The sequence below is a fragment of the Apodemus sylvaticus genome, chromosome X (assembly GCF_947179515.1).
Source record: "Apodemus sylvaticus chromosome X, mApoSyl1.1, whole genome shotgun sequence".
NCBI lineage: Eukaryota > Metazoa > Chordata > Mammalia > Rodentia > Muridae > Apodemus > Apodemus sylvaticus.
The window spans coordinates 96,975,497-97,047,585 of NC_067495.1; the positions used below are offsets into that span (position 1 = coordinate 96,975,497).

The following is a 72,089-nucleotide window of genomic DNA, read 5'->3' on the forward strand; positions in this document are numbered from 1 at the left end:
TCAAAAGTGTCAAATATTTGTGAGCAATATGGATGCATAGACCTATACTGTTTATACATTAGAAAGCCTCAAAACATTGCTGAATTATTACATACACCAATCCAGAGTCTATTATGCTCATGAGTCTCACTATTCATTAGTAGAAAGATGTCTATTGTTTCAAGTTGTGTCCTATCCTGGGGCCTGTGGCTTCATTCATTTACCAATTTACTTTGGTGATTGACAAACCAGCCAAAGGGACCCAACAGTCTTTACTCCTGCCTTAGCAAGCACTGTCCATGACTGCAGGAATGTAAGTCTCCTCTAGGACTCAGCAAGTCTGACTTTGCTTCTATATTCAATCTAATCCCTACACCCTCTAGGATCTCTTTCCTCATTTTATATACATACATACATACATACAACCACTGCAGTTCTCTTTCAGCTATCATGGTATCAACTGAACCGCTGCCAGAGCTTGACCAATACAGAGGCAGAAGCTCACAGCCAACCATTGGACTGAGCATGGGGTCCCCAATGGGGGAGTTGGGGAGAACACTGAAGTATCTGAGGGGGTTTGCAGCCCCAAGGATGGAGCAACAGTGTCAACTGTCCAGACCCCCTGGAGCTCCTGGGGACTGAGCCACCAACCAAAGAGTACACATGGAGTGACCCATGGCCCTGGGCACATATGTGGCAGAGGATGGCCTTGTTTGGTCATCAGTGAGAGGAGCAGCCCTTGAGTCTGAGGGTGTTTGATGCCCCAGTGTAGGGGAATGCCAGTGAGGAAGGACAGGAGTGGGTGGGTGAGTAGGTGAGCACCCTCACAGAGGTAGGGGACGGTGGGATAGGGGATTTCCCAAGGGGTAACCTGGAGAGGGGATAGCATTTGAAATGTTAAGAAAGAAAATATCCAATCCAAAATTAAATGAATAAATAAAAACCAATATAAATTAGGATCTGCAGATGTATCATATGGAAAAACATTTTTATAAATTTATTTTATTTTATTTTAGAAATTTATAAAAATAAATGCATATAAAATGTCTAACAGAATGTATAAAAGAAAATCTCATTCACTAGGATATATGTGAAGATTTCACACCCAAGACACCAAATAAAAAACAAAATTGGAGAACTGGAGATATCTAAAATTTTCCATAGGCTAAAAAATATGAAATGATTTAAGACCATGTGTAGGGGAATAGTTTGAAAAGTTCATATCTATAGTAAACATGACAACGACAAGTGCTCCTCCCCTCTGCTCATTAACTAGGAAGGCTCTCCACTGCCCTCCCTTCCTTTCTCTCAAAGCAGAATTCATTCACCCTTGTCCTTTATCACCTGAGAAATCCTACCCATAAGGGAAACTACACCCGCTAGAAAGCAGAGCTTCGCTCAACTTGTGAAGGAAACCTTCCTAGAGGCATGACCAGTCTGTGCTCGCCAGAAGATGGAAGTCTCCATGGAAACATCATCAAGGTTAAAGAGCAACATTATTCTCACATCAAGATTAGAGAGCAACATTGTTTTCAAGGTGCTAGATGAGCTCTTTTACTATACTGAGGAGACTCTGGAGGTCTCTATGGAAATGTGTTCTAGGATGTGACACACTGTAGAATGAGACCCTGAAGAGAAAAAGAAAAACCTCAGAGATACCAGGTGTCGAACCCGGGACCCCATGTGTTCAAGGCTTGGTGCTCTACTGCTAAGCTATATCAAGAGGCCGACAAGTAGAGTGATTATAACCTATATCAATATAAAATGACTGAAGCTGCCTTTAAAGGGCATATAAGGATCTGCATCATGTTTTTGTGTATGATTTATGGCTTCTAGTTTATTAGTTTATGGAATTTTTCTGTTATTTCTTCTTGGACAAATGAATCTATTTTTAATGAAAAGAAAATAATACTAAGAACAGGAAATTTTGTGTTCTTTGAGACATGGCATACCTACAATAAATTGAGAGTGTCATGTCAAATTTATTATAATGTGTTTCTGCAGGGTTAGTAAGATCAGGACAAGGTGGGCAGAGGTTGGGACCATGGCATTGCAAGGTTGGGTACACTGACACTTGGGTTTCCTTCACCCTCCTGTGCCTCCCTAGGAGGAAGGCTACCAGGAGCTCTCTGAGACCGAGGCTCCACGGCTGCTCCAATGCAGGTTTAAATGATTTCTTCAGCCTAAATGTGCATTTATAAAGGAACTGAGGGAGGATAAACCTTGAAGATCAGTCAGTGTCATGGGGACAGCATACAGAAGTGCCTTGATCCTGCTCCTGGAGGAAACAGTCTTTTGTCCTTCCCACTAGCTAGAAGAACTCTAGTGAAGCCTTTGTCTTTCACTGCTGGGTTCCCCCTGGATGTGCATTAGTATCAGCTGGCATTTGACAGTTTGAATCCCTGACATCCAGGGGGAAGAGTTATGTTGATGGTATGAAAAGTATCTGGTTGGATGGTAAATGGAACAAGAGGAAGGACATCTCAGAAGACTAACAAGTGGTATACTAGCCTAGGTGATGTGGAGAGGACTGTGACAGGCATCATGGTTGCAAACACCTCTTATTCTGCTTCTGGAGAGTGCAGTCCCTGCATTGGACCCTGCTCAGATTCCTTACATCCAACCCAGCATCAAAGGCTCTTTGTTCTCCAAGGTTGCTGTCCATGATCACTCACTTTTTCCTTTTTAATTTTTTTATTTTTAACGTTATTTTTTGTTTATTTAAATTCCAATCAATTTCTGCCTTCTATCCCCTCCCTTTCCTCCTCCCTCTTGCCTACAAGAAGGTGCTCACCCCATGCCTCCTCCTTCCTGGGTCCTCAAGTCTAGTAAGGATTAAAAGCATTTTCTCTCACTGAGGCCAAATTAGAGAGTCCTCTGCTAGATATGTGCCAGGGGCCTCAGATGGGGCCTGCATGCTCCTGTTTGGTGTCTCAGTCTCTGGGATCTCCCTGGGAGTCTCGGGTCTTCTGCTATTCCTATGTGGTCATTCTCTTTTTCATATTATTCAGTCCTTCCCCAAATTCAACCTCAGGTTGAATCCAATGGTCAGGTGTAAGTATCTGCCTTTCTGTATGTCAGCTGCTGGTAGGGCCTCTCTCAGGAAAGACTTGTCAGGGTTTGGTCTGTGAGCACACCATAGGATCAGTAATAGTGACAGGCCTTGGTCACTCCCATGAGATGGATCCCAAGTTGGGCTGGTCATTGGCAGCATTTCCCCCAGTCTCTTCCCCAGTTTTGTTTCTGTGGTTCTTTTAGAGAGGAACAATTCTGGATCAGAGTCTTGACTGTGGTTTATTAACACTGTCTATCTAATGGAGGTGGAATCTTTTAGTTCCCTCTTTGCCATGTTGGGGTTTTGGCTCAGGTCACCTTCAATGAGTCCTGAGAGTCTCCTAACTCCTAGGTCACTTGTGCTATATAGATGGTCCCCCTACTTCCCATTCCCAGAGGATGCACATTTCCACCCATTCTCCTGACCCTCTGCGATACTCTCTCCTGTCCCCTCCTTATCAGACCCTGTTCCTCCTTTCCCCTCTTCCTCCCTTCTCTCACACAGGTCCCTCCCTCCCTCTGCCTACTCTGATTATCCACCCCCCCACTTCTAAGCAGGATTGAAGCCTCCTTACTTGGCATTTCTTCATGTTGTGATGTTCTCTGGGTTGTATTCTAGGTATTCAGTACATTTTGGGTAATATTCACTTATCTAGTTCCACGCATTTACCTGATAAATCATGATGTCCTTGTTTTTATAGCTGAGTAGTATTCCCTTGAGCAAGTGAAGCACATTTTCTGTATCCATTATTCTGTTGAGGGACATCTGGGTGGTTTCTGGCTATTACAATTAAGACTGCTATGAACATGGGGGAGCATGTATCCTTGTGGTATGGTGGGGTGTCTTTAGGATATATGCACAAGGGTGATATATCTGGTGAAGAAACATGGCTTAGAGAGCTGTGGTTCACACTCTTGAGGACTGAGAAAAATCATGAAATGTCCCAGGTAGTTGCAAAACAGACAAATCGGCTGCTTCTAGCTGATAACAACAGAATGGTCTAAGAAAACATAAGTTGTTTCCAGGTCGAGGTGCTCTTTTTGATGTATGTGCCCTCCTTAAGGTTTAACCAGGTGCTGTAAACCAATCAGCTTAAAGGCCGACATCCCTTTACCGTCTCATGTAATGCCAAGGCATGCATACCCCTGCTTTTTGTTTGTTCCATTATAATCCCCTTCCCCACTCAAGCAAATCAGTGGCCTTCCTATACTCAAAGGATAAGCAGACTGAGAAAGAAATTAGGGAAGTGACACCCTTCACAATAGCCACAAACAGTATAAAGTATCTTGGGGTGACTCTTACAAAATATGTGAAAGATCGTTATGACAAGAATTTCAAGACTCTGAAGAAGGAAATGGAAGAAGACCTCGAAAAATGGAAAAACTTCCCATGCTCATGGATCGCCAGGATTAATATAGTTAAAATGGCCATTTTGCCAAAAGCAATATACAGATTCAATGGAATACCCATCAAAATCCCAACTCAATTCTTCATAGAGTTAGAAAGAGCAATTCTGAAATTCCTTGAGTATAGGAAGGCCACTGATTTGCTTAGTTGATTTTATAACCTGCCACTTTGCTGAAGTTGTTTATCAGCTGTAGGAGCTCTCTAGTGGAGTTTATTGGGTCACTTAGGTATTTGCCCGAGCTGGTACCTCAAGTACAGTATTGAAAAGATAAGGAAAAAGGGGGCAGCCTTGTCTGGTCCCTGATTTCAGTGGGATTGCTTCAAGTTTCTCTCCATTTAGTTTGATGCTGGCTACCGGTTTGCTGTATATTGCTTTTACTATGTTTAGGTATGGGCCTTGAATTCCTGTTCTCTCCAAGACTTTAAGCATGAAAGGATGCTGAATTTTGTCAAATGCTTTTTCAGCATCCAATGAAATGACCATGTGGTTTTTTTCTTTGAGTTTGTTTATGTAGTGGATTGCATTGATGGATTTTCGTATATTGAACCAACCCTGCATCCCTGGGATAAAGCCTACTTGGTGGATGATCGTTTTGATGTGTTCTTGGATTCGATTGGCAAGAATTTTATTGAGTAATTTTGCATCGATGTTCATAAGGGAAATTGGTCTGAAGTTCTCATTCTTTGTTGGATCTTTGTGTGGTTTTGGTATCAGCGTAATTGTGGCTTCATAGAAGGAATTGGGTAGTGTTCCTTCTGTTTCTATTTTGTGGAATAGTTTGAAGAGTATTGGTGTTAACTCTTTTCTGAAGGTCTGATAGAATTCTGCACTGAAACGATCTGGTCCTGTGCTTCTTTTGGTTGGAAGACTTTCTATGACTCCTTCTATTTCTTTAGGATTTATGGGACTGTTTAGATGGTCTAGTTGGTCCTGATTTAATTTTGGTATTTTGTATCTGTCAAGGAAATTGTCCATTTCCTCCAGATTCTCCAGTTGTGTTGAGTACAGGCTCTTGTAGTAGGATCTGATGATTTTTTGGATTTCCTCAGTTTCTGTTGTTATATCTCCCTTTTCATTTCTAAGTTTGTTAATTTGGATACTTTCTCTGTGCCCTTTGGTCAGTCTAGCTAAGGGTTTATCTATCTTGTTGATTTTCTCAAAGAACCAGCTCCTGGTTTTGTTGATTCTTTGTATGGTTCTCTTTGTTTCTACTTGACTGATTTCAGCCCTGAGTTTGATGATTTCCTGCCTTCTACTCCTCCTGGGTGAAATAGCTTCTTTTTGTTCCAGGGCTTTCAGGTGTGTCATTAAGCTGGTAATGTATGCTCTCTCTATTTTCTTTTTGGAGGCACTCAGGGCTATGAGTTTTCCTCTGAGCACTGCTTTCATTGTGTCCCATAGATTTGGGTATGTTGTGTCTTCATTTTCATTGTATTCTAAAAAGTCTTTAATTTCTTTCCTTATTTCTTCCTTGACCAAAGTATCATTGAATAGAATATTGTTCAGTTTCCACGTGTATGCAGGTTTTCTGTTGTTTTTGTTGCTATTGAAGACCACTTTTACTCCATAGTGCTCTGATAGGAGGCATGGGATTAGTTCAATCTTCTTATATTTGTTGAGGTCTGTCTTGTGACCAATTATATGGTCGATTTTGGAGAAGGTACCATGAGGTGCTGAGAAAAAGGTATATTCTTTTGCTTTAGGATAGAATGTTCTATATATATATATATATATATCTGTTAAATCTAATTGGTCCAAAGCTTCAATTAGTTTCATTGTGTCCCTGTTTAGTTTCTGTTTTCCTGATCGGTCCATTGAGGAAAGTGCAGTGTTGAAGTCACCCACAATTATTGTGTTAGGTGCAATGTGTGCTTTGAGTCTCAATAAAGATTATTTTACGAAAGAGGGTGCCCTTGCATTTGGAGCACAGATGTTCAGGATTAAGAGTTCTTCTTGTTTTATTTTTCCTTTGACCAGCAAGAAGTGTCCCTCAGAGTCTCTTTTGATGACTTTGGGTTGAAAGTCAATTTTATCTGATATTAAAATGGCTACTCCAGCTTGTTTCCTGGGACCATTTGCTTGTAAAATTGTCTTCCAGCCTTTTACTCTAAGGTAGTGTTTGTCTTTGACCCTGAGGTGTGTTTCCTGTAAGCAGCAAAATGTAGGGTCCTATTTACGTATCCAGTCAGTTAGTCTGTGTCTTTTTATTGGGGCATTAAGTCCATTGATGTTAAGAGATATTAAGGAATAGTGATTGTTACTTCCTATCATTTTTGACGTTATTTTTTAAATTTGAATGCTTAACTTCTTTTGGGTTTGATGAAAGGTTACTATCTTGCTTTTTCCAGGGTGAAGTTTCCCTCCTTGTATTGGTGTTTTCCTCCTATTATCCTTTGTAGGGCTGGGTTTGTGGATAGATATTGGGTAAACTTGGTTTTGTCATGAAATATCTTAGTTTCTCCATCTATGGTGATTGAGAGTTTTGCTGGATATAGTAGTTTTGGCTGGCATTTGTGTTCTCTTAGAGTCTGCATGAGATCTGCCCAGGACCTTCTAGCCTTCATAGTCTCAGGTGAAAAGTCTGCTGTGATTCTGATAGGTCTTCCTTTATATGTTACTTGGCCTTTTTCTCTTACTGCCTTTAATATTCTTTCTTTGTTTAGGACATTTGTGTTTTGATTATTATGTGACGGGAAGTATTTCTGTTCTGGTCCAATCTGTTTGGAGTTCTGTAGGCTTCTTGTATATTCATGGGCATCTCTCTCTTTAGGTTAGGGAAGTTTTCTTCCATAATTTTATTGAAGATATTTGCTGGCCCTTTAAGTTGTAAATCTTCACTCTCATCTATGCCTATAATCCTTAGCTTTGGTCTTCTCATTGTGTCCTGGATTTCCTGGATATTTTGGGTTTCAAGCTTTTTGCATTTTGCATTTTCTTTTACTGTTGAGTCCATGGTTTCTATGGAATCTTCAGCATCTGAGATTCTTTCTTCTATCTCTTGTATTCTGTTGTTGATATTTGCATCTCTGTCCCCTGATTTCTTCCCAAGGCTTTCTATCTCCAAAGTTGTCTTCCTTTGAGTTTTCTTAGTTGTTTGTACTTCTGATTTTAGATCCTGGATGGTTTTGCTTAGCTCCTTCACTTGCTTGTTTGTGCTTTCCTGTAATTCTTTAAGAGATTTTTGTGTTTTGTCTTTCATGACCTCAGCCTGTTGACCAAAGTTCTCCTGTATTTCTTTAAGTGTTTTTTGCGTTTCCTCATTGTTGGCTTTTGTATTCTCCTTGATTTCTTTCAATGATTTTTGTGTTTCCCTTGCAAGGGCTTCTAACTTTTGATCCATTTTCTCCTGAATTTCTTTAAGTATGTCCTTCATGTGTTCCTGTACCAGCATCATGACCAGTGATTTTAAATCCAAATCTTGTTTTACTGGTGTGATGTGGTATCCAGGACATGCTGGTAGAGGAGAATTGGGTTCAGATGTTGCCATATTGCCTTGATTTCTGTTAGTGTCGTTCCTGCATTTGCCTTTTGCAATCTAGTTCTCACTGGTGTTAGTTGGTCTTGTCAGTACTGGACTCACCAGTGCAAGCTGCTCCTTCCCAGATGGCCTCTGGTGCACAGCTTACCTCTTGCACTGCCTGGAGACAGGGTGCTGTTGCCCAGGCTGTTCAGATCCCAATGCAGACACCCGAAGGCTCCCGCTGGTGCCCGCTGGATTCACTGGAGCACACCGACTTCTCACAGCTGGCCGCCCAGAAGCCCCTCCTGCCTCTTGCAGTACCTGGAGAGGACCTGGGTGTTGCTGCCCAGGCTGATCTGGATCCGGAAGCAGAGAGAGTTGAGCTGAGGGCTCCAGCCAGAGGCCTCAGGACTGGGACCCAAGCTCTGGGCCACAGGAGCAAGCCGCGCTGTGAGCTCCCAGTCTGCCTCTGGGTGCACACCAGGTCTCCCGCACTTCCTGGAGACCGAGTACTGTGGCCCTGGTCGTTCAGATCCCAAAGCAGGCACCCGAAGGCTCCTGCTGGGGCCCGCTGGATTCACCGGAGCACACCAACTTCTCCCCGCTGGCCTGCTGATGTGTTCTTAGGTGCCCTTGCAGCTCTAGTGTGCTTTGTCCCAGATTGTGTCTGTGAACCAGATGGAGCCCGTGTGCACCCCCAGGGAGCGCAGACAGTGTACGTTGCAGGGACCTCGCCCGCGTGCTGATCACTCCGCTGGGCAGCTGATCCCCCAACCGGGCTGGCGCACACAAGGTTAGCCTGGCCGCCCAGGCCCTGGGTCCATGCAAAAGCCTGGGAGGCCAAGGTCCGAGCAAAGTTCCCCTCTGGCTATGACTGTCAACGGGGTCTGCCAGGTGACCAGGATGGCGGGCGTGCTTGCTCGCGCTCCCCGAAAGTGCTGGGAGAGTCTGCTGGGCTAACAACCTCCTGGGTGGGTTGACACACAGATGGCCCACCAAGCCGCCCAGTTCTTGGGGTCAGTCCAGGGCCTGTTGGGGCCTAGACCCCCGCTTTGTTAACCTCAGGCTATGCTTGTTAGCCGTCTCTGCCCTCCCGAGCTCTCTGGGTCCTGTAGGCAAAATGGTGGCGTGCGCGCTGGCCAGGGCAAAAAAAAACCCAACTGGCTGGGTTGGCACCCCGATGGCCCCCCAAACAGCCCAGGGTCTGGGTGCAGGCCAACGCCCGTCGGGCTCAGACCCCCGCGATGTTGGCCTCGGGTTATGTTTGTGTACCTCAGTCTGCCCGATCTCTCTGGAGTCCGAAACTAAGATGGAGGTGAACCTCTCCTGACTGGCGGGAGGCCGAGTTCTGAAGTGGCTTCCGTGCAGCAAAAGGCACCGCAAATCTGCAGCTGCTTGCAGCCCAGCTGGTCAGCGAAGGTCAGTGGTCATGGGCGCAGGGCCTAACTGGACCCTGTGTCGACTTGGTTCCACTGCTGATGGCCCTTCAGCTGGACCAGCCACTGCTGCATTGCCTCCACCGCTGCCGCCGACGCCACCCAAAAACAGTAATGGTTTTTACTTTTGATTTTTCCAGCCGTTTTAACTATCTCTGACTTCTAAAGAATAAATTCTCCCCCAGAGAATTCAGCTCGGGTAAGCTGCATAAATTCCTCAGGTGTGAGCCAGTCCTCCGTGGAAGATTCAAAGTGCTTTTTAAAATTTTAAAGTCAAGGGACTTGTTTGGGCTCTGGCTTTTTCTATCTTTGAAATAAATCTTGAAGTTAGAGTGACCATTTGTCCTTTTCAATCTCGTAGCTCCTTTAAGAGGGCTATTCTTAAAGCAAGCACTGGCTCCCCCTGGGAGCCCCGGGGAGAGTTCTCTTTTCTTTGTAAAGGGCAGGGCACTCTGGAATGGTTTCACCTGGAGAGAGGGGCCCATGGCGACCTGCCCACAGACTTCTGGGCAAAAGGAATGCCCAGAAAGTGTCGGGGAGAGAGGGACCCACCAAAGAAACACCCTCCTGGTAAGGAGGTGGGGCTGGCAGAGTGGAGTGGAAATTTGACACCTTGGCGGTCTTTTGTTTTTTGTTCTTAAGTCTCTTTCTTCTTTTTATTACCTCACTGGCTCACGAGAGTGAATTTCTCCTTCACTCTCAGAATCTTCCGTCTCTAAGATAGCTCAATGAAGAGCCAGAAAAATTGGATGCGACTGAAGTCCCCATCCTAACAAGTTTCTTTATCACTGCTATTGCATAATTAGTGGCAGAACCTAAAACTACTCCCCCAAATAACCACGCAGGCTAGCAGAAAGCATACTGCTGTAAAAGCAGGGTCATGAACTTTCTTGTAATTCTCATGGTTCTTAGCTGCGGAGTTTGTTATTAGATCATTACTGTGCAAATCCTCTTTCCTTTTGTTCCATCTCAAACTTCTTACCACTCTGCCTTAATCTGCAGGAAGGGGCTAACTAGCCACACTCTCCACCTTAGTCTGTAGTTCAGACCGGAAACTCGTTGGCCTCTTTTACCGAGAAATTTTTTCTTTTTGACTTTCCTTTATAACTTAAAGTTGTCCCAAATACCAGGAACTTCCCTCCCATATAACGGGAATTTTTAATTTAACCCCATTTACCAGGAACTTACCAGTGCACTACCCCCAACCGCAGCAGGTTCTGAAGTCTCCATACAGGCTACCAAACGTCACGCCCAGCCTCGCTGGCAAGGAAGACACAACACCAGGGAGTTTCTTCCTTCTTATGGTTTATTTCGGGAACCTTGAACAAAGCTTATTTCTTCTTTTGGAGGCCTCGAGCTCTCTCCCTGCCTGACCTTATATAGCCTACTCAGCCCCGTCTGCCAAGAGAGATAGCCAGCCGCTTCCTCATAGGCCAACTAAGTGAATTCTTCATTAGCATGTAAGTGTGATAACGAATACAGCACACTGCACATGTACTAAAGTAATTTACTACCAGGGAGCTGCATCTGGCCAGCACCATCTTGTAATAGAGATGAACAAAAGGTGGCTTACTACAAGGTTTTATACTTAGTCACGGGTGAGGAGTGTTGTGAATGTGCCAGTGCCCAGAAGTTTGCATCATCTGTAGCTGGGGTTGCAGGCAGTTGTGACCTTCATGACATGGGTGCTGATCACTAACCTCAGGTCCTCTGGAGGGACAAATAGCTCTTACCTGCTGAACCATCTATCCATCTGTTTTTCCAACTCCCCAAACACAGTACTCTATGAAAAATGACACAGAAACACACACACACACACACACACACACACACACACACACACTTTATTAAGAATATTTTAATGTATATAGTTAACATATTTCAGTGTATTAGGATTTGTTTGTATGATAGGAACTACTAATAAAACTATATCTGAGGAAGCTGTGGAAGGAGAGAAGCCCCGCAGTCATATTTGCTGTCTGCATGGACACAAAAGGATCACTAGGTACTGTAATTCCCTGAGCTTTAGATTTCTGGTGGTGCAAACCGCCAGGGGTCTGCCTGCACTCAGGAACTGAGCACGTAGGCGGCTTTTGTCTGCAAGCCCGCCGGGCTCTGGGCCCTTGTCCTGCCCAGGAAGCTGTGGAAGGAGAGAAGCCCCACAGCCATATTTGCTGTCTGCAGGGACACTAAAGGATCACTAGGTACTGTAACACCCTGAGCTTTAGATTTCTGGTGGTGCAAACTGCTAGGGGTCTGCCTGCACTCAGGAACTGAGCACATAGGCGGCTTTTGTCTGCCAGCCTGCTGGGCTTAGGGCCCATATCCTGCCCAGGGAGCTGTAGAAGGATAGAAGCCCCATGGCCATACTCGATGCCTGGAGGGACACAAAAGGATCACTAGGTACTGTATCACCCTGAGTTTTAGATTACTGGTGGTGCAAACCGCCAGGGGTCTGCCTGCACTCAGGAACTGAGCACATAGGCGGTTCATCTGCAAGCCAGTCCATTGCAGGACCTGTGTCCTATGTGAGAATCAACAGAAGGAGTGACCCCCACCACAACTTCTTCCCTATATAATAGAGCAGACAGAGAACACCTGGTTGACCTTGACAACCTAAGTATAGCATTGCTTGAGGCAAGACAGAGAAGGACTCCAAAGGCACAAAAGAGGAAGCCAGAATATCAGTAATCTGGTCCAGAAGAAATCCAGTCATCCAGTGGTGCAGAGATAATCTTAAAGATCCACAGTAGGTTGAAGTACCAGACAGTGACAATAAGACCATCTAACTGCTGGGAGAACTAGATGGCTAAAGGCAAACGTAGGAACTTTACTAACAGAAACCAAGGCATTATGGCAGCATCTGAACCCATTTCTCCAACATTAGCAAGTCCTGGATACCCCAACACACCAGAAAAACAAGATTTGGATTTAAAATCACTGGTCATGATGCTGGTACAGGAACACATGACAGACATACTTAAAGAAATTCAGGAGATTAGAAGCCCTTACAAGGGAAACACAAAAATTATTGAAAGAAATTCAGGAGAATACAAAAGCCAGTAAGGAGGAAACACAAAAATCACTAAAAGAAATACAAGAGAACCTTGATCAACAGGCAAAGTCATGAAAGAGGAAACACAAAAATCACTTAAAGAATTAGAGGAAAACACAAACAAGCAAATGACAGAACTGAGCAAAAATTTCCAGGCTCTAAAAACAGAAGTAGAAACAACTAAGAAAGCACAAAGGGAGACAACTTTGGAGATAGAAAATCTTGGGAAGAAATCAGGGACCATAGACACAACTATCAACAACAGAATGCAAGAGATAGAAGAAAGAATCTCAGATGCCGAAGATACCATAGAAACCATGGACTCAACAGTTAAAGAAAATGCAAAATGCAAAAAGCGTGTAACCCAAAATATCCAGGAAATCCAGGACACAATGAGAAAGCCAAATCTAAGGATTATAGGTATTGATGAGAGTGAAGATTTACAACTTAAAGGGCCAGCAAATATCTTCAACAAAATTATGGAAGAAAACTTCCCTAACCTAAAGAGAGAGATGCCCATGAATATACAAGAAGCCTACAGAACTCCAAACAGACTGGACCAGAACAGAAATACCTCCCGTCACATAATAATCAAAACCCCAAATGTACTAAACAAAGAAAGAATACTTAGGGCAGTAAGAGAAAAAGGGCAAGTAACATATAAAGGAATACCTATCAGAATTACACCAGATTTCTCACCAGAGACCATGAAAGCTAGAAGATCCTGGGTGGAGCTCATGCAGACTCTAAGAGAACAAAAATGCCAGCCGAGACTACTATACCCAGCAAAACTCTCAATCACCATAGATGGAGAAACCAAGATATTCCATGACAAAACCAAATTTACACAATATCTTTATACAAACCCAGCCCTACAAAGGATAATAGAGGGAAAGCACCAGTACAACGAGGGAAACTATACCCTGGAAAGAGCAGGATATTAAGCTTCTTTCATCAAACCCCAAAAGGATAACCACACATGTATAAAATTATAATCAAAAATGTTAGGAAGCAATAACCACTACTCCTTGATATCTCTTAACATCAATGGAATCAATTCTCCAATAAAAAGACATAGACTAACAGACTGGTTACATAAACAGGACCCTACATTTTGCTGCTTACAGGAAACACACCTCAGTGTCAAAGACAAAAACTTCCTTAGGGTAAAAGGCTGGAAGACAATTTTACAAGCAAATGGTCCCAGGAAACAAGCCGGAGTCGCCATTCTAATTTCAGATAAAATTGACCTTCAACCTAATGTCATCAAAAGAGACATGGAAGGTCACTACTTGCTGGTCAAAGGAAAAATCCAACAAGAAGAACTCTCAATCCTGAACATCTATGCCCCAAATACAAGGGCGCCCTCAATCATAAAAGAAACTTTACTAAAGCTCAAAGAACACATTGCACCTAACACAATAATTGTGGGTGACTTCAACACTCCACTTTCACCAATGGACCGATCAGGAAAACAGAAACTAAACAGGGAGACAATGAAACTAATTGAAGCTTTGAACCAATTGGAGTTAACAGATATATATATAGAACTTTTTATCCCAAAGCAAAAGAATATATGTTTTTCACAGCACCTCATGGTACATTCTCCAAAATAGATCATATAGTTGGTCACAAGACAGAACTCAACAAATATAAGAAGACTGAAATAATCCCATGCCTCCTATCAGATCACTATGGAGTAAAAGTGGTCTTTAGTAACAGTAAAAACAACAGAAAGCCCACATACACATGGAAACTGAACAATACTCTACTCAATGATACCTTGGTCAAGGAAGAAATAAAGAAAGAAATCAAAGATTTCTTAGAATTTAATGAAAATGAAGGCACAACATACACAAATCTATGGGACACAATGAAAGCAAATCAAAACAACCCTGAGATTTCACCTCACACCAGTCAGAATGGCTAAGGTCAAAAACTCAGGAGACAGCACATGTTGGTGAGGATGTGGAGAAAGAGGAACACTCCTCCACTGCTGGTGGGATGGCAAGATGGTACAACCACTTGGGAAATCAGTCTGGCAGTTCCTCAGAAAACTGGGCATGACACTTCCTGAGGACCTGGTTATACCACTCCTGGGCATATACCCAGAGGATTCTTCAGCATGCAATAAGGACACATGCTCCATTATGTTCATAACAGCCCTATTTGTTGTATCCAGAAGCTGGAAAGAACCCAAGTGTCCTTCAGTGGAGGAATGGATACAAAAAATGTGGTATATTTACACAATGGAGTACAATTCAGCCATTAGAAACAATGAATTCATGAAATTCCTAGACAAATGGATGGAGCTGGAGAACATCATACTAAGTGAGGGAACCCAGTCTCAAAAGATCAGTCATGGTATGCATTCACTGATAAGTGTATATTAGCCGAGAAACCTTGAGTACCCAAGACATAATCCACATATTAAATGATGTCCAAAAAGAATGGAGGAGTGGCTCCTGGTTCTGGAAAGACTCAGTGCAAGAGTATAGGGGAATTCCAGAACAGGGAAGCGGGAAGGGCTAGATCGAGGAACAGGGGGAGGGAAGAGGGCTTATGGGAGTTGATGGGAGTGGGGACTCAGAAAAGGGGAAATCATTTGAAATGTAAATAAAAATATATCAATAAAAAATACATTTGGGAGATAATTTAAAAAGAAAAAAGACAATGTTTGTGCCTTTCATAGACATGAAACGACCACAACAAAGAATATGCCCCTGGAGCTCTAAGGGGTTTACTTTACTCATGTGACTGTGCTGCCCCTCAAGATTCTGCTATTTTGTTTTATAATGAAATAACATTCAGTATTGGACTTACTTGGAATACAAACACAGGTGTAAAATCATCATTTTAAGATAGCACAGATGTTTTAATTGAACATGTTCAACTTTATGATTTATCACTAAATATTTATCACTGTATTTTAGACTACTGAAACTTATTTAGAAACATGTTCCATGGGACAAAAAATTAACAATTATGTTCTGTATTTGTCAACTGGTATCTTCGTATGTTGATCTTACTCAATTCTCTTGTTCATATTTTCCTATCCTAGTACATCACATGCTTGCCTTCCTGGATATGTTCTTGCTGTTGTAATTGTTTTGGGTGGTTGTATTTTTGTTTATTTTTTTTCCTTTGCTAGACAGGGTTTCTGCATGTAATCCTCGCTGTCCTGAATATTGCTTTGCAGAACAGGCTGGCCTTGTATTAGGAAATTTGTCTGTTTCTGCCTTTCCAGCACTTCGATTAAAGATGTATACCGCCATTCAAAAAAAAAAAAAAAAAAACTCCAAGTGGACCAAGGACCTCCGTGTAAAACCAGACACACTGAAACTAATATAAAAGAAACTGGGGAAGACCCTAGAGGACATGGGCACGGGGGAAAAGTTCCTGAACAGATCACCAATAGCTTATGCTCTAAGATCGAGAATTGACAAATGGGACCTCATAAAATTACAAAGTTTCTGTAAGGCAAAGGACACTGTTAAAAGGAAAAAATGGCAATCATCAAATTGGGAAAGGATATTCACCAACCCTACATCTGATAGAGGGCAAATATCCAATATATACAAAGAACTCAAGAAGTTAGACCCCAGGGAACCAAATAACCCTATTAAAAAATGGAGTACAGATCTAAACAAAGAATTTTCACCTGAAGAAATTCAGATGGCCAAGAGGCACCTTAAGAAGAGCTCAACATCATTAGTCATTAGGGAAATGCAGATCAAAACAACCCTGAGACTTCACCTTACACCAGTCAGAAGGACTAAGGTCAAAAACTCAGGAGACAGCAGCTGTTGGAAAGGATGTGGAGAAAGAGGAACACTCCTCCACTGCTGGTGGGGTTGTAAATTGGTACAACCACTCTGGAAATCAGTCTGGCAGTTCCTCAGAAAACTGGGCACCTCACTTCCAGAACATCCTGCTATACCACTCCTCGGCATATACCAAGAGGATTCCCCACCATGTAATAAGGATACATGCTCTACTATGTTCATAGCAGCCCTATTTATAATTGCCAGAAGCTGGAAAGAACCCAGGTATCCCTCAACAGAAGAGTGGATGCAAAAAATGTGGTATATCTACACAATGGAGTACTATTCAGCCATTAGAAACAATGAATTCATGAAATTCTTAGGCAAATGGATGGAGCTAGAGAACATCATACTAAGTGAGGTAACCCAGACTCAAAAGGTGAATCATGGTATGCACTCACTAATAAGTGGACATTAACCTAGAAAACTGGAATACCCAAAACATAATCCACACATCAAATGAGGTTCAAGAAGAAAGGAGGAGTGGCCCCTTGTTCTGGAAAGACTCAGTGAAGCAGTATTCTGCAAAACCAGAACGGGGAACTGGGAAGGGGTGGGTGGGAGGACAGGGGGAGAGAAGGGGGCTTATGGGACTTTCGGGGAGTCAGGGGCTAGAAAAGGGGAAATCATTTGAAATGTAAATAAAAATATATCAAATAAAAAAAATAATTTGCTTTTTGTCACCTGCTGAATATTTACTAAGTTACTTCACTCTTCTAAAACTTCATTTTCTCATCCACAAAATCAGAATCATAGTAACATCTACTCCATTTTCACACTGCTGTGAAAATTAGGAAAAGTAATAGAAATCCTACGTAGTCCAGGGCCTGATAGGCTCATGGTAAATTGCTAATGCTAATAGAACAAAATATATCACAGGTTTAAAGACATAGTTCTATAATAATTATAAAAATAGCATGTGTGTGGGATTCATAATGCCCAGAGGCAGACACAGTTTATTTAGAGGTCTCTGGTGTAGTGTCCAAAATGCTTGCAGTTTATAGAGCTCAAAAAAGTGTCTAGATTTCTAAATGAGAAAACGGATGAAAGTACAGAATATTTAATATTGGCCTTGGAGTCGAGATGATGAGACATTAAGCCCCTGACTTTGACATACATGTTTTAATGTTCATTAAATACTTCTTTAATATTAGGTAACATTCTCAATTTGAAAAATGTGGTAATGATGCAAAGTATTTCATAGAACAACTATGCATTCATATGTCAAATGTTCTCCTCTTTTTATAACCCTTCACAATTTCATTTGTATTTGGTTCAGGATGCTGGGATAATGTATGGGAAAATGGATTAGAGTTTTTAACAGATGTGAACTTTTATTTTTCCATTTAGGTCTCTCTTCAGCCAATGTTCTTCTCTGATTTTGTTCTGTTTCTTAGTGTCTTTTTCTATACAGTCATCAGTGAAGTTTGGAATTGGACACCCAATTAAAGTAAATAGTTTAATTCTTATTCTTGCTGCACTGAACATGTAGAATAATTTTGAAACTATAGGCATCTTTCTACGAATGAATAGTGAGACTCATGAGCATAATAGACTCTGGATTGGTGTATGTAGTAATTCAGCAATGTTTTGAGGCTTTCTAATGTATAAACAGTATAGGTCTATGCACCCATATTGCTCACAAATATTTGACACTTTTGATTCAAATACTCCTAGTATTGTTTTAATCTACAAGTACTATCTGTTGCATTCTCTGTGAGCCTATTATTAAATGTCAGTAAAGACATGTACAGGATAGTCATGAAGAATTTGCATAGATTACTCAATGATGGAGACTTTATTTGATGTTTAATGCAGTTCACCCTTACTTCCTTAAGAGCATGCAGAGGATACTGAGTCTATTGAAGGAAGTGAGAGAAATGCCCTAGAGACAAATCCACAGGCCATCTTCTCAAGATTCACACTAAAAGAATATGACTGTATAGCTTTCAGCATCCTGTGTGTAACTTTTACTGGTGAATCTGTTGGAAGATGTGTTTTGACTTCTAGGCCCCTCAACAAACACATTAGTGGATACCAGGGATCTAGACTAGTGAGGGTGAGAGGCATTGTATATATGGGATCAGAGATTCCTAGAAAGAAGCTGGGTCTACAAAGATTGGTTGACTGATTGGAAGCCATCAGATTAGAAGAACACCCCTCCCCCCAACAGGGTCCTGGGGTCTGCACACAGCTATGTCATCTGGAATGCAGGCTTGATCTCTCACCTTGTCTGCTTCATTACTACTCTTTACTCCATTGTGATATTTGTTCTTACTGAGGATCAGTAGCAAATCTCTTCCCCCATACCATACAGCAAGAATATAAGGAAACAGAGTCACAGGGAATCAAAAGCATTAGATCAGAAGCACGCACCACTCGGCTGTGGTCCTCACCCATCATCTTGTTGGCACTGTCTCCTGTTAGCTGTTGTTCATGCTAAGCTTGCAGTCTCCTGAGATCCTGGGAATTGTTTTGTTACCACAGCTAGTCTGGTTGAAGGAGCTCTGGGATTACAGACATGTACTGTCTCATACAAGTTTTCGTGAATTCTGGAGAGCTGACCTCAGGATTCATGCTTTTCTGTCAAGCACTTTACCCAGGGAGCCATTTACTCTCTCCCCTTCCATTTCCTTCTCACTGCTGTATTATCCTGAAGTCTCTGATTCAAATCTTCTCACTTAGGGATAGAGGGTATTTCCTTTCTGATCTAGCCACCCTTCTTCTAAGTTTCTCTTCTCAAAACACAAAGCATTGTTGAAGTCACCCACAATTATTGTGTTAGGTGCAATGTGTGCTTTGAGCTTTAATAAAGTTTCTTTTATGAATGATGGTGACCTTGCATTTGGAGCATAGATGTTCAGGATTGAGAGTTTTTCTTGTTGTATTTTTCCTTTGACCAGCAAGAAGTGTCCCTCAGAGTCTCTTTTGATGACTTTGGGTTGAAAGTCAATTTTATCTGATATTAACATGGCTACTCCAGCTTGTTTCCTGAGACCATTTGCTTGTAAAATTGTCTTCCAGCCTTTTACTCTAAGGTAGTGTTTGTCTTTGACCCTGAGGTGTGTTTCCTGTAAGCAGCAAAATGTAGGGTCCTGTTTACGTATCCAGTCAGTTAGTCTGTGTCTTTTTATTGGGGCATTAAGTCCATTGATGTTAAGAAATATTAAGGAATAGTGATTGTTACTTTCTGTTGTATATCTACACAATGGAGCCATTAGAAACAATGAATTCTTGAAATTCTTAGTAAAATAGATGGAGCTAGAGTACATCATAGTAAGTGAGGTAACCCAGACTCAAAAGATCAATCATGGTATGCACTCACTAATAAGTGGATATTAACCTAGAAAACTGGAATACCCAAAACATAATCCACACATCAAATGAGGTACAAGAAGAAAGGAGGAGTGGCCCCTTGTTGTGGAAAGACTCAGTGAAGCAGTATTCGGCAAAACCAGAACTGGGAAGTGGGAAGGGGTGGGTGGGAGGACAGGGGAAGAGAAAGGGGCTTATGGGACTTTCGTGAGTGGGGGGGCTAGAAAAGGGGAAATCATTTGAAATGTAAATAAAAAATTATATCGAAGCTGGGCGGTGGTGGCGCACGCCTGTAATCCCAGCACTCTGGGAGGCAGAGGCAGGCGGATTTCTGAGTTCGAGGCCAGCCTGGTCTACAGAGTGAGTTCCAGGACAGCCAGGGCTACACAAAGAAACCCTGTCTCGAAAAAACCAAATCCAAAAAAAAAAAAAAAAATTATATCGAATAAAAAAAACCACAAAGCATGTATATCAAAAGGCATGAATAAGTATAAGGTCACTCCTTGTAAAATCAATCATACCTGAAAAAGAGTCAAAATAAGATTGATTTTCGTCAGTGTAGGAGTCACTGAATAATCCAAGTTAGGTCTATATCCTGTACTAGAACTCAGATATAATAAAAGAGGGGACTTGCTTTGTCCATTATATATGATCTTTGGTGTATAACTAAGTGAGGAGATTAAGTTATTAAAAAATATCTAGACCAGATGTTATGTATTACTGTGGCACTGGATAGCTACATGTAGCTCTTCAATTTTATGAATATATTCATAAAAAATTCAAATTTCATTTTCCTAAAATAGGAAATTTATCCTTTTCAAGTATTCATATATTCAGTGTTCAATCTTCCCATAAGATTGAAGGTAAAGGAAAACAATTAAGACTTATATTCAACTTCACAGGGTCCTAGAGTAGGTCTGCTATAGACTCCCTTCGTAAACTTTGTATATTTTGTAAACTTGGTAAACCATCTAGAGGGGAAAGCTGCCAGGTCCCATCTTGAGAAGCTCCAGCAGCCAGGACACACCCCCAGACTTCCTTACCTGTCATTAGAGTGATTCCAGCCTCTGTAAAGTTCATAAAGTTTATCTCCAGCCTCTCATCAGAACCTGCCCCAGAGCCACCAATCCCTGAGCATGAAAACCCACCAATCCAGGAACAGGAAAACTCACTAATCTCTGAGCTCCCCCAGACTCAGCACTTGAAATCCCCCCATCACTCACAGTGGAAATCTCCTATCTAGAAAACTCAGCCCCCTAGGAAACACTTTACAAAGACTGTGTGTGTTTCTGTCCCAGTTCTCAGCTCCCTCTTGGAAGCAGAGGAAGCCACTCCTGTATTTGTCTCTCCACAACCTGAACCCTCCCAACAGGTCTGTTTTATGAGATTTGCTGTTTGGTATGACTCTCCCATCTGAATTAAAACAAAAACAAGGGAAGAAGTGGAGTGGGGCTGAGGCTCCTGAGGTCCTCATCTCAGCTGTGGATACACACACCTCACCCATTCCCTCTCCACCCCACCTGCTGCCCCTGTAGGGACAAAGCCTCTGGTGAGTCTTGCCTCTTAGCACCAGTCACTACAGTCCCTCTCCTAGGTCATGGTGAGAAGGGATTGACTCGTCTTTGTAGGGGATTATTGTTGAGTCCTCTAAGTTTCAGTGACACTTGACTAATCATACATGTAATGCAGACAGTTTTTTTCATGTCTTTGTGTACGATTTATGGCTTCTAGTTTATTCTTTTATGGAATTTTTCTGTTATTTCTTCTAGGACAAAAGAATCTATTTTTAACGAATAGAAAATAGTACTAAGAACAGAAAAATTTTGTGTTCTTTGAGACATGGCATACACACAATAAATTGAGGGTGTTGGGTCAAATTAAATATAATGTGATTCTTCAGGGTTAGTAAGATCAGGACAAGGTGGGCAGAGGTTGGGACCCTGGCATTGTAAGGTTAGGTACATTGACATTTGGGTTTCCTTCACCCTCGTGTGCCTCCCTAGGAGGAAGGCTACCAGGAGCTCTCTGAGACCGAGGCTCCATGGCTGCTCCAATGCAGGTTTAAATGATTTCTTCAGCCTAAATGTGCATTTATAGAGGAACTGAGGGAGGATAAACCTTGAGGATAAGTCAGTGTCATGGGGACAGCATACAGAAGTGCCTTGATCCTGCTCCTGGAGGAAACAGCCTTTTGTCCTTCCCACTAGCTAGAAGAACTCTAGTGAAGCCTTTGTCTTTCACTGCTGGGTTCCCCCTGGATGTGCATTAGTATCAGCTGGTATTTGACAGTTTGAATCTCTGACATCCATGGTGCAGAGTTATGTTGATGGTATGAAATCTATCTGGTTGGATGGTAAATGGCCACAAGAGGAAGGAAATCTCAGAAGACTAACAAGTGGTATACTAGCCTAGGTGATGGCCACAGGACTGTGACAGGCATCATAGTTGCAAACAAAATCTTATTCTGCTTCTGGAGAGTGCAGTCCCTGCATTGGACCATGGTCAGATTCTTTACATCCAACCCAGCATCAAAGGCTCTTTGTTCTCCAAGGTTGCTGTCCATGATCACTCACTTTTTCCTTTTTAATTTTTCTTATTTTTAACATTATTTTTTATTTACATTCCAATCAATTTCTGCCTTCTATACCCCTCCCACAGATCCTCATCCCATTACTCCTCCCTCTTGCCTACAAGAAGGTGCTCACCCCATGCCTCCTCCTACCTGGGCCCTCAAGACTACTAAGGATTAAGAGCATTTTCTCCCACTGAGGCCAGACCAGACAGTCCTCTGCTGTATATGTGCCAGGGGCCTCAGATTGGGCCTGCATGCTCCTGGTTGGTGTCTCAGTCTCTGGGATCTCCCTGGGAGTCTAGGTTAGTTGAGTCTTCTGCTATTCCTATGTGGTCATTCTCTTTTTCAGGTTATTCAGTCCTTGACCAAATTCAACCTCAGGTTGAACCCAATGATCAGGTGTAAGTATCTGCCTCTCTGTAAGTCAGCTGTTGGTAGGGCCTCTCTCAGGAAAGCCTTGTCAGGGTTTGGTCTGTGAGCACAACATAGCATCAGTAATACTGACAGACCTTGGTCACCCCCATGAGATGGATCCCAAGTTGGGCTGGTCATTGGCAGCGTTTCCCCCAGTCTCTTCCCCAGTTTGGTTTCTGTGGTTCTTTTAGACAGGAACAATCCTGGATCAGAGTCTTGACTGTGGTTTATTTACACTGTCTATCTAAAGGAGGTGGATTCTTTGAGTTCCCTCTTCCCTATGTTGGGGGTTTTGGCTAAGGTCACATGATTCCTGAGAGTCTCTTACCTCCTAGGTCTCTTGTACTATATAGATGGTCTCCCTACTTCCCATTCCCAGAGGATGCACATTTCCATTCATTCTCCTGGCCCTGTACAATACTCTCTCCTGTCCCCTCCATATCAGACCCTGTTCCTCCTTTGCCCTCTTCCTCCCTTCTCTCACACAGGTCCCTCCCTCCCTCTGCCTACTCTGATTATCCACCCCCTCCACTTCTGAGCAGGATTGAAGCCTCCTTACTTGGCATTTCTGCATGTTGTGATGTTCTCTGGGTTGTATTCTAGGTATTCAGTACGTTTTGGGTAATATTCAGTTATCTAGTTCCACCGATTTACCTGATAAATCATGATGTCCTTGTTTTTATAGCTGAGTAGTATTCCCTTGAGCAAGTGAAGCACATTTTCTGTATCCATTATTCTGCTGAGGGACATCTGAGTGGTTTCTGGCTATTACAAATAAGGCTGCTATGAACATGGGGGAGCATGTATCCTTGTGGTATGATGGGGTGTCTTTAGGGTATATGCACAAGGGTGATATAGCTGGTGAAGTAACATGGCTTAGAGAGGCGTGGTTCCCACTCTTGAGGTCTGAGACAAATCATGAAATGTCCCAGATAGTTGCAAAACAGACAAATCGCCTGCTGCTAGCTGATAACAACAGAATGGGCTAAGAAAACATAAGTTGTTCCCAGGTTGAGGTGCTATTTTTGATGCATGTGCCCTCCTTATGGTTTAAACAGGTGCTGTAAACCAACCAGCTTAAATGCCAACATCCCTTTACCATCTCATGTAGGTCCAAGTCTTGGAAACACCTGCATCTTGCTTGCTCCTTTATAATCCCCTTCCCCTAGATCTCTGGGCCTCTCTCTTCTCCTGTTGCACCATCAGGAAGGTCTGTGACCTGAGCTCAAGCTTGAATAAAGACCCTCATGTGCTTGCATAGGAGTTGTGGTTCCTGGGACTTATATTCAACTTCACAGGGTGCTAGAGTAGGTCTACTGTGGACTCCCCTTGTAAACTTTGTATATTTTGTAAACTTGGTAAACCATCTTAGAGGGGAAAGCTGCCATGTCACATCTTGAGGAACTCCAGCAGCCAGGACACACCCCCAGACTTCCTTAACTGTCATAAGAGAGATTCCAGCCTCTGTAAAGTTCATAAAGTTTATCTCTAGCCTCTCAACAGAACCTGCCCCAGATCATGCTAATTTTAGGTGAAAAGTCTGAACAAAAGCCACCAATCCCTGAGCATGAAAACCCACCAATCCAGGAACAGGAAAACTCACTAATCTCTGAGCTCCCCCAGACTCAGCACTTGAAATCCCCCCATCACTCACAGTGGAAAACTCCTCTCTAGAAAACTCAGTCCCCCTAAGAAACACTTTACAAAGACTGTGTGTGTTTCTGTCCCAGTTCTCAGCTCCCTCTTGGGAGCAGAGGAAGCCACTCCTGTATTTGTCTCTCCACAACCTGAACCCTCCCAACAGGTCTCTTTTATGAGATTTGCTGTCTGGTATGACTCTCCCACCAGAATTAAAACAAAAACAAGGAAAGAAGTGGAGTGGGGCTGAGACTCCTGAGGTCCTCATCTCAGCTGTGGATACCCACACCTCACCCATTCCCTCCCCACCCACTGCCCCTGTAGGGACAAAGCCTCTGGTGAGTCTTGCCTCTTAGCACCTGTCACTACAGTCCCTCTCCTAGGCCATGGTTAAAAGGGATTGACTCTTCTTTGTAGGAGATTATTGTAGAGTTCTCTAAGTTTCAGTGACACTTGACTAATCATACATGTAATGCAGACAGTTTCAAAGCAGGCCAAGGCCATCTCCTCCGACTAGCAGCAATCAATTGTGGACTTAGTGCTGTTTTCTCAAGAGGTCTGTGGAGAGTTCAAGACAGCTGGTGGAGAGTAGTCTGCCTAGTTACTTTACATTTACCCACTGGACTATATGAAGTGAAAAATAGTGTGTGGCAAAGTTGAGAAAAAGATTACCAGCCTCCCCAAAATTTTTTAAAAGTTTTTGAAGGCCTGAAAGGTATGGCACGTTTTAAAAGAGAATAGAGGTGTGTTCAACAAGTTACTGGAAACTTTGATGCCCTGAAAGATGAGAGCATATTGTTAATTCAGTAACATTATTATGAATTTGGCATTATACTGTTAACTGAACTATTAATCCAACATAAAATTGAGTTAAAATGGAGGAACCTGAACAATTCAGTATTATTTGTTAAGCTCTGTCAGGTTTTGAAGAGCATATAATTATTTGCTCTTAATATTCTTATTTTCTTTTTATTGAAAATAGATTTTTTTAGTCATACAAGAAATGACACCAAAAAAATCTCCTAAAACACTAAAGTGGATGCCATGAATTTTACACAATTTTGATTCACTGTCTGTAAATTCATATATGAAGTGATCAGACTACTCGCAGGTATGGGGATGTAGCTCAATGGTAGAGCACATGTTTTGAATGTAGGGGGTCCTGGGTTCGATTCCCTGCATCTCCATTTAAGTCTCTTCAACCTTGGATTTTTTATTTTCAGATCCTTCTCTACACAAGGTGTCTCAGACTTTAACTTTCTGTTATGAAGTGATAGACGCATTGGTAATTATTTATGAAAGCACGCATCTAGGACCATGAAAACACTGTTGCTCTATAACATGACATTTCTATGGAGACCTCCACAGACTGGGGAGAGCACTGTCGTCATGTCTCCAGGAATATGTTTTGTTCACAGCTTGAGTGAAGCTCTGCTTTCTGGCTGGTTGCAGTTTCCCTTGTGGGTAAGCTTTCTCAGGTTGGGGGCCTAGATAACAGGAGGGAATGAGTTCTACTTTGAGAGACTGGAAGAGAGGGTGGGGTGGAGCCATCCCTAGTTACTAAACAGAATGCTCATTGTGGTTGTCATGGAAACCTAGAGTCATTGTGGAAACCTTTTTCAGTGTGTACCTAGGAGAATATGTAGTGAAAGGAGCATTCTCTGGAGCCAGGCTTGTGGGTTCCCAGAGGTGAGCACTTGAATCTCCCTGAGGGTGGAAGATAGATGCTGGGATTCCAGACCCAAGTAGGCTCACTCCCACTTCAGGATTTGTGGCCTTTGTGTTGTTAGCAGAAGGAGAGGAATTGGGACCTTTCTGCCTCCTCAGAAGCTTTTGTACTAGGGTGCACTGAAGCTATTGTCAGAGTGTTCTTGTGGAGTCAGGTAGAGAAAGGAGATTGGACTGTGTGCATTCCTAATCAGTTAGAGCTCTCTCTCTCTCTCTCTCTCTCTCTCTCTCTCTCTCTCTCTCTCTCTCTGTCTCTCTCTCTCTCTCTTTCTCTCTGTCTCTCTCCCCCTCTCGCTCTCCCTCCCTTGTCACTCTCTCCCTCTCTCCCTCTTTTCTTTCCCTCCCCTGTCTCTCTCTCCCCCTCTACCCTCCCTCTCCCTATCTTCTACCTTCCTCTCTCTCTCTCTTTCTCTCTCTCTCTCTCTGTCTCTGTCTCTCTCTCTCTGTCTCTCTCCCCCCTCTCGCTCTCCCTCCCTTGTCACTCTCTCCCTCTCTCCCTCTTTTCTTTCCCTCTCCCCCCTCTACCCTCCCTCTCCCTATCTTCTACCTTTCTCTCTCTCTCTCTCTCTCTCTCTCTCTCTCTCTCTCTCTCTCTCTCTCTCTCTCGTAATTTTCAGTTTTGCTTTGCTTTGAGAGAGCATTCCACTGTGTCCTAACCTCAGATTCCTGGTGATGAGATTACAATTTTGGGGCACTGTGTGTGCTAGGGGTCAGTCTGAGATTTAAGTTGCATTCTTTTGTGGAATCTACTCTGTCATGTTACCATGATGTATTCTAAGAATCCCTACAATGCTATTGCCTGCATATGGCACTAATGTCACTAATAAATCTCTTATAAAATGAGCAATCCTATTCAATGTCCCCAGGAACAACAGAACTCCGGAAACCTTTCAGAGTTTTCTATTTCTCTGTTCGGAGTGAACTTTGGGACCTTTCTGCATGGTTCATCAAAAATTCTTTATTGGATATAGAGTTTTCAAACTTTCCTCTTAGCCATGTACTTAAACTTTCTCATTTTCTTTTTTCACCCATGCATTTGGAACAGGGCAGATTTCACTTTCTCCAATTCTCCAATTAAGTTTTTTATTTGGTATCTTGTCTACAAAATCTTCACCTAACCTGCAGTGACAAGTAGTTTCTTCTTCACGTTCAGTTACACATTTCATATATTTTTATATTTTTACATCTCTAATCTATTTTGAATTGTCTTCCCATGTAGTAGACTGCTGATTCTAATTTATATTTGTGGATGAGGATATACACTTACCTCAGCACTGTTTCCTGAAAGACCACCCTTTCTGCACAGAATTGACTTTGTATATTTATGGAATACCAGTTGTCCAAGATGCCCGTCATGGAACATATTCTAATAATCCCAGAGCCTGAGGTGGAGGCATGTAGCAGGAATATATTCAATTCTTCTCAGCCCAGCCTACACACTAACTTGATCTGAGCATGAGATACACTGAGACATCTTGGCTCCAAATTAGCAGTTGTCTGTAAATGTGTGGATGTCAGTATGACTGTTGATTTCCGTTTTTCTGGACTTGTCAACCTTAATTCCAGTACCATTCTGGCTCAGTTACATTAGGCCTATATGGAGGTCTGTCTTCAGGCAATGTTCTTCTCTGACTTTCTTCTGATTCTTAGTTTTCATTTTCTATGCATGAATCTATGAAGTTTGACTTTAGACACCCAATTAAAATAAATAGTATCATCTTATTCTTGTTGCATGAAACATGTAGAATAATTTTGAAACAATAGACATCTTACCACTAATGAATAGTCAGAGTCAAGAACATAATAGACTCTGGATTTGTGTATGTAGTTATTTAGGAATGTTTGGAGCCTTTCTAATGTATAAGCAGTATACAGGTCTGTTGAGGTCCAATGTGATTCCATGTGCAAAACATATCCTGCTGTGTCAAACAGACAGAGGGACCAAAGGACTCTGGATAAATTCTATTACATCAGATGTCCCAGAACGCTCACTGTTAGATTACTGGTCCTCACACGTGGTGCACATGTGGTGCATGCCCAGCTCTTTCTGGAGTCATTGTTAATATTGTTCCTTCACAATCCTCCCATGTAGAGGTGAGTGTGTGCTACACCCCTTTATGCTCCAGGAGGGTAGTAGCACTTCCAGCCACTCGCCCTGGGAATCGCCACCTACCTCAAATTTCACATGGCTAGTTGATTTTATCTCCTGCAGGTCCTATGTCCATCCATCCATCTGAGTCTCTTTCTCCCCCTAAGTAATGCTGGTTCCTTTCTCCTCTCTCCTGCTTCCTTGATTTGGCAACTCTAAGGGTCCAGCCTGTTCCTCTCTCCCCAACCATTACCTGCTGGAATCTTTATTGATCAATCAAAACCCAACTGGGCCACTTCTCAATTAGAATTTAAAATGGATTATGGACCGGAGAAGATAACATTTTTAACTTGCAGGAGGCTCAGCAAGTACAAGCACTTCTTTTGAGGCATGCTTCATGATCTGAGTTCAGTTGCAACAAATCAGGGGAATGGCCACAAGTGGTCCTCATGATCTGTAATCTCAGGGTTCCTATAGCAAGATGGGCGATATGGACATAAGAATTACCAAAAATCTGACGAGCCAGGTAGCCTGGAATACATGGGACACGTAATATAATACATGTAGTACAATAAATGCAGTATACTACAGCAGCAGAAAGAAGAGAAACCCTCCCTCTAAAGAAGGTTGGGGGATACAGCTGAATCTAAAAAATATTGAATCCGGGTTTCCATGACAACAATAAATGCTCCTCCCCTCTCTCTGCACAGGAACTAGGAATGCTCTGCCCATCCCTCCCTTCCTTTCTCTCAAAGCAGAACTCATTCACACTTGTTATCTGTCCCATTAGAAAGCATAAGGGAAACTACCACCAGCCAGAAAGCAGAGCTTTACTCAAGCTGTGAATAAAACATTCCTAGAGTCGTGCTTGGCCCAGGCTCTCCTCACTAGACTAGGTCTCCATGGAAACATTGTCATGGTTATAGAGCAACATTGTTGCCCTGGTCATAGATGAGGTCTTTTATGTTCCTCAGGAGATTATGGAGATATGCTAGGTTGTGTCACCCTGTGTAGAAAGAGACCCAAAGAGGAAAAGTAAAGATTTGGCCATGCTGGGAATCAAACCCGGAACCGCATGCATCCAAAGCATGGGCTCAAACCTCAGAGCTACATCTCCAGCCTGGCCACTTGCCAGGTTTATAGCCTATATCAATAATGAGTGACCAAAACTGCATTTATAGGGTTTGAAAGAATCTGCAGCACATCTTTATATGATTTGTTGCTTTCTAATTTAAGATGTTTGTGGGATTTTTATGTTTTTCTTCTATGAGAACAGAATCTCTTTTCAATGAAAAGAAAATAGTATTAGCAACAAGAAATTCTGTGTTCTTTAAAACATGGCATACATACAATACATTGATATATTTATTTACATTTCAAATGATTTCCCCTTTTCTGGACACCCGCTTTCCGAAAGTCACATCAGTCCCCTTCCCTCCCCCTGTTTTCCCACCCACTCCTTCCCACTTCCCCGTTCAGATTTTGCTCTATACTGCTTCACTGAGTCTTTTCAGAACAAGGGGCCACTCCTCCATTCTTCTTGTACCTCATTTGATGTGTGGGTTGTGTTTTGGGTATTCCAGGTTTCTAGGTTAATAACCACTTATTAGTGAGTGCGTACCATGATTCACCTTTTGAGTCTGGGTTACCTCACTTAGTATGATGTTCTCTAGCTCCATCCATTTGCCTAAGAATTTCATGAATTCATTGTTTCTAATGGCTGAATAGTACTCCATTGTGTAGATATACCACATTTTTTGCATCCACTCTTCTGTTGAGGGATACCTGGGTTCTTTCCAGCATCTGGCAATTATAAATAGGGCTGCTATGAACACAGTAGAGCATGTATCCTTATTACATGGTGGGGAATCCTCTGGGTATATGCCCAGGAGTGGTATAGCAGGATCTTCTGGAAGTGAGGTGCCCAGTTTTCAGAGGAACCTCCAGACTGATTTCCAGAGTGGTTGTACCAATTTACAACCCCACCAGCAGTGGAGGAGTGTTCCTCTTTCTCCACACCCTCTCCAACACCTGCTGTTACCTGAATTTTTAATCTTAGCCATTCTGACTGGTGTAAGATGAAATCTCAGGGTTGTTTTGATTTGCATTTCCCTAATGACTAATGAAGTTGAGCATTTTTTAAGATGCTTTTCCACCATCCGAAATTCTGCAGGTGAGAATTCTTTGTTTAACTCTGTACCCCATTTTTTAAAAGGGTTGTTTGGTTTTCTGGAGTCTAACTTCTTGAGTTCTTTATATATATTGGATATTAGCCCTCTATCTGATCTAGGATTGTTGAAGATCTTTTCCCAATTTGTTGGTTTCCGATCTGTCCTTTTGATGGTGTCCTTTGCCTTACAGAAACTTTGTAATTTTATGAGGTCCCATTTGTCAATTCTTGATCTTAGAGCATACGCTATTGGTGTTCTGTTCAGAAACTTTCTCCCTGTACCGATGTCCTCAAGGGTCTTCCCCAGTTTCTTTTCTATTAGCTTCAGAGTGTCTGGCTTTATGTGGAGGTCCTTGATCCATTTGGATTTGAGCTTAATACAAGGAGACAAGGATGGATCAATTCGCATTCTTCTGCATGCTGACCTCCAGTTGAACCAGCACCATTTGTTGAAAAGGCTATCTTTTTTCCATTGGATGTTTTCAGCCTGTTTGTCGAGGATCAAGTGGCCATAGGTGTGTGGGTTCATTTCTGGATCTTCAATCCTGTTCCATTGATCTGCCTGCCTGTCACTGTACCAATACCATGCAGTTTTTAACACTATTGCTCTGTAGTATTGCTTGAGGTCATGGCTACTGATTCCCCCAGAATTTCTTTTGTTGCTGAGAATAGTTTTAGCTATCCTGGGTTTTTTGTTATTCCAGATGAATTTGATAATTGCTCTTTCTAACTCTGTAAGAATTGAGTTGGGATTTTCATGGTATTGCATTGAATCTGTATATTGCTTTTGGCAAAATGGCCATTTTAACTACATTGATCCTGCCGATCCATGAGCATGGGAGGTTTTCCCATTTTTTGAGGTCTTCTTCCATTTCTTTCTTCAGAATCTTGAAGTTCTTTTCATACAGATCTTTCACATGTTTGGTAAGAGTCACCCCAAGATACTTTATACTGTTTGTGGCTATTGTGAAGGGGGTCATTTCCCTAATTTCCTTCTCAGCCTGCTTATCCTTTGAGTATAGGAATGCCACTGATTTGCTTGAGTTGATTTTATAACCTGCCACTTTGCTGAATAGTTGTTTATCAGCTGTAGGAGTTCTCTAGTGGAGTTTTCTGGGTCACTTAGGTAGACTATCATGTCATCTGCAAATAATGATAGTTTGACTTCTTCCTTTCCAATTTGTATCCCTTTGACCTCCTTATGTTGTCGAATTGCCCGAGCTAGTACCTCAAGTACAATATTGAAAAGATAAGTAGAAAGGGGGCAGCCCTGTCTAGTCCCTGATTTTAGAGGGATTGATTCAAATTTCTCTCCATTTAGTTTGATGCTGGCTACCGGTTTGCAGTATATTGCTTTTACTATGTTTAGGTATGGACCTTGAATTCCTGTTCTTTCCAAGACTTTAAGCATGAAAGGATGCTGAATTTTGTCAAATGCTTTTTCAGCATCCAATGAAATGACCATGTGGTTTTTTTCTTTGAGTTTGTTTATGTAGTGGTTTGCTTTGATGGATTTCCGTATATTGAACCAACCCTGCATCCCTGGGATAAAGCCTACTTGATCATGGTGGATGATCGTTTTGATGTGTTTTTGGATTCGGTTGGCAAGAATTTTATTGAGTATTTTTGCATCGATGTTCATAAGGGAGATTGGTCTGAAGTTTCTTTCTTTGTTGGATCTTTGTGTGGTTTTGGTATCAGTGTAATTGTGGCTTTGTAGAAGGAATTGGGTAGGGTTCCTTCTCTTTCTATTTGTGGAATAGTTTGAAGAGTATTGGTGTTAGGTCTTCTTTGAAGGTCTGATAGAATTCTGCACTGAAACCATCTGGTTCTGTGCCTTTTTGGTTGGAGGACTTTCTATGACACCTTCTATTTCTTTAGGGGTTATGGGACTGTTTAGATGATCTATTTGGTCCTGATTTAATTTTGGTATTTGGTATTTGTCTGGGAAATTGTCCATTTCCTCCAGATTCTCCAATTGTGTTGAGTATAGGCTTTTGTAGTAGGATCTGATGATTTTTTGGTTTTCCTCAGTTTCTGTTGTAATATCTACCTTTTCATTTCTAATTTTGTTAATTTGGATACTTTCTCTGTGCCCTTTGGTCAGTCTGGCTAAGGGTTTATCTATCTTGTTGATTTTCTCAAAGAACCAGCTCCTGGACTCGTTGATTCTTTGTACAGTTGTCTTTGTTTCCACTTGATTGATTTCAGCCCTGAGTTTGATGATTTCCTGTCTTCTACTCCTCCTGGGTGAATTGGCTTCCTTTTGTTCCAGGGCTTTCAGGTGTGTCATTAAGCTGCTAGTATATGCTCTCTCCATTTTCTTTTTGGAGGCACTCAGGGCTATGAGTTTTCCTCTTAGCACTGCTTTCATTGTCTCCCAAAGATTTGGGTATGTTGTGCCTTCATTTTAATTAAATTCTAAAAAGTCTCTGATTTCTTTCTTTATTTCTTCTTTGGCCAAGGTGTCTTTGAGTAGAGTATTGTTCAGCCTCCATGTGTATGTGGGCTTTTGTTGTTTTTGTTGCTATTGAAAACCACTCTTACACCATAGTGATCTGATAAGAGGCATGGGATTAGTTCGATCTTCTTGTATTTGTTGAGGTCTGTCTTGTGACCAATTATATGGTCGATTTTGGAGAAGGTACCATGAGGTGCTGAGAAAAAGGTATATTCTTTTGCTTTAGGGTGAAATGTTCTATAAATATCCGTCAAATCCAATTGGTCTAAAGCTTCCATTAGTTTTACTGTGTCCCTGTTTAGTTTCTGTTTTCCTGATCGGTCCATTGAGGAGAGTGGAGTGTTGAAGTTCCCCACAATTATTGTGTTAGGTGCAATGTGTGCTTTGAGCTTTAGTTAAGTTTCTTTTACGAATGAGGGTGCCCTTGTATTTGGAGCATAGATGTTCAGAATTGAAAGTTCTTCTTGGTGGATTTTTCCTTTGACCAGTAAGAAGTGTCCCTCAGTGTCTCTTTTGATGACTTTAGGTTGAAAGTCGATTTTATCTGATATTAGAATGGCTACTCCGGCTCATTTCCTGAGACCATTGGCTTGTAAAATTGTCTTCCATCCTTTTACTCTAAGGTAGTTTTTGTCTTTGACATTTAGGTGTGTTTCCTGTATGCAGCAAAATGTAGGTAGGGTCCTGTTTCCTTATCCAGTCTGTTAGTCTGTGTCTTTTTATTGGGGAATTGAGTCCATTGATGTTAAGAGATATTAAGGAATAAAGATTATTACTTCCTGTCATTTTTGATGTTATTTTTATATTTGAGTGGTTATCTTCTTTTGGGTTTGATGAAGGAAGGTTACTATCTTACTTTTTCTAGGGTGTAGTTTCCCTCCTTGTATTGGAGTTTTCCTCCTATTATTCTTTGTAGAGCTGGGTTTGTGGAAAGATATTGTGTAAATTTGGTTTTGTCATGGAATGTCTTGGTTTCTCCATCTATTGTGATTGAGAGTTTTGCTGGGTATAGTAGTCTTGGCTGACATTTGTGTTCTCTTAGAGTCTGCATGAGATCTGCCCAGGATCTTCTAGCTTCTCTAGTGAGAAGTCTGGTGTGATTCTGATAGGTCTTCCTTTATATGTTACTTGGCCTTTTTCTCTTACTGCCTTTAATATTCTTTCTTTGTTTAGTGCATTTGGGGTTTTAATTATTATGTGGTGAGAGGTATTTCTGCTCAGATCCAGTCTGTTTGGAGTTCTATAGGCTTCCTCTATATTCATAGGTATCTCTCTCTTTAAGTTGGGAAAGTTTTCTTCCATAATTTTTTTAAAGATATTTGCTGGCGCTTTCAGTTGTAAATCTTCACTCTCATCTATACCTATAATCCTTAGGTTTGGTCTTCTCATTGTATCCTGGATTTACTGGAAGTTCTGTGATACAAGCTTTTTGCATTTTGCATTTTCTTTGACTGTTGAGTCAATGGTTTCTATGGTATCTTCGGCATCTGAAATTCTTTCTTCCATCTCTTGTATTCTGTTGTTTATATTTGCATCTATGGCCCCTGATATCTTCTCAAGGTTTTCTATTTCCAAAGTTGTCTCCCTTTTTGATTTCTTATTTGTTTCTACTTCTGTTTTTTAGATCCAGGATGGTTTTGCTCAGTTCCATCATTTGTTTGTTTGTGTTTTCCTGTAATTCTTTAAGAGATTTTTGTGTTTCCTCTTTCATGACTTCTGCCTTTTGACTCAAGTTCTCCTGCATTTCTTTAAGGTTGGTTTTTGTGTGTGTGTGTGTGTGTGTGTGTGTGTGTGTGTGTTTCTTCTTTATTGGCTTATATCTCTTGAGCCTTATTCTCCTGCATTTCTTTAAGTGATTTTTCTGTTTCCATTATACGGGTTTCTAGCTTATTCGTGCTCCCCTGTATTTCTTTAAGAGATTCATTTACGTCCTTTTTGTGTTCTTCTAGCAGCATCATGATCAGTGATTTTAAATCCAAATCTTGTTTCTCTGGTGTGTTGGCATAACCAGGACTTGCTGATGTTGGAGAGTTTGGTTCAGATGCTGCCATATTGCCTAGATTTCTGTTAGTAGCGTTCCTGTATTTGCCCTTTGCCATCTTGTTCTCTGGAGTTAGTTGGTCTTGTCCCTGGCTGGTGTTTGGGCCTCCTGAGGGGCTCTGGGGCTATTACTGCAACGCTATATGGCTGGGTTTCCCCTGTAGCAGATTGCTGATATGCTGTCTTCCTCTTGGGTGCCCTTGCAGCTCTAGTGTGCTTTGCCCCAGATTGTGTCTGTGAACCAGATGGAGCCCGTTTGCACCTTCAGGGAGTGCTGATGGTGTATGCTGCCGGGACCTTTTCTGCCTGCTGATCACTCTGCTGGGCATCCGATCTTCCAACCGGGTTGGTGCACACAAGGTTAGCCTGGCTGCTCAGGCCCTGGGTCCAGGTAAAAGCCTGGGAGGCCAAGGTCCGAGCAAAGTTCCCCTTGGGCTATGACTGTTAATTAGGTCTGTCAGGTGGCCAGGATGGCGGGCGTGTGTGCTAGCGCTCCCTGAAAGTGCCTGGAGAGTCTGCTGGGATAATAACCTCCTGGGCGGGTTGACACACAGATGGCCCACCAAGCCGCCCAGTTCTTGGGGTCAGTCTAGGGCCTGTTGGGGCCTAGACCCCCGCTTTGTTAGCCTCAGGCTATGCCTCTTATGGCTTTGCCTGCTAGAGCTCTCTGGTGTTCTGTAGGTAAAATGGCGGCGCCCGCGCGCCAGCGCAGGCAAAAAAATCTCCTGGCTAGGTTGGCACCCCGATGGCCCCCCGAACAGCCCAGGGCCTGGGTGCAGGCCAACGCCCGTCGGGCTTAGACCCCCGCGATGTTAGCCTCGGGTTATGTTTGTGTACCTCAGTCTGTCAGATCTCTCTGGAGTCTGAAACCAAGATGGAGGCGAGTCTCTCGTGACTGGGGGGAGGCAGAGTTCTGATGTGGCTTCTGTGTGGTGAAAGGCACCATAAATCCGTAGGTGCTTGCCACCCAGCTGGCCAGCGAAGGTCAGTGGTCGTGGGTGCAGGGCCTAACTGGACCCTGTGTCGCCTTGTTTCCACTGCTGATGGCCCTTCAGCTGGACCAGCCACTGCTGTACTGCCGCCACCGCCGCCGCTGCCACCACTTCTCCAACGGGTATTTTCTTAACAGCAAGGCTGCCTTAGTCTTACTAAAGACAACAGAACTTTAATTCTTTTACCAATAAAAGGGCAGAAGCTTTCTCTTTCTCTAGGCAGTAAAGATGGTAGCTCAGTTTTCATCCAGAGTGATAGAATTCTTTCTGCACAGGCACTTGGTTTTTTGCTCCATATATGTAGGTAAGTATCGATTTGTGTGTATATGTAGGTAAGTATGGGTGTGTGTGTGTGTAGGTATGTATGTAATTATGATTTTAGCATGCAACTAAGTTCTTCTCAATTGCATGAAGTTGTATGACTGTGTATGCATGATTTTCTATGTGAATTTATGTGAGTCTATACATATTTGCTTGTTGTAAAGAATTTCCTTTTGCTAGTGACTCTAATCTGGTTCAGTAAATGTTTCTTGTTCTAAAACCTTCTTCCTGCTTGACAAGCTAGAGACAAGTCTTCTGGCCAAGAGATAGCAAATCCCTGGCAGTTAATCCTTTACTTAATCCCCCTGTTTCATGATGAGGTGCTAAAAGCTACAGCCTGCAGTGCTTGGGCTCAAAGGATAGGCAGGCTAGCTACCCTTGAAAAGTAACTTAGACTTAAGATAGGTAAACATTATAAAATTGCAACCCTAATATCTTGCAAGAGCAAGTCTTGCTCCCACCTACAAACTCTGTCCTCAGATATCTTCAAGAGAGAACATGAATGCCAGAGCTGGTCCCTGACAGAGATTCACTCAGATGTCAACAATAAATAAATACATGAAATTTGCAAGCACATGGATGGACAAGTAAAAAATATTCCAGAGTGAGGTAACTCAGATGCAGCATGATAAACATTGTACATATTTGCTTATATGTGAGTATAATGAATTAAAAAAATAATGATAACCAAGCTACAATCCATAGACCCAGAGAGGTTCTGCATAGAAGGAGTGACTAAGGGGACACAAGAATCCTCTGAGAGGGGACAGTAGAGTAGATGATGTGGGTGAGTGCTGAGGGTACAAGAATAGGAGGATCAGGTGCTTTTGGAGAGGGGTGATGATGGTGTTGAGCAAGAGAATGCAGTGGAGACAGAATCCATGGGCAGTGGAGAGGTGTTAAAGAGATTATTGCAGTAGAAATAGTCTAAAATATGTGAAGTCAATGCAAATGTGGTCTCCAAATAAAGGGAGAGACAGAGGGTGTGTCATCTGTCCATCTAGTGTCACCAAACAAATCTTCCATACTTGGAAGGGTTGAATCTAATTGAAATTTAAGCCAGAGGTTTCCCATGAAAAGACCCCCAAACACAGTGAATGTGCTTCTTGGGGCCAGACTGCTTATAGCCTTCAGGTTTCCTATATTAGCACCTGCCTTCTCCTTCCTAAATCTGCAATTCAGACACTGCAAAAGCCACTTACAAGTTCATTCACCGAAGAGCTGTCTTCGAGTCTAAAATAAAAAGCCAGCTCATGCAGTTTACTTTAGTTTTAAATGCCATGTACATTTTAATCTTTCCTTTACAACTTGCTGTATATGATTAGAGTTCAGACTTATAACTTCAAACTCCACAGGCTCACAGATATAAACTTCTTAATGACCCTTGAGGGCCACTCTCTCTTGAAAGCCCCTGTCCATCCAATTCATTTGATTACTTTTATAGTGCCCTTTGCCTGTGTGAGACTTTGTCTTAGTACTTAATAGACTCAGTCCTGATGCTTTGCTGTGTCTCTTTCTGAAATTCTTCTCTAAGGTGGCATCAATGACCTAGCTTTATATAAATGAAGTTCCCTGTGAACACAACTCCTGCTTGGCCTGTCTTCTTACTGCGGCTGACAAGAAGGGCTGTAGGCATTTTTTTGTCACTGATGCAGAAGCACGCTGTGTGTGTGTTTTTGTCTGTGTGTGGACTTCATATTAATGCAAACATGCACATGAACCTCGGACATACACACACACACACACACACAGAGAGAGAGAGAGAGAGAGAGAGAGAGAGAGAGAGAGAGAGAGAGAGAGAGAGAGAAAGAGAGAGAGAGGGGGGAGAGGGAGAGAGAGAGACAGAGACAGAGAGAAACAGAGATAGACACACACACATATGAACAAGGATTACATGCACATCCATAACTCTCCAAACACACACATGTACACAGGCACACACATATATGTGCACAGTCCTTCACACACACAAACAAAACCTAAGTTATCATAAACAAATGTTTCCAACTTTGCGTATAAAATGATAAGCATGAAAGATTAATTGTACAGCAAACCACAAACACTTGGTTGCTTTTTAAAGTAACCAGGGAGCAGAGCACAATGCTGATGATTGAAAGAGAATGAATATTTCTGACAGGGAGGGATCTGGGAAGTCATAGTATAGGCTTCTGGAGAGGGTTGGAATGTTTGGGAAACACATCTGAGTGCAACAGAATTCAATCAGATTATTGATACCATGTTCTCTATGTAGGACCCCTGTATGCACGGTTTGAACTGCTCTCTTTACTCAGAGCAGCGATGAAGTGAGTTGTTGAGCACTAGATCTGTGGTGCTCCATAAGTGGGAACTGCTCTAGTATACCCTTGAAGCTTCCAGACAGCAATACAGTAACAAGAGGATATTTGGCACTCTGTAAAACATAAGGCCTTTCCATTGAAATGTAAGACTATTGGTTTGCTGCCTCCCCGTGGCTTTAATGAGAACTGCATCAGTGTGATTCAGGCCCGATGATCTCTGTTTGGGAGGAAGAGAAAACAGGCTGTGAACTGAACTTGATAGGACCTTAACTCTGGAGTTTGCAGAATTTTTTACCTCTTATTATTTTCTTGGCATATAACAATTCATACCTTAGGCATATCTAATACACCCCAGAGATTGGAACCCGATCCTGCTCTGAGGTGAAGATAAAGAATAGACATGATGGAGCTATAGAAGCTAGGATGAGTCTAAACAGGAACACACAGCTGCAGGCACACACAGAGCACACAGAGGAAAATCCATTTGTGCATCTCATTCATTTGCTCCATGAAACTCAAACAATACTGTCACTGTGTATAGAAAATATATACATGTACATCCTCTACCATGTGTGTGTGTGTGTGTGTACATGCATGCAGCAGGAGGCAGAAGAGAGCCTCCAGTTTTGCAAGTCAGGTGCCATTTTCCTTAGACAAGGTTTGTCACTGGCCTGGGACACCCCAGCTAGGCTAGGCTGATTGCTCAGTAAGTCCTGGGAATCTGGATCTCTACATTCACAGGCAAGCATGTGCTGCCACACCCATTTTATTCCTCCTGGGGATGGAACAGAGGTCCTCCTGCTCACAATGTTATCACTTTAGTGACAGACCTACTCCACTCTCTTATTCTTTTCTCAATCAGAGAACAAGTATTTTCCCCTTCCCAGATATAAATTTTCAAACAACAGTCAAAAGCACATATGACCATAAGTAAAAGTTAAAAGTGTTATCATCTCAGCTCCATAATCCACTTTAAAATTCTAACTGAAAAGTGACTCTTCCTTCTTCCTTTTCAGATACCAGTGATAACCGGAGCCTTCCTGTCCTGACACTCTGGAAATTCTTCCTTTTATGAAGGTCTTCAGCCTCCTTCTCCTCTACCTCTAGCACAGCGACTTACTGACTCGCTTGGTGCACCTGCTTGCTGTCTTGGACCCTAACTCCAAATGGACGACTTTCTCTGTTCCTCTTATCCCTCTCTTCTTCTTTCCCAACAGCTAACAAAGCTTATAGCCTGTCTACTTGTTGTGTTCTTCTTTGCAAAATGGTAGGTTATTCTTGAGATTAAATGAAAAGCAAATCGTCCCCTATGTAAAATAAGAGACTGTTTAAATGTCAAATGGAAATGAATGTGTTAGAAAAATATACCCCAAGAAGAGTTGAATAGTGTGTGACTATCATGACCTCAACAATCAGGAGGCAGAGGCTGGAAGATCACAGAATGTTCAAAGTCAGCCTGCTCTACATAGTGAGTTCCAGGCCAGCTAGATGCACATGTAAAATAACACCAAACCACAGAAGGATACACACTAAAGGAAGACATAAAGCATACACGAGTGTGCTGACTAAACAATAATAACAATGACACCAGAAAGGCCTTGACATTCAGCATATATGCACCACATGTGAGAACCACTCATCTAACACTGAGTTCAAGGACACATGATGTAATACATTTACTCCAAAGTGGCTTGGTCCCTCTCTCTGTTTGAGATGGCATGGTGTTTTGATTTGTTTTTGATATATTTTTTCTTTCATTTTTTTATATTCTTTGTTTACATTCCAAGTGATTTCCCCTTTCCCGGTTCCCCCCTCTCTCCCCATAAGTCCCATAAGCCCTCATCCCTCTGCCAGTTCTCCAATCAACCCCCTCCTTTCTCTGTCCTAGTACTCCCCTACAATGCTGGATCAAGCCTGTCCAGGACCAGGGACCTCTCCTTCTTTCTTCTTGGGAATCATTAGATATGTGAATTGTGTCTTGGGTAATCAGAGCTTCTGGGCTAATATCCACTTATCAGTGACTGCATTCCCTGTGTGTTCTTTTGTGACTGGGTTACCTCACTTAGGTGATATTTTCCAGTTCCAACCATTTGCCTAAGAACTTCATGAATTCACTGTTTTTAATTGCTGAGTAGTATTCCATTGTATAAACATACCACATTTTCTGTAACCACATGGTCATTTCATTAGATGCTGAAAAAGCATTTGACAAAATTCAGCATCCTTTCATGCTAAGTCTTGGAAAGAACAGGAATTCAAGGCCCATATGTTCCTCAAATATGCTTGCATCTGACTGTGAAGGTCATGAGCTAAATATTTAACCTTAATGTCCCACACAGAGAATATTCCTGGTAACTTCACAGACAATCACACACACACACACACACACACACACACACACACACACACACACACACACACACAAGATGTACACAATGACATGCTTACAAATGCTGATGCAATACCCAGCTACCACCACAAAGTGAATAGGTTCATTCTGGGGTCAAATATGTATGAGAAAATATGAGTGACAGAGATGTAGGTTACTACAAAATCCATGGTACAATATGGAATCAGCTTCATGAAGCGTTTACAGTCATAGAGCAAGTAAGGTACAAATCAAACTATTCTTAAATATATTGATGGAAGTATTAACTAGGCCAAACATCAGCTGTTGACATTAGCTCCTATCTGATGACACTTAGTTTTTTGTTTGGTAGAAAACTATATTTTTTTAAAGATAATATAATGTGAAATGTAAAACGTTTGTGTTAGTATTCCAGGTCCAATTTTATCTGAAAATGACAAGATGCTAGGTGATTCCAACATAGATGGGCCAGGGAACATAGTCTTCTGGACTAAAGAGATCACAAATAAACTGTAGTTAGGCCTGCAACATTCTGTCATCTCCACATCAATGAAGTTCCAGTCAGTCAATCAATCTTTGCAGACCCAGCTTCTTTCTAGGTATCCCTGTTTCCACATACAAAGTGCCTCTCCTCCTCACTAGTCTAGATCCCTGGTATCCATTAATGTGTTGCTTGAGGGGCCAAGAAGTCAAAACACACCTTCCAACATATTCACCAGTAACAGTTACACACAGGATGCTGAAAGCTACACAATCATGATCTCTTAGTGTGAATCTTGAGAAGATGGCCTGTGGACTTGTCTCTGGGACATTTCTCTCATTCCCTTCAATAGAATCAGTAGCCTCTATGTTCTCTTAAGGCAGTAGGGGCAAACTGCATTAAACATCAAATAAAGTCTCCATCATTGAGTGTTCCATGGAGATCCTTCATGAGGATCATTGACATTTGGTTTCTGACACTTCACAGAAAATTTAATAATCGGTTCACTGAGAATGCAACAAATAGTACTTGTAGTTTAACATAATACCAGGAATAGTTGAATCAAAAGTGTCAAATGTTTGTGAGTGATATTGGTACATAGTCCTATACTGCTTATATATAGGAAAGGCTCAAAACTTTGCTGAATTACGACATACACAAATGTAGAGTCTATTATGTTCATGGGTCAGACTTGTCATTATTGACAAGATACATATTGTTTCACAATTGTTCTACATGTTCAAAGCAAGAAGAATAATGATACAATTTATTTTAATTTGGTGTCTTATTCCAAACTTTATATAAAAATGTCTAGAAAAAAGAAAGTAAGAAACAGAACAAAGTCAGAGAAGAATATTGCCTGAAGAAAGACCTCCATATAGACCTAAAGTACCTGACATTTGATAAATATGCAACATTGAATCTGTGCAGAAAGGGTCATCCATCAGAGTACAGTGCTGAGATAAGCTTATGCATACACACAAATATAAAATATAGGCTGGAAGATGGCTCCGTGGTTAAGAGTAAAGCCTGAGCTTCTCAGAGGTCCTGAGTTCCCAGCAAACACATAGTGGCTCACACCTTGTGGAGATCTGGTGCACTCATGGTACTGTACATGAAGGTAAAGCACTCACATAAAATAAGAAAATAAATATTTAAAAACAAATATAAATTAATATCTACATATCATATGCAGATCATTTTATATAAATATAAGCCTATATAATTTCTAACAGATTGTACAGAAGAAAACCTCTATCACTAGGTTCTAAGTGAATATTTCACAGACACTAGTTTAAATAAAAGGAATTAGATGAACTAGAGAAGAAGAAATCCTTAAAATATAAAATCTTCCATAGGTTAAAAAAAATGAGAATTAAGTCCACAGCTGGGGAAAAGCATGAAATGTTCATATTCTAATCGAATTCTATGAAGCTTGCAGAAAAGTTTCCAAAAGTCAAAGAGGAAACAGAAATTGAAAAATGTGAAAGGTTTCAGGTGTGCAGTTGTGCACTGGGACATTGAGTAAGATTGTTCATTTCATAAGAGATTTATTAGCGACATTAAGACAGTAGGTGTGCAGACAGAATCATGGTAGGGGTTTCTGAGGAGAAGCAGATTCCCATGGCAGAGTGGGTAAAACACAAAAGATGGCAACTTGAAATTTCCAATTAACACAAAGCACACAGTGACCCACAATTGTAATCCCATCACCAGGAAGCTGAGTTAGGTGGTTCATTTAGAGTTCTAAGCCAGGCGTGGACACAGTGGATTGCTGTATCAAAACAAAGCAAAACACTAAATTAACAAACAACAAGAAACAACACGGCAATACAGAACAACAACAACAAAAACAAGAAACTACAAACACAGAATAGTAAGAAAAGAAAAATAAAGTCCTCTAACCAACTGCATATGTAAATAATCTGAAAAATCCACACAGGACAATCAGAGACTACTGTTTAGATTTCCCACTTAATGTCCCATCTCTCATACCTGTTTCACAGAGTGAGTACTGGGATCAGAGAGTGCATACTATATTCTCTTCTTTCTCCCCCTCCTCACTTCCCCTCCCAGGCAACGTCACCTGTGCATCATGGGACAGAGCAGCACCCTCTGAGGGGCAGAAAGGTCCCAATCCCTCTCCTTCTGCTAGCAACACACTGGCCACAAATCCCCAAGTGGGTCTGGGATCCCTGCATCTGTCTTCCCACCCTCAGGGAGATTCAAGTGCTCACCTCTGGGAACCCACAAGACTGGCTCCAGAGAATGCTGTTTCACTACATCCACTGTACAGCCATTAGAAAAAAAGAGTTCTTGTCTTTGACACTGAGGTGTGTTTCCTGTATGCAGCAAAATGTAGGGTCCTGTTTATGTAACCAGTCTGTTAGTCTATGTCTTTTTATTGGGGAATTGAGTCCATTGATCTTAAGAGATATCAAGGAGTAGTGGTTATTGCTTCCTATCATTTTTGATTTTAATTTTATCCTTGTGTGGTTATCTTCTTTGGGTTTGATGAAAGAAGCTTAATACCCTGCTTTTTCCAGGGTATAGTTTCCCTCGTTGTAATGGTGTTTTCCCCTATTATCCTTTGTAGGGCTGGGTTTGTAGAAAGATATTGTGTAAATTTGATTTTGTCATGGAATATCTTGGTTTCTCCATCTATACTAATTGAGAGTTTTGCTGGGTATAGTAGTCTCGGCTGGCATTTGTGTTCTCTTAGAGTCTGCATGAGCTCTGCCCAGGTCTCTGGTGAGAAGTCTGGTGTTATTCTGATAGGTCTTCCTTTATGTTACTTGCCCTTTTTCTCTTACTGCCCTAAGTATTCTTTCTTTGTTTAGTACATTTGGGTTTTTGATTATTATGTGACTGGAGGTATTTCTGTTCTGGTCCAGTCTGTTTGGAGTTCTGTAGGCTTCTTGTATATTCATGGGCATCTCTCTCTTTCAGTTAGGGAAGTTTTCTTCCATAATTTTGTTGAAGATATTTGCTGGCCCTTTAAGTTGTAAATCTTCACTCTCATCAATGCCTATAATTCTTAGATTTGTCTTTCTCATTGTGTCCTGGATTTCCCGGATGTTTTGGGTTACAAGCTTTTTGCATTTTGCATTTTCTTTAACTGTTGAGTTCATGGTTTCTATGGTATCTTCAGCATCTGAGATTCTTTCTTCTGTCTCTTGTATTCTGTTGTTGATATTTGCGTCTATGATCCCTGATTTCTTCCCAAGGCTTTCTATCTCCAAAGTTGTCTCCCTTTGTGCTTTCGTAGTTGTTTCTACTTCTGTTTTTAGATCCTGGAAGTTTTTGCTCAGTTCTGTCATTTGCTTGTTTGTCTTTTCCTCTAATTCTTTAAGAGATTTTTGTGTTTCCTCTTTCATGACTTCTGCCTATTGATCAAAGTTCTCCTTTATTTCGTTAAGTGATTTTTGTGTTTCCTCCTTATTGACTTTTGTATTCTCCTGAATTTCTTTCAATGATTTTTGTGTTTCCCTTGTAAGGGCTTCTAATTTTTGATCCATTTTCTCCTGAATTTCTTTAAGTATGCCCTTCATGTGTTCCTGTAGCAGCATCATGACCAGTGGTTTTAAATCCAAATCTTGTTTTTCTGGTGTGTTGGGGTATCCAGGATTGCTATTGTTGGAGAATTGTGTTCAGATGCTGCCATAATGCCTTGGTTTCTGTTAGTAACATTCCTACGTTTGCCTTTAGCCATCTAGTTCTCCCAGGAGTTAGATGGTCTTATTGTCACTGGCTGGTGCTTCAACCTACTGTGGATCTTTAAGGTTATCTCTGCAACACTGGATGACTGGGTTTCCTCTAGCACAGATTACTGATATGCTGCCTTCCTCTTTTGTGCCTTTGGAGCCCTTCTCAGTCTTGCCTCAAGCAATGTTATACTTAGGTTGTCAAGGTCAATCAGGTGTTCTCTGTCTGCTCTATTATGAAGCAAAGATGGTGTGGTGGGAGTCACTTCCTCTGTTGATTCTCACATAGGATACAGTGCCCGCGCCTGGTGGGCTGGCAGACAAACAGCCTATGTGCTCAGTTCCTGAGTGCAGGCAGAACCCTGTCGGTTTGCACCACCAGAGATCTAAAGCTCAGTGTGATACAGTACCTAGTGATCCTTTTCTGTCTTGGCAGGCAGCAAAAAAACGTTAAACTTTACTACAGAGCAATAGTGATAAAAAACTGCATGGTATTGGTACAATATCGGCAAGCGGATCAATGGAATAGGATTGAAGACCCAGAAATGAACCAACACACCTATGGTTTCTTGATCTTCGACAAAGGAGCTGAAAGAATCCAGTGGAAAAAAGATAGTCTTTTCAACAAATGGTGCTGGTTCAATTGGAAGTCAGCATGCAGAAAAATGCGAATTGATTCTTTCTTATCTCCTTGTACTAAGCTCAACTCCAAATGGATCAAGGACCTCCACATAAAACCTGACACACTGAAACTAATCGAAAAGCTAGAACCTCATGTACTATATTGAAAAGATATGGAGAGAGAGGGCAGACTTGTCTAGTCCCTGATTTTAGTGGGATTGCTTCAAGTTTCTCTCCATTTAGTTTGATGTTGGCTACAGGTTTGCTGTATATTGCTTTAACGATGTTTAGGTATGGGTCTTGAATTCCTGTTCTTTCCAAGACTTTTAGCATGAAAGGATGCTGAATTTTGTCAAATGCTTTTTCTGAATCTAATGAGATGATCATATGTTTTTTTTTCTTTGAGTTTGTTTATGTAGTGGATAGCATTGATGGATTTCCTTATATTGAACCATCCCTGCATCCCTGGGATGAAGCCTACTTGATCATGGTGGATGATCCTTTTGATGTGTTCTTGGATTCGTTTGGCAAGAATTTTATTAAGTATTTTTGCATTAATATTCATAAGGGAAATTGTCCTGAAGTTCTCTTTCTTTGTTGGATCTTTGTGTGGTTTTGGTATCAGTGTAATTATGGCTTCATAGAACGAGTTGGGTAGAGTTCCTTCTGTTTCTATTTTGTGGAATAGTTTGAAGAGTATTGGTGTTAGGTCTTCTATGAAGGTCTGATAGAATTCTGCACTGAAGCCATCTGGTCCTGTGCTCTTTTTGGTTGGGAGACTTTCTAGGACCCTTTTTATTTCTTCAGGTGTTATGGGACTGTTTAGATGATCTATTTGATCCTGATTTAGTTTTGGTGTCAGATATTTGTCTAGGAAACTGTCCATTTCCTCCAGATTCTCCAGTTGTGTTGAGTATAGGCTTTTGTAGTAGGATCTAATGATTTTTTGAATTTCCTCAGTTTCCGTTGTTATATCTCCCTTTTCATTTCTAAGTTTGTTAATCTGGATACTGTCTCTGTGTCCTTTGGTTAGTCTGCCTAAGGGTTTATCTATTTTGTTGATTTTTCTCATAGAACCAGCTCCTGTTTTATTTTTTTCTACCCTCCTCTCAGGTATATGTACTTAAATCTTGAGACTCTTATTACCTTTCTGTGTCAGAGCTGGTAGGTATCCTCTGTGTCTTCTCTGTCTGATTTCAGTGAACTTAAGAGCCAGATCCACAAGCCTGACTCTTTTCTAAAATTTAGCAGCACACAAATCGTACCACACTGTATTTTACTTTAGATATTTAAATTTAGTAAAATATATTTTAAAGATTTTTCTATGTTCCTTTTTTTAAGCATAAAGTGCCATTGTATGAGGCTTTGAGGCAATTGATTTTCTCTCTCTGATACAATGATTCTAACTTAGAAGTAAGAACATCTGTTGTATAACTCACGGAGTTCTTAGCCCACCACACTATTTTCATATCTCACGTAGTGCACTTTGTACCAGTTTTGACTTCATCATATTTCTTTTTTTTAATTTTCTATATTCTTTGTTTACATTCCAAATGGTTTCCCCTTTCCAGGATCCCCCTTCCCCATATGTCCCATAAACCTTCTTCTCTCCATCCCTTCTCCAATCACCTCCCTCCTTTTTCTCTGTCCTTATATTTCCTTCCCATGCTAGATCAATCCTTTCCAGGATCAGGACCGTCTCCATACTTCTTCATGGGAGTCATTTGTTATGCAATTTGTGCCTTGGGTATTCAAGGCTTCTGGGCTAATTAATATCCACTTATCAGAGATTGCATTCCATGTGTATTCTTTTGTGATTGGGTTACCTCACTTAGGATGATATTTTCCAGATCAAACCATTTGCCTAAAAATTTTGTGAATTCATTGTTTCTAATTGCTGAGTAGTATTCCATTGTGTAAATATACCACATTTTCTGTATCAATTCCTCCTTTGAGGGGCATCTGGGTTCTTTCCAGCTTCTGGCTATTATAAATAAGGCTGCTATGAACATAATGGAGCATGTGTCTTTATTGCATGCTGGGGAATCCTTTGGGTATATGCCCAGGAGAGGTATAGCAGGGTCCTCCGGAAGTGTCATGTCCAGTTTTCTGAGGAACATCCAGACTAATTTCCAAAGTGGTTGTACCATCTTACAGCCCCACCAGCAGTGGAGGAGTGTTCCTCTTTCTCCACATCCTCGCCAACACCTGCTGTCTCCTGAGTTTTTGACCTTAGCCATTCTGACTGGTATAAGGTGAAATCTCAGGGTTGTTTTGATCTGCATTTCCCTAATGGCTAATGATATTGAGCACTTCTTAAGGTGTTTCTTGGCCATCCGAATTTCTTCAGGTGAAAATTCTTTGTTTACATCTGTAACCCATTTTTAATAGGGTTATTTGTTTCCCTGGGGTCTAACTTCTTGAGTTTGGATATTAGCCCTCTATCAGATGTAGGGTTGGTGAATATCCTTTCCCAATTTGGTGGTTGCCATTTTTTCCTTTTAACAGTGTCCTTTGCATTACAGAAACTTTGTAATTTTATGAGGTCCCATTTGTCAATTCTTGATCTTAGAGCATAAGCTATTGGTGATCTGTTCAGGAACTTTTCCCCCGTGCCCATGTCCTCAAGGGTCTTCCCCAGTTTCTTTTCTATTAGTTTCAGTGTGTCTGGTTTTACATGGAGGTCCTTGATCTACTTGGAGTGAATTTTAGTACATGGAGATAAGAATGGATCAATTCTCATTCTTCTGCATGCTGACCTCCAATTGATCCAGCACCATTTCTTGAAAAGGCTATCTTTTTTCCTCTGGATGTTTTCGGCTCCTTTGTCGAAGATCAAGTGACCATAGGTGTGTGGATTCATTTCTGGATCTTCAATTCTATTCCATTGTTCCACTAGTCTGTCACTGTGCCAATACCATGCAGTTTTAAACACTATTGCTCTGTAGAATTGCTTGAAGACAGGGATACTGATTCCCCCAGAATTTCTTTTGTTGTTGAGAATAGTTTAAGCTATCCTGGGTTTTTTGTTATTCCAGATGAATTTGAGAATTGCTTCTTCTAACTCTGTGAAGAACTGAGTTGGGATTTTGAAGGGGATTGCACTGAATCTGTAGATTACTTTTGGAAAGATGGCCATTTTAACTATATTAATCCTGCCGATCCATGAGCATGGCAGATTTTTCCATTTTCTGAGGTCTTCAATTTCCTTCTTCAGAGACCTGAAGTTCTTGTCATATAGATCTTTCACTTGTTTGGTTAGAGTCACACCAAGATACTTTATATTGTTTGTGGCTATTTTGAAGGGTGTCATTTCCCTAACTTCTTTCTTAGCCTGCTTATCCTTTGAGTATAGGAAGGCAACTGATTTGCTTGAGTTGATTTTATAACCAGCCACTTTGCTGAAGTTGTTTATCAGCTGTAGGAGTTCTCTGGTGGAGGTTTTCAATCACTTAAGTAGACTATCATGTCATCTGCAAACAGTGATAATTTGACTTCTTCCTTTCCAATTTGTATCCCCTTGACCTCCTTATGTTGTGTAATTGCTCTAGCTAGAACTTCAAGTACTATATTGAAAAGATATGGAGAGAGAGGACAGCCTTGTCTAGTCCCTGATTTTAGTGGGATTGCTTCAAGTTTCTCTCCATTTAGTTTGATGTTGGGTACCGGTTTTCTGTATATTGCTTTAATGATGTTTAGGTATGGGCCTTGAATTCCTGTTCTTTCCAATACTTTTAGCATGAAAGGATGCTGGATTTTGTCAAATGAATTTTCTGCATCTAATGAGATGTTCATATGTTTTTTTTCTTTGAGTTTGTTTATGTAGTGGATAGCATTGATGGATTTCCTTATATTGAACCATCCCTGCATCCCTGGGATGAAGCCTACTTGATCATGGTGGATGATCCTTTTGATGTGTTCTTGGATCGGTTGGCAAGAATTTTATTAAGTATTTTTGCATTAATATTCTTAAGAGAAATTGTCCTGAAGTTCTCTTTCTTTGTTGGATCTTTGTGTGGTTTGGGTATCAGAGTAATTGTGGCATCATAGAATGAGTTGGGTAGAGTTCCTTCTGTTTCTATTTTGTGGAATAGTTTGAAGAGTATTGGTGTTAGGTCTTCTATGAAGGTCTGATAGAATTCTGCACTGAAGCCATCTGGTCCCGTGCTTTTTTTGGTTGGGAGACTTTCTAGGACCCTTTTTATTTCTTCAGGTGTTATGGGACTGTTTAGTTGATCTATTTGATCCTGATTTAGTTTTGGTGTCAGATATTTGTCTAGGAAACTGTCCATTTCCTCCAGATTCTCCAGTTGTGATGAGTATAGGCTTTTGTAGTAGAATCTAATGATTTTTTGAATTTCCTAAGTTTCTGTTGTTATATCTCCCTTTTCATTTCTAAGTTTGTTAATCTGGATACTGTCTCTGTGTCCTTTGGTTAGTCTGGCTAAGGGTTTATCTATCTTGGTGATTTTCTCAAAGGACCAGCTCCTGGTTTTATTGATTCTTTGTATGGTTCTCTTTGTTTCTACTTGATTGATTTCGGCCCTGAATTTGATGATTTCCGGCTTTCTACTCCTCCTGGTTGAAATAGCTTCTTTTTATTCCAGGGCTTTCAGGTATGTCGTTAAGCTGTTAGTGTATGCTCTCCATTTTCTTTTTGGAGGCACCTCACTTCCAGAAGATCCTGCTATACCACTCCTGGGCATATACCCAGAGGATTCCCCACCATGTAATAAGGATACATGCTCTACTATGTTCATAGCAGCCCTATTTATAATTGTCAGAAGCTGGAAAGAACCCAGGTATCCCTCAACAGAAGAGTGGATGCAAAAAATGTGGTATATCTACACAATGGAGTACTATTCAGCCATTAGAAACAATGAATTCGTGAAATTCTTAGGCAAATGGATGGAGCTAGAGAACATCATACTAAGTGAGGTAACCCAGACTCAAAAGGTGAATCATGGTATGCACTCACTAATAAGTTGATATTAACCTAGAAAACTGGAATACCCAAAACATAATCCACACATCAAATGAGGTACAAGAAGAAAGGAGGAGTGGCCCCTTGTTCTGGAAAGACTCAGTGAAGCAGTATTCGGCAAAACCAGAGCGGGGAAGTGGGAAGGGGTGGGTGGGAGGACAGGGGGAGAGAAGGAGGCTTACGGGACTTTTGGGGAGTGGGGGGCTAGAAAAGGGGAAATCATTTGAAATGTAAATAAAAAATTATATATCGAATAAAAAAAGATATTAAGGAATAGTGATTGTTACTTCCTGTCATTTTTGACGTTTTTTTTAAAATTTGATTGGTTAACCTAAGTTAGGAGGATCATGAAATGCAGATTTAAAACAAAAGAAAACAGAAAATTGAATGAAAGAAAGAAAGACAGAAAAGAAAGTCCTGTAAACAACTGCATATTCATTTTTTTTTATTTTTTTATTATTGGATATATTCTTTATTTACATTTCAAATATCACTTTTCCTGGTTCAACCCTCCCCCAAAAATCCCATAAGGCATCTCCCCTTCCCCAATCAATGCTCCCCCACTTCCAACTGCATATTGAAATAATCATCTTAGACAAATATACTGGAAATTTTTTGACTACTTTTAGGCTTTACCAGTAATGTTCTACTTCTCATCCCTGAGTCAGAGAGTGGAAGTTGGGATCAGAGAGTGCACACTTTATTCTGTCTGATCTCTCCCTCCTTCCTTCACTCCCCATAATGCCCTGACAATAGCTTCAGTGCACCCTAGTGCAGCACCCTCTGAGGAGGCAGAAAGGTCCCAATCCCTTTCCTTCTGCTAGCAATAAACTGGCCACAAATCCTGAAGTGGGAGTGAGCCTACTTGTGTCTGGGATCCCAGCATCTGTCTTCCCACCCTCAGGGAGATTCAAGTGCTCATTTCTGGGAACCCACAAGCCTGGCTCCAGAGAATGCTCCTTTCACTACCTCAACTGTGTAGCCATTAGAAAAGAGAGTCCACAAAGAATCCAAGTATCTATAACAACTACAAATGCTCCTTCCCTCTCTCTGCTCAGGAACTAGGGATGCTCTGCTCATCCCTCCCTTCCTTTCTCTCAAATCAGAACTCATTCACTCTTGTTATCTGTCGCATTAGAAAGCATAAGGGAAACTACCACCAGCCAGAAAGCAGAACTTTACTCAAGCTGTGAATAAAACATTCCTAGAGACTTGCTTGGCCCAGGCTCTAATCACTAGACTAGGTCTCCATGGGAACATTGTCATGGTTATAGAGCAACATTGTTGCCGTAGTCATAGATGAGGTCACATGAGCCCTCTTCCCTCCCCCTGTTCTCCGACCCATCCCTTCTCACTTCCCTGTTCTGGTTTTGTCCTATACTGCTACAATGTGTCTTTCCAGAACCAGGACACTCCTCCATTCTTCTTGTACATCATTTGATGTGTGGATTATATTTGGGTATTCCAATTTTCTAGGCTAATATCCACTTATTAGTGAGTGCATACCATGATTCATCTTTTGAGTCCAGGTTACCTCACTTAGCGTGATGTTCTCCAGCTCCATCCATTTGCCTAAGAATTTCATGAATTCATTGTTTCTAATGGCTGAATAGTACTCCATTGTGTAGATATACCACATTTTTTGCATCCACTCTTCTGTTGAGGGATACCTGGGTTCTTTCCAGCTTCTGGTAATTATAAATAGGGCTGCTATGAACATAGTGGAGTATGTATCCTTATTACATGCTGGGGAATCCTATGGGTATATGCCAAGGAGTGGTATAGCAGGATGTTCTGGAAGTGAGGTGCCCAGTTTTCGGAGGAACTGCCAGACTGATTTCCAGAGTGGTTGTACCAATTTGCAAGCCCACCAGCAGTGAAGGAGTGTTCCTCTTTCTCCACATCCTCGCCAACATCTGCTGTCTCTTGAGTTTTTAATCTTAGCCATTCTGACTGGTGTAAGGTGAAATCTCAGGTTGTTTTGATTTGCATTTCCCTAATGACTAATGAAGTTGAGCATTTTTGAAGATGCTTCTCAGCCATCCGAAGTTCTTCAGGTGAAAATTCTTTGACTCTGTACTCCATTTTTTAATAGGGTTATTTGGTTTTCTGGAGTCTAACTTCTTGAGTTCTTTATATATATTGGATATTAGCCCTCTATCTGATGTAGGATTGGTGAAGATCTTTTCCCAACTAGTTGGTTGCCAATTTGTCCTTTTGATGGTGTCCTTTGCCTTACAGAAACTTTGTAATTTTATGAGGTCCCATTTGTCAATTCTTGATCTTAGAGCATACACTATTGGTGATCTGTTCAGAAACTTTCCCCCTGCACCGATGTCCTCAAGGAAAATTATTAATTGGGTTATTTGTTTGTTGGGAGTTTAACTTGTTATGTTCATTTATATTTTGGATGTGTGCCCTCTGTCCGATGTAGGGTTATTGAAGATGTTTCTTCCTAATCTATACATTGCTTTTTTGATGTATTGATGGTCACATTTGCCTTACAGTAGTTTTTCAGTTTCAAGAGATTCCATTGGTTAATTGTTGCTCTTAGAGCCTGAGCCACTGGAGTCCTATTTGGAAAAATTTTCTCATTGCCAATGAGTTTGACGCTCTTTCCAAATTTCTCTTCTTTTAGATCCAGTGTATCTGGCTCAGTGTTGAGGTCCTTGATCCACTTGGACTTGAGCTTTGTGCAAAGTGACAAATATGGTTCTATTTTCAGTTTTTTACATACAGACTGCCAGTTATATCAGCACCATTTATTGAAGACTCACTATTTTCCCCCTGTATGTTTTTTGGGATCTTTGTCAAATTTCAAGTGTCAATAGGTATATGGGATAACTTCTGGGTCTTTGATTCTATTCCATTGATTGAATTGTGTGTCTTTGCACCCATAACCCCCTAGGTCTTTATTACAATTACTTTGTAGTACAGCTTGAGGTCAGGGATGGTGATTTCCCCAGAAGTTCTTTCATTGCTGCGAATTGTTGTGAATATTCTTGATATTTTGTCTATCCATAAGGAGTCGAGAATTGATCTTCCCATGTCTGTGAAGAATTCTGTTGGAATTTTGATGGGGATTGGATTGAATCTACATATTTCCTTTGGTAAGATGGCCATTTTCACTATGTTGATATTGCCATTCCATGAGCATGGGGGATTTTCTGAGTTCTTCTTCAACTTCTTTTCTCAGGGTTGTGAAGTTCTGTCATAAGGATTTTCACTTGCTTGTTTAGAGTTACACCGAGATACCTATTGATATTTGTGTCTATTGTGAAGGATGTTGCTTCCCTAATTACTTTCATTTCTTTCCCTGGCAGTTTGCCATTTGTATAAATGAAGACTACTGATTTGTGTGCTCTAATTTTATATCCTGTCACTTTGCTGACGTTGTTTATCAATGGTCATACTTCTCTGGTGGAATTTTGCAGGTCGATTATATATGTTTCTTGTTCTAAAACTTTCTTCCTGCTTGACAAGCTAGAGACAAGTCTTCTGGCCAAGAGATAGCAAATCCCCGACAGTTAATCCTTTACTTAATCCCCCTGTTTGCTGATGAGGTGCTAAAAGCTACAGCCTGCAGTGCTTGGGCTCAAAGGATAGGCAGGCCAGCTACCCTTGAAAAGTAACTTAGACTTAAGATAGGTAAACATTATAAAAATGCAACCCTAATATCTTGCAAGAGCAAGTCTTGCTCCCACCTACACACTCTGTCCTCAGATATCTTCAAGAGAGTACATGAATGCCAGAGCAGGTCCCTGACAGAGATTCACTCAGATGTCAACAATAAATAAATACATGAAATTTGCAAGCACATGGATGGACAAGTAAAAAATATTCCAGAGTGAGGTAACTCAGATGCAACATGATAAACATTGTACATATTTGCTTATATGTGAATATCACGAGTTAAATAAATAATGATAACCAAGCTACAATCCATAGACCCAGAGAGGTTCTGCATAGAAGGAGTGACTAAGGGGACACAAGAATCCTCTGAGAGGGGACAGTAGAGTAGGTGATGTGGGTGAGTGCAGAGGGTACAAGAATAGGAGGATCAGGTGCTTTGGGAGAGGGGTGTTGATGGTGTTGAGCAAGAAAATGCAGTGGAGACAGAATCCATGGGCAGTGGAGAGGTGTTAAAGAGATTATTGCAGTAGAAATATATTCTAAAATTTGTGAAGTCAATGCAAATGTGGTCTCCAAATAAAGGGAGAGACAGGGAGTGTTGCCTGTCCATCTAGTGTCACCAAACAAATCAGTCCAGTCATAAATGCTTGGATCGACAATGTGGTCCTGGCTGCAAGACATGCTAGGTCATCTGTGGAATAGTCCTGTGGGGGTCAACAACCAACATCTGAATTGATTTAAGGCCCACTCCAATATACAGCACCTACAAATGCTTCCATGACTAAAACAAGAGTAGATAGCCCAAGGGACCACGAGTAAAACTAAATACTATTGTCCATAACAAAACAGGGGGAGGGTGGTGGGATAAAATGAGTCTTGGGGTACCCTCAGGTAAAATACTTGTCAGTTCTGCAGACCTAATTGTGACATTCATTCTGCTGCATTTATTCAGACCTGGCTTGATCATTTAGAATCTATGCAGATGATCCTGGGTGAGAAAACTAAACTGAGCAAAATGTGGGTTGACCAGAATTTGGCAGTCCTATGTTCTGGCTGGCATTGAAGCCCCTTGTTTGCTTTTGGAATATGTTGTCTGCTTAGGACATGATCTCATGTTTGCATTGCATGATCTAGGCCCGTGTACATTAGCCTTCTTCTGTCATTTCTGGTTGCATAAGGACAGTATTGAGATGGGGGTGTTCTAAGTCTCCCGTCCATTACCTCTGGGGTCTTGGGCTGCATGAGACTGTTAGCTCAGGCCTGACCCTGTGTCCCTCAGTGTCCCGCAGTACGCGCTCAAGCAAGCGCGGTGAGCAGACAGGACATTTTGTGCAGAAACCAACATCAATGACCTAGCATTATATAAATGAAGTTCCCTGTGAACACAACTCCTGCTTGGCCTGTCTTCTTACTGCTGCTGACAAGAAGGGCTGTAGACATTTGTTTGTCACTGATGCAGAAGCATACTGTGTGTGTTTTTGTCTGTGTGTGGACTTCATATTAATGTAAACATGCACATGAACCTCAGACATACACACACACACACACACACACACACACACACAGACACACACATATGAACAAGGATCACATGCACATCCATAACTCTCCAAACACACACATGTACACAGGCACACACATATATGTGCACAGTCCTTCACACACACAAACAAAACCTAAGTTATCATAAACAAATGTTTCCAACTTTGCGTATAAAATGATAAGCATGAAAGATTAATTGTACAGCAAACCACAAACACTTGGTTGCTTTTTAAAGTAACCAGGGAGCAGAGCACAATGCTGATGATTGAAAGAGAATGAATATTTCTGACAGGGAGGGATCTGGGAAGTCATAGTATAGGCTTCTGGAGAGGGTTGGAATGTTTGGGAAACACATCTGAGTGCAACAGAATTCAATCAGATTATTGATACCATGTTCTCTATGTAGGACCCCTGTATGCACGGTTTGAACTGCTCTCTTTACTCAGAGCAGCGATGAAGTGAGTTGTTGAGCACTAGATTTGTGGTGCTCCATAAGTGGGAACTGCTCTAGTATACCCTTGAAGCTTCCAGACAGCAATACATTAACAAGAGGATATTTGGCACTTTGTAAAACATGAGCCCTTTCCATTGAAATGTAAGACTATAGGTTTGCTGCCACCCTGTGGCTGTAATGAGAACTGCATCAGTGTGATTCAGGCCTGATGATCTCTGTTTGGGAGGAAGAGAAAACAGGCTGTGAACTGAACTTGATAGGACCTTAACTCTGGAGTTTGCAGAATTTTTTACCTCTGATTATTTTCTTGGCATATAACAATTCATACCTTAGGCATATCTAATACACCCCAGAGATTGGAACCCGATCCTGGTCTGAGGTGAAGACAAAGAATAGACATGATGGAGCTATAGAAGCTAGGATGAGTCTAAACAGGAACACACAGCTGCAGGCACACACAGAGCACACAGAGGAAAATCCATTTGTGCATCTCATTCATTTGCTCCATGAAACTCAAACAATACTGTCACTGTGTATAGAAAATATATACATGTACATCCTCTATCAAATGTGTGTGTGTGTGTGTGTGTGTGTGTGTGTGTGTACATGCATGCAGCAGGAGGCAGAAGAGAGCCTCCAGTTTTGCAAGTCAGGTGCCATTTTCCTTAGACAAGGTTTGTCACTGGCCTGGGACACCCCAGCTAGGCTAGGCTGACTGCTCAGCAATACCTGGGAATCTGGGTCTCTACATTCACAGGCAAGCCTGTGCTGCCACACCCATTTTATTCTTCCTGGGGATGGAACCAAGGTTCTCCTGCTCACAATGTTATCATGTTACTGACTGAGCCACTCCACTCTCTTATTCTTTTCTCAATGAGAGAACAAGTATTTTTCCCCTTCCCAGATATAAATTTTCAAACAGCAGTCAAACCACAAATGCTCCTCCCCTCTGCTCAGTAACTAGGAATGCTCTCCACAGCCCTCCCTTCCTTTCTCTCAAAGCAGAATTCATTCACCCTTGTCCTTTATCACCTGAGAAATCATACCCATAAGGGAAACTACACCCGCTAGTAAGCAGAGATTCCCTCAACTTGTGAAGGAAACATTCCTAGAGGCATGGCCAGACTGTGCTCACCAGAAGATGGAGGTCTCCATGGAAACATCATCAAGGTTAAAGAGCAACATTGTTTTCACATCAAGGTTATAGAGCAACATTGTTTTCATGGTCCTAGATGAGCTCTTTTACTATACTGAGGAGACTCTGGAGGTCTCTGTGGAAATGTGTTCTAGGTTGTGACACACTGTGCAGAATGAGACACTGAAGAGAAAAAGAAAATCCTAAGAGATACCAGGAGTCGAACCCAGGACCCCATGTACTTAAGGCATGGTGCTCTATAACTTAAGCTATATTGCGAGGGTACTGATTGGTGTGATTATAGCCTATATCAACACACAATGACTGAAGCTGCATTTACAGGGCCTGTAAGAATCTGCATCATGACTTTGTGCATGATTTATGGCTTCTACTTTATTGTTTTATGGTATTTTTATGTTATTCTTCTAGAAGAAAAGAATCTATTTTTAATGAAAAGAATATAATACTGAGAACAAGAAATGTTGTGTTCTTTGAGACATGGCATACACACAATAAATTGACAGTGTCATGTCAAATTAATTATAATGTGTTTCTGCAGGGTTAGTAAGATCAGGACAAGGTGGGCAGAGGTTGGGACCATGGCATTGCAAGGTTGGGTACACTGACACTTGGGTTTCCTTCACCCTTGTGTGCCTCCCTAGGAGGAAGGCTACCAGGAGCTCTCTGAGACCGAGGCTCCACGGCTGCTCCAATGCAGGTTTAAATGATTTCTTCAGCCTAAATGTGCATTTATAAAGGAACTGGGGGAGGATAAATCTTGAAGATCAGTCAGTGTCATGGGAACAGCATACAGAACTGCCTTGATCCTGCTCCTGGAGGAAACAATCTTTTGTCCTACCCACTAGCTTAGAAGAACTCTAGTGAAGCCTTTGCCTTTCACTGCTGGGTTCCCCCTGGATGTGCATTAGTATCAGCTGGTATTTGACAGTTTGAATCCCTGACATCCAGGGTGCAGAGTTATGTTGATGGTATGAAAAGTATCTGGTTGGATGGCAAATGGCCACAAGAGGAAGGACATCTCAGAAGACTAACAAGTGGTATACTAGCCTAGGTGATGTCCAGAGGTCTGTGACAGGCATCATGGTTGCAAACACCCTCTTATTCTGCTTCTGGAGAGTGCAGTCCCTGCATTGGACCATGGTCAGATTCTTTACAGCCAACCCAGCATCAAAGGCTCTTTGTTCTCCAAGGTTGCTGTCCATGATCACTCACTTTTTCCTTTTTATTTTTTTTTATTTTTAACGTTATTTTATGTTTATTTACATTCCAATTGATTTCTTCCCTTGATTCCCCTCCCACAGATCCTCATCCCATTACTCTTCCCTCTTGCCTACAAGAAGGTGCTCACCCCATGCCTCCTCCTTTCTGGGCCCTCAAGTCTAGTAAGGATTAAGAGCATTTTCTCCCACTGAGGCCAGACCAGACAGTCCTCTGCTGTATATGTGCCAGGGACCTCAGATTGGGCCTGTATCCTCCTGTTTGATGTCTCAGTCTCTGGGATCTCCCTGGGAGTCTAGGTTAGTTGAGTCTTCTGCTATTCCTATGTGGTCATTCTCTTTTTCATATTATTCAGTCCTTCCCCAAATTCAACCTCAGGTTGAATCCAATGGTCAGGTGTAAGTATCTGCCTCTCTGTAAGTCAGCTGCTGGTAGGGCCTCTCTCAGGAAAGCCTTGTCAGGGTTTGGTCTGTGAGCACAACATAGGATCAGTAATAGTGACAGACCTTGGTCACCCCCATGAGATGGGTCCCATGTTGGGCTGGTCATTGGCAGCATTTCCCCCAGTCTCTTCCCCAGTTTTGTTTCTGTGGTTCTTTTAGACAGGAACAATCCTGGATCAGAGTCTTGACTGTGGTTTATTATCACTGTCTATCTAAAGGAGGTGGATTCTTTGAGTTCCCTCTTCCCTATGTTGGGGGTTTTGGCTAAGGTCACCTTCCATGAGTCCTGAGAGTCTAGTACCTCCTAAGTCGCTTGTGCTATATAGATGGTCCCCCTACTTCCCATTCACAGAGGATGCATATTTCCATTCATTCTCCTGGCCCTCTGCTATACTCTCTCCTGTCCCCTCCATACCAGACCCTGTTCCTCCTTTCCCCTCTCCCTCCATTCTCACACACAGGTCCCTCCCTCCCTCTGCCTACTGTGATTATCCACCCCCTCCACTTCTGAGCAGGATTGAAGCCTCCTTACTTGGCATTTCTGCATGTTGTGATGTTCTCTGGGTTGTACCCTAGGTAATCAGTACGTTTTGGGTAATATTCACTTATCTAGTTCCACCCATTTACCTGATAAATCATGATGTCCTTGTTTTTATAGCTGAGTAGTATTCCCTTGAGCAAGTGAAGCACATTTTCTGTATCCATTATTCTGCTGAGGGACATCTGCGTGGTTTCTGGCTATTACAAATAAGGCTGCTATGAACATGGGGGAGCATGTATCCTTGTGGTATGATGGGGTGTCTTTAGGGTATATGCACAAGGGTGATATAGCTGGTGAAGGGACATGGCTTAGAGAGGCGTGGTTCCCCCTCTTGAGGTCTGAGACAAATCATGAAAGGTCCCCAGTAGTTGCAAAATTGACAAATCGGCTGCTGCTAGCTGATAACAACAGAATGGGCTAAGAAAACATAAGTTGTTCCCAGGTTGAGGTGCTATTTTTGAGGCATGTGCCCTCCTTATGGTTTAAACAGGTGCTGTAAACCAACCAGCTTAAATGTCAACATCCCTTTACAATCTCATGTAGGTCCAAGGCTTGCAAACACCTGCATCTTGCTTGCTCCTTTATAACCCCCTTCCCCTAGATCTCTGGGCCTCTCTTCTCTCCTGTTGCACCATCAGGAAGGTCTGTGACCTGAGCTCAAGCTTGAATAAAGACCCTCATGTGCTTGCATAGGAGTTGTGGTTCCTGGGACTTATATTCAACTTCACAGGGTCCTAGAGTAGGTCTGCTATGGACTCCCTTCGTAAACTTTGTATATTTTGTAAACTTTGTAAACCATCTAGACAGGAAAGCTGCCAGGTCCCATCTTGAGGAACTCCAGCAGCCAGGACACACCCCCAGACTTCCTTAACTGTCATTAGAGAGATTCCAGCCTTTGTAAAGTTCATAAACTTTATCTCTAGCCTCTCAACAGAACCTGCCCCAGATCATGCTAATTTTAGGTGAAAAGTCTGAACAAAAGCCACCAATCCCTGAGCATGAAAACCCACCAATCCAGGAACAGGAAAACTCACTAATCTCTGAGCTCCCCCAGACTCAGCACTTGAAATCCCCCCATCACTCACAGTGGAAATCTCCTCTCTAGAAAACTCAGCCCCCTAGGAAACACTTTACAAAGACTGTGTGTGTTTCTGTGCCAGTTCTCAGCTCCCTCTTGGGAGCAGAGGAAGACACTCCTGTATTTGTCTCTCCACCACCTGAACCCTCCCAACAGGTCTCTTTTATGAGATTTGCTGTCTGGTATGACTCTCCCACCTGAATTAAAACAAAAACAAGGAAAGAAGTGGAGTAGGGCTGAGGCTCCTGAGGTCCTCATCTCAGCTGTGGATACACACCCCTCACCCATTCCCTCCCCACCCACTGCCCCCGTAGGGACAAAGCCTCTGGTGAGTCTTGCCTCTTAGCACCAGTCACTACAGTCCCTCTCCTAGGTCATGGTGAGAAGGGATTGTCTCTTCTTTGTAGGAGATTATTGTAGAGTCCTCTAAGTTTCAGTGACACTTGACTAATCATACATGTAATGCAGACAGTTTCAAAGCAGGCCAAGGCCATCTCCTCCGACTAGCAGCAATCAATTGTAGACTTAGTACTGTTTTCTCAAGAGGTCTGTGGAGAGTTCAAGACAGATGGTGGAGGGTAGGGTGCCTAGTTACGTTACCTTTACCCACTGGACTATATGAAGTGAAAAATAGTATGTGGCAAAGTTGAGAAAAAGTTTACCAGCTTCCCCAAAAATTTGAAAACAGTTTTTGAAGGCCTGAAATCTAAGGCACGTTTTAAAAGAGAATAGAGGTGTGTTCAACAAGTTGCTTGAAACTTTGATGCCCTGAAAGATGAGAGCATATTGCTAATTCAGTAACATTATTATGAATTTGGCATTATACTGTTAACTGAATTATTAATCCAACATAAAATTGAGTTAAAATGGAGGAACATGAATAATTCAGTATTATTTATTATAGGTCTGTTAGGTTTTGAAGAGCATATGACTATTTGCTCTTAATATTCTTATTTTCTTTTTATTGAAAATAGATTTTTTTGTTATACAAGAAACGACACAAAAAACCTCCTAAAATACTAAAGTGGATGCTATGAAATTTACACAAAGACCTGATGTCGATTTTTGTGGAATCTCATGCTGATGATGTCTGAATTTTGTAGAAACCTGTGAATTTGCTTCACTCTCTGTGAGTTCATATATGAAATGATCAGATTCCTCACAGGTGTGGGGCTGTGGCTCAATGATAGAGCACATGCTTTGCCATGGATGGGGCACCAGGTTTGATTCCCGGCATCTCCACATAAGTCTTTTCATCTTTGGATTTTTTATTTTCAGATCCGTTTCTACACATAGTGTCTCAGACGTTAACTTTAAGTTATGAAGAGATAGATGCATAGGTAATTATTGATGAAAGCACGCATCTAGGACCATGAAAACACTGTTGCTCTATGACATGACATTTCCATGGCGACCTCCACAGACTGGGGAGAACACTATGGTCATGTCTCCAGGAATATGTTTTGTTCACAGCTTGAGTGAAGCTCTGCTTTCTGGCTGGTGGCAGTTTCCCTTGTGGGTAAGCTTTCTCAGGTTGGGGGCCTAGATAACAGGAGGGAATGAGTTCTACTTTGAGAGACTGGAAGAGAGGGTGGGGTGGAGCCATCCGTAGTTACTAAACAGAATGCTCATTGTGGTTGTCATGAAAACCAAGAGTCATTGTGGAAACCTTTTTCAGTGTGTACCAAGGAGAATATGTAGTGAAAGGAGCATTCTCTGGAGCAAGGCTTGTGGGTTCCCAGAGGTTGAATCTCCCTGAGGGTGGGAAGACAGATGCAGGGATCGCAGACCCAAGTATGCTCACCACCACTTCAGGATTTGTGGCCTTTGTGTTGTTGGCAGGAGAGGGATTGGAACCTTTCTGCCTCCTCAGAAGCCTTCAGGTGTGTTTGCTTGGGGATCTGAACTGCCTGGCCCGCAACACCCTGTCTCCAGGCAGTGCAGGAGGTAAGCTGTGCACCAGAGGCCAACGGGGAAGGGACAGCTTGCACTGGTGAGTCCAGCATTGACAAGACCAACTAACACCAGTGAGAACTAGATGGCAAATGCAGGAACGTCACTAACAGAAATCAAGGCAATATGGCAACATCTGAACCCAATTCTTCTTTACCAGCATGTCCTGGATACCCCATCACACCAGTAAAACAAGATTTGGATTTAAAATCACTGGTCATGATGCTGGTACAGGAACACATGAAGGACATACTTAAAGAAATTCAGGAGAAAATGGATCAAAAGTTAGAAGTCCTTACAAGGGAAACACAAAAATCATTGAAAGAAATTCAGGAGACTACAAAAGCCAATAAGGAAGAAACGCAAAAATCACTAAAAGAAATACAGGAGAACTTTGGTCAACAGGCTGAGGTCATGAAAGAGGAAACACAAAAATCTCTTAAAGAATTACAGGAAAGAACAAACAAGCAAAACCATCCAGGATCTAAAATCAGAAGTAGAAACAACTAAAAAACTCAAAGGGAGACAACTTTGGAGATAGAAAGCCGTGGGAAGAAATCAGGGGACAGAGATGCAAATATCAACAACAGAATACAAGAGATAGAAGAAAGAATCTCAGACGCTGAAGATACCATAGAAACCATGGACTCAACAGTTAAAGAAAATGCAAAAAGCTTGTAACCCAAAATATCCAGGAAATCCAGGACACAATGAGAAGACCAAAGCTAAGGATTATAGGCATAGATGAGAGTGAAGATTTACAACTTAAAGGGCCAGCAAATATCTTCAATAAAATTATGGAAGAAAACTTCCCTAACCCAAAGAGGGAGATGCCCATGAATATACAAGAAGCCTACAGAACTCCAAAAAGACTGGACCAGAACAGAAATACCTCCCGTCACATAATAATCAAAACACCAAATGTACTAAACAAAGAAAGAATATTAAAGGCAGTAAGAGAAAAAGGACAAGTAACATATAAAGGAAGACCTATCAGAATCACAGCAGACCTTTCACCTGAGACTATGAAGGCTAGAAGATCCTGGGCAGATCTCATGCAGACTCTAAGAGAACACAAATGCCAACCAAAACTACTATATCCAGCAAAACTCTCAATCACCATAGATGGAGAAACTAAGATATTCCATGACAAAACCAAGTTTACCCAATATCTATCCACAAACCCAGCCCTACAAAGGATAATAGGAGGAAAACACCAAAACAAGGAGGGAAACTTCACCCTGGAAAAAACAAGATAGTAACCTTTCATCAAACCCAAAAGAAGTTAACCAATCAAATTTAAAAGATAACGTCAAAAATGACAGGCAGTAACAATCACTATTCCTTAATATCTCTTAACATCAATGGACTTAATGCCCCAATAAAAAGACACAGACTAACTGAATGGATATGTAAACAGGACCCTACATTTTGCTGCTTACAGGAAACACACCTCAGGGTCAAAGACAAACACTACCTTAGAGTAAAAGGCTGGAAGACAATTTTACAAGCAAATGGTCTCAGGAAACAAGCTGGAGTAGCCATTTTAATATCAGATAAAATTGACTTTCAACCCAAAGTCATCAAAAGAGACTCTGAGGGACATTTCTTGCTGGTCAAAGGAAAAATACAACAAGAAGAACCCTCAGAAGCTTTTGTACTAGAGTGAACTGAAGCTATTGTCAGAGTGTTCTTGTGGGGTCAGGTAGAGAAAGGAGATTGGACTGCTGACTGTAGTGTGTATTCCTAAGAGGTTAGAGCTAGCTCTCTCTCTGTGTGTGTGTGTGTGTGTGTGTGTGTGTGTCTGTCCCTGTCTCTTCCTGTAATTTGTTGTTTTGCTTTGCTTTGAGTCAGCATTCCACCGTGTCCTAGCCTCAGTTCCTGGTGATGAGATTACAATTGTGGGGCACTGTGTGTGCTAGGGATCAGTCTGAGATTTAAGTTGCATTCTTTTGTGGTATCTACTCTGCCATGTGACCATGATGTCTTCTAAGAATCCCTGCAATGCTATTGCCTGCATATGGCACTAATGTCACTAACAAATCTCTTATAAAATGAACAATCCTATTCAATGTCCCCAGGAACAACAGAACTCCGGAAACCTTTCAGAGTTTTCTATTTCTCTGTTCTGAGTGAACTTTGGGACCTTTCTGCATGTTTCATAAAAATTCTTTATTGGATATAGAGTTTTCAAACTTTCCTCTTAGCCATGGACTTAAACTTTCTTATTTTCTTTTTCACCCATGCATTTGGAACAGTGCAAGTTTCAGATTTTACAGATTTCACTTTCTCCAGTTCTCCAATTATGTTTTTTATTTGGTATCTTGTCTACAAAATCTTCACCTAACCTGCAGTGAGAAGTAGTTTCTTCTACATGTTCTGTTACACATTTCATATATTTTTATATTTTTACATCTCTAATCTATTTTGAATTGTCTTCCCATGTAGTAGACTGCTGATCCTAATTTATATTTGTGGATGAGGATATACACTTACCTCAGCACTGTTTCCTGGAAGACCACCCTTTCTGCACAGAATTGACTTTGTATTTGGAATACCAGTTGTCCAAGACGCCAGTCATGGAACATATTCTAATAATCCCAGAGCCTGAGGTGGGGGGCATGTAGCAGGAATATATTCAATTCTTCTCAGCCCAGCCTACACACTAGCTTGATCTGAGCATGAGATACACTGAGACATCTTGGCTCCAAATTAGCAGTTGTCTGTAAATGTGTAGATGTCAGTATGACTGTTGATTTCCGTTTTTCTGGACTTGTCAACCTTAATTCCAATACCATTCTGGCTCAGTTACATTAGGTCTATATAAAGGTTTGTCTTCAGAGAATGTTCTTCTCTGACTTTCTTCTGATTCTTAGTTTTCATTTTCTATGCATGAATCTATGAAGTTTGACTTTAGAGACCCAATTAAAATAAATAGTATCATCTTATTCTTGTTGCATGAAACATGTAGAATAATTTTGAAACAATAGACATCTTACCACTAATGAATAGTCAGAGTCAAGAACATAATAGACTCTGGATTTGTGTATGTAGTTATTTAGGAATGTTTGGAGCCTTTCTAATGTATAAGCAGTATACAGGTCTGTTGAGGTTCAATGTGATTCCATGTGCAAAACATATACTGCCGTGTCAAACAGACAGAGGGTCCAAAGGACTCTGGATAAATTCTATTACATCAGGTGTCCCAGAATGCTCACTGTTAGATTACTGGTCCTCACACGTGGTGCACATGTGGTGTGTTTACAGCTCTTTCTGGAGTCATTGTTAATATTGTTCCTTCACAATCCTCCCATGTAGAGGTGAGTGTGTGCTACACTTCTTTATGCTCCAGGAGGGTAGTAGCACTTCCAGCTACTCACCCTGGGAATCACCACTTACCTCCAATTTCACATGGCTAGTTGATTTTATCTCCTGCAGGTCCTATGTCCATCCATCCATCTGAGTCTCTTTCTCCCCCTAAGTCATGCTGGTTCCTTTCTCCTCCCTCCTGCTTCCTTGATTTGGCAACTCTAAGGGTCCAGCCTGTTCCTCTCTCCACAACCATTACCTGCTGGAATCTTTATTGATCAATCAAAACCCAACTGGGCCACTTTTCAGTTAGAATTTAAAATGGATTATGGACCGGAGAAGATAACATTTTTAACTTGCAGGAGGCTCAGCAAGTACAAGCACTTCTTTTGAGGCATGCTTCATGATCTGAGTTCAGTTGTAACATATCAGGGGAATGGCCACAAGTGGTCCTCATGATCTGTAATCTCAGGGTTCCTATAGCAAGATGGGAGACATGGACATAAGGATTACCAAAAGTCTGACGAGCCAGGTAGCCTGGAATACATGGGACAGGTAATATAATACATGTAGTACAATAAATGCAGTATACTACAGCAGCAGAAAGAAGAGAAACCCTCCCTCTAAAGAAGGTTGGGGGATACAGCTGAATCTAAAAAATATTGAATCCGGGTTTCCATGACAACAATAAATGCTCCTCCCCTCTCTCTGCTCAGGAACTAGGAATTCTCTGCCCATCCCTCCCTTCCTTTCTCTCAAATCAGAACTCATTCACACTTGATATCTGTCACATTACAAAGCATAAGGGAAACTACCACCAGCCAGAAAGCAGAGCTTTACTCAAGCTGTGAATAAAACATTCCTAGAGGCGTGCATGGCCCAGGCTCTAATCACTAGACTAGGTCTCCATGGAAACATTGTCATGGTTATAGAGCAACATTGTTTGGTCATAGATGAGGTCTTTTTTTTCATACTCACGAGAGTATTGAGGTCCCATGGAAATGTCATAACAATTACAAAGATTTTTGTCATAGTCATAGATGAGTGCTTTATCCAATATTTACCTATGCATATATGCCCTCATAACAGAAAATTAAAGTCTGTGACATCTTATGAAGAAAAGAAAATAGAATCTTGGAGATGCCAGGAATCGAACTCAGAGCCACATACATGCAAAACATGTACTCTACCACTGAACTACATCACCAAGCCTGCAGGGGACTCAAACACCGCTTATATAAATACAGCAAGACCGAAGCAACATTGCTACACCTTGCCACAGCATCATTACAGTGTGCCAGGATCTGCAACAAGTCTTTGCACAAAATTGATAACTTTCAATTTAGTGTTTTTGTGGGATTTTAGGTTATTTCTTTTATTAGAAAATAATCTATTGTCAAGAAAAAGGTAATAATATTAATTACATGAAATCTTAAGCTCTTCAAAACATGACAGTCCTACAATGAATTGACAATATCATGCCAAATTAATTGTAATGTGTTTCTGCAGGGTTAGTAACGTTAGGCTATCTTGGGGCAGAGGTTGGGAAGTTTGCATTGAGAGGTTGCATGCAGTGAGGCTAGGACTATGGTCATGATTGGGTGTCTCCCATGGGTGGTACCTACTGGAAGATCTCTGAACCTCAGACTCTGTGGCTCCATCAACAAGGGTTCAACTTATTTCTTCAGCACAAAATGTGGATTTAGAAAAGCACTGAAGACTTATGCTTGCAGGAGCTCAACAATTGGTGGAGTCTCCTGTTCCTGGATTGGTGGGTTTTCATGTTCAGGGATTGGTGGCTTTTGTTCAGACTTTTCACCTAAAATTAGCATGATCTGAGGCAGGTTCTGTTGAGAGGCTGAAGATAAACTTTATGAACTTTACAGAGGCTGGAATCTCTCTAATGACAGTTAAGGAAGTCTGGGGGTGTGTCCTGGCTGCTGGAGCTCCTCAAGATGGGACATGGCAGCTTTCCTGTCTAGATGGTTTACAAAGTTTACAAAATATACAAAGTTTACAAAGGGAGTCCATAGCAGACCTACTCTAGGACGCTGAGTTGAATATAAGTCTTATTTGTTTTCCTTTAAATTTAAACTTGTCTTAGTCAGGGTTTCTATTCCTGCACAAACATCATGACCAAAAAACAAGTTGGGGAGGATAGGGTTTATTCAGCTTACACTTCCATGTTGCAGTTCATCACAAAAGGAAGTCAGGACTGGAACTCAAGCAGGGTTGGAAGCAGGAGCTGATGCAGAGGCCATGGAGAGATGTTCCTCACTGGCTTGCTTCCCCTGGCTTACTCAGCCTGCTCTCTTATAGAACCCAAGAATACCAGCCCAGAGGTGGTACCACCCACAAGGGGCCTTCCCACCTTAATCATTAATTGAGAAAATGCCCCACAGCTGGATCTCATGGAGGCACTTCCCCAACTGAAGCTCCTTTCTCTGTGATAACTCCAGCCTGTGTCAAGTTGACACACAAAACTAGCCAGAACAATTGACCCCTTGTCAACTGGACACACAAACACATCACTATTAAGCCTCATCCCTTACTTTCTTACTCATCCTCAAGATCTAAATTACTTTAAAAGTTCCACAGTCTTTACATATTAAAAGTTCAATCACCTTAAAATGTCCAATATCTTTAAAATTCAAAGTCTTTTAAAAAATTCAAAGTCTTTCATCTCTGGGCTCCAGTAAAATACCTTCTTCTTTCAAGAGGGAAACTTATCAGGGCACAGTCACAACCAAAAGCAAAACTCAAACTCAAATGGTTCAATGTCTGGGATACAACTCACAATCTTCTGGGCTCCTTCAAAGGCTTGGGTCACTTCTTCAGCTCTGCCCTTTGTAGCACACAGCTTGTCTTCTAGGCTCCAGCTGCCTGTACTCCACTGCTGTTGCTGTTCTTGGTGGTCATCGCATGGTACTGGCATCTCCAAAACACTGCTATCTTCCACTGTAATTAGGCTTCACCAATAGCCTCTCATAGGCTCTCTTGATGGTGACAAGCCTCTGCTCCTATGCATGAGCCTTTCAAGTCCTGGGCCATTAATTGCAACTGAGACTGCACCTTCACCAATGGCCTTCTCGTGGTCTCTCACTGTGCCAAGAGCCTCAGCTGCTCTTCATGACCCCTTCATGACTTCAAAACCAGTACCATCTGGGTGACTCTTACACAGTACCAAGTCCAGCCATTGCATAAAATACAACTGTGGCTATCTCTGGAACACAGCTTCTGTGCTCTCAGAAAACACTTCCCAGAAGATTTCACTTCAGTGATGTCGGTCTCTTCTTAATCACAAAAATGAATTCACAAAATTTTTAGGCAAATGGTTTGATCTGGAAAATATCATCCTAAGTGAGGTAACCCAATCACAAAAGAATACACATGGAATGCAATCTCTGATAAGTGGATATTAATTAGCCCAGAAGCCCTGAATACCCAAGGCACAAATTGCATAACAAATGACTCCCATGAAGAAGTATAGAGAGGGTCCTGATCCTGGAAAGGATTGATCTAGCATTGGAAGGGAATGTAAGGACAGAGAAAAAGGAGGGAGGTGATTGGAGAAGGGATGGAGAGAAGAAGGTTTATGGGACATATGGGGAGGGGGGATCCGGGAAAGGGAAAATCATTTGGAATGTAAACAAAGAATATAGAAAATAAAAATATTAAAAAAAAGAAACAGAACAAAATCAGAGAAAAACATTGGCTGAAGAGAGACCTAAATTGAAAAATAAAAGTTCACGACTGTTCAAAACTCTAATCCATTTTCCCATACATTATCCCAACATTCTGAAGCAAATACAAATGAAAATGTGGAGGATTTATGAAAAGAGGAGAACATTTGACATGTGAATGCGTAGTTGTTTAGCACAGAAGGAACTCGTTAATAGACTACATTTGGCATAGAATAATAAGAATTTCAAGAAATCATATATTCTCTGTAAATTTCAGTGAATATATACTAAAATTACACATGAAAACATTTATGAGATTCTGAGGACATGGTCTAGAAGATCCTAAGTTAGTTGATAGTGCCCTAACACACACTTAACACAAACACTGGGACATGTGAAATGATGACACTATAGGAAAAGATACTAACAGTGATTAATAATAAAGCATCTGGAAGCAATTCATTCCATAGAGAGGAGTCATTATATCCTTCAGATGGCACTCAGATGTGACTCATATGTTTACACCAGAAGGTGTTTAATTTCAATGATGCATTTTAGGTAATTGATTTCATTATTTTAATGAATATATAAAAAGTGATAATTCAGATTAGAATTACCTCTTTATCGATTCTTTATGAATTCACATCATGCACCCCAATTTCACTCATTTTCCTGTCCCTCCATTTCCACCCTCTGCCCTTGCAAATGCTCCCCAAGAAAATAATAAAAACAACAAAAATGACATTAAAAAACAAATAAGAATGTCAAATACAACAATAAAACAACATCTTGCTGTGGAAGCTATGGCGTGTCACAGTGTGTCACACAATATACACTTTTGTCCACACATCTTTACTTGCAAATGTTCATTTCAGTGAGTCGCTGGTCTGATTCAAGGCCTTGGCTTTTGATACTGTGTCAATATGGGAACCTCACTGGGACTCCTCTAGGATATCCTGTTGTTGCTTCTGTGATGTGGAGATCCTGCAGCTTTGGTTCTGCAATGGCAGCCAATAAAGTGTACCATTTAACCAGTAATAGTTCTGCTTTTCATTGTTTGAAAAATTAAGTTACAGCCAGGCAGTGGTGGTGCATGCCTTTAATCCCAGCACTTGGTAGGCAGAGAGAGGTAGATTTCTGAGTTTGAGGCCAGGTTGGTCTACAGAATAAGTTCCAGGACAGCCAGGGCTATACAGAGAAACCCTGTCTTGAAAAACAAAAAAACAAACACAGAAAAGACAAAAAAAAAAAAAAAAAAAGAAAGAAAAATTAGGCTACTAAATAACAAGATAATTGTCTCATTATAAATCTAATACATTGTTGATATTCCTAAAGTTCTATGAGAATGACAGGAGCACAAACTCAATTGCAAGCACTAAACAATTACTGTTTTTCATTATATTTTCACGCTAACAATTGTATGTTACTTTGCATCATTACCACATTTTTCAGATTGAGAAAATGTTACCTAATATTAAAGAAGTATTTAATGAACATTACAAAATGTATGTCAAAGTCAGGGACTTAATGTCTCATCAGCTCGAGTCCAAGGCCAACATTAAATATTCTGTACTTTCATCCGGTTTCTCATTTAGAAATCTAGACACTTTTTTGAGCTCTATAAACTGCAAGCATTTTGGACACTACACCAGAGACCTCTAAATAAACTGTGTCTGCCTCTGGGCATTATGAATCCCACACACATGCTATTTTTATAATTATTATACATGTCTTTAAACCTGTGATATATTAAGTTCTATTAGCATTAGAAATTTACCATGAGTCTATCAGGCACTGGACCACGTAGGATTTCCATTACTTTTCCTAATTTTCACAGCAGTGTGAAAATGGAGTAGGTGTTACTATGATTCTGATTTTGTGGATGACAAAAGGAAGTTTTAGAAGAGTGAAGTAACTTAGCAAATATTCAGCAGGTGACAAAAACAAGTTGTGTCCTATCCTGGGTCCTGTGGCTTCATTCATTTACCAATTTACTTTGGTGATTGACAAACCAGCCAAAGGGACCTAACAGTCTTTACTCCTGCCTTAGCAAGCACTGTCCAGGGCTGCAGGAATGTAAGTCTCCTCCAGGACTCAGCAAGTCTGACTTTGCTTCTATATTCAATCCAATCCCTACATCCTCTAGGATCTCTTTCCTCATTTTATATACCTACACACACACACACACACACACACACATACATAATGACAGACAGACAGACAGACTCACACATACACAGAGAAAGGAATGTATCCTTTGATGCAGTTCTCAGCATCATCTGTGTAAGCCGCAAGGGGTTGTTAATATGAAATCCCACACTGGTCTCTGGCCTCTCTGACACAACTGATCCCCACTCTGTTTGACCAGACTGGAGCCTCACATGGTGACAGGCTTCCTTGCACTGGCTTTGGCCATCTAGTTCTCTATCAGCTGTCATGGCAGCATCAGAACCACTGTAGTTCTCTATCAGCTGTCATAGTAGCATCAGAACTGCTGTAACTGCAGTCTGGCAGCAGAGACACAGGAAGGGCACTGTTTTTAAAGCCTTAAACTTTATTTTATTGCTTTACTAGCCACTGCACACATTTAGCTCTGAGAGCATAGAAAATGCACATAAGCAAGAAGGGGGAAAAAAAGGAAATTTTCATCATCCAACTACCTACAGG

The 72,089-nt window shown here is 41.4% G+C and overlaps 2 pseudogenes; both read left to right on the forward strand.

Moving 5' to 3' along the window:
* The first annotated feature begins 9,821 nt into the window (after positions 1 to 9,821).
* On the forward strand, positions 9,822 to 23,186 carry LOC127674601 (presenilins-associated rhomboid-like protein, mitochondrial; annotated as a pseudogene).
* Positions 23,187 to 28,463: 5,277 nt separating this feature from the next.
* Positions 28,464 to 58,415, forward strand: LOC127674602 (presenilins-associated rhomboid-like protein, mitochondrial; annotated as a pseudogene).
* Positions 58,416 to 72,089: the final 13,674 nt, after the last annotated feature.